The sequence below is a fragment of the Beta vulgaris genome, chromosome 5 (genome assembly GCF_026745355.1).
Source record: "Beta vulgaris subsp. vulgaris cultivar EL10 chromosome 5, EL10.2, whole genome shotgun sequence".
In the NCBI taxonomy this organism is placed as follows: Eukaryota; Viridiplantae; Streptophyta; class Magnoliopsida; order Caryophyllales; family Amaranthaceae; genus Beta; species Beta vulgaris.
Genome location: NC_079206.1, coordinates 27,926,905 through 27,998,993, shown reverse-complemented (window position 1 = coordinate 27,998,993; position 72,089 = coordinate 27,926,905). Strand labels below are relative to the sequence as shown.

The 72,089-nt window shown below is 34.3% G+C and overlaps 5 protein-coding genes and 1 long non-coding RNA gene across 7 annotated transcripts in view; 2 read left to right on the top strand and 4 right to left on the bottom strand.

Moving 5' to 3' along the window:
* LOC104893396 (uncharacterized) overlaps window positions 1-3,300 on the top strand; it is a 4,717-nt gene extending 1,417 nt beyond the window's left edge. For both annotated transcript variants that reach the window (XM_010679498.3, XM_048644659.2), the window contains exons 3-4: window positions 1,479-1,800; window positions 2,648-3,300. In XM_010679498.3, the coding sequence (XP_010677800.1) occupies window positions 1,678-1,800; window positions 2,648-2,977 (453 nt within the window). In that variant the 5' untranslated portion in view covers window positions 1,479-1,677 and the 3' untranslated portion in view covers window positions 2,978-3,300. The remainder of the gene's footprint in view (window positions 1-1,478; window positions 1,801-2,647) is intronic.
* Window positions 3,301-23,397: 20,097 nt separating this feature from the next.
* On the top strand, window positions 23,398-33,687 carry LOC104893397 (hypothetical protein). The gene is made up of 6 exons (XM_010679500.3): window positions 23,398-23,559; window positions 28,546-28,729; window positions 29,750-29,909; window positions 33,080-33,105; window positions 33,192-33,231; window positions 33,429-33,687. Exons 1-6 carry the CDS (start codon window positions 23,555-23,557, stop codon window positions 33,461-33,463), a joined length of 450 nt encoding a protein of 149 aa, XP_010677802.1. The 5' UTR covers window positions 23,398-23,554; the 3' UTR covers window positions 33,464-33,687.
* A 4,726-nt stretch (window positions 33,688-38,413) lies between these two features.
* Window positions 38,414-47,807, bottom strand: LOC104893398 (uncharacterized). Its single transcript, XM_019249591.2, has 10 exons — window positions 47,610-47,807; window positions 45,173-45,404; window positions 44,196-44,294; window positions 43,809-43,978; window positions 43,104-43,237; window positions 42,727-42,904; window positions 41,176-41,866; window positions 40,584-40,696; window positions 40,258-40,501; window positions 38,414-38,880 (listed from the first exon to the last, which is right to left on the bottom strand). Exons 1-10 carry the CDS (start codon window positions 47,666-47,668, stop codon window positions 38,650-38,652), a joined length of 2,151 nt encoding a protein of 716 aa, XP_019105136.1. The 5' UTR covers window positions 47,669-47,807; the 3' UTR covers window positions 38,414-38,649.
* Window positions 47,808-51,549: 3,742 nt separating this feature from the next.
* On the bottom strand, window positions 51,550-53,577 carry LOC130591378 (replication protein A 70 kDa DNA-binding subunit B-like). The gene is made up of 8 exons (XM_057394675.1): window positions 53,440-53,577; window positions 53,184-53,349; window positions 52,871-52,973; window positions 52,664-52,788; window positions 52,231-52,349; window positions 51,965-52,131; window positions 51,767-51,887; window positions 51,550-51,687 (listed from the first exon to the last, which is right to left on the bottom strand). The coding sequence occupies exons 1-8, from the start codon at window positions 53,575-53,577 to the stop codon at window positions 51,550-51,552; spliced, it is 1,077 nt and encodes a 358-aa protein (XP_057250658.1).
* Window positions 53,578-54,947: 1,370 nt separating this feature from the next.
* LOC104885081 (uncharacterized) lies at window positions 54,948-55,375 on the bottom strand. Its single transcript, XM_057394674.1, has 2 exons — window positions 55,259-55,375; window positions 54,948-55,208 (listed from the first exon to the last, which is right to left on the bottom strand). Exons 1-2 carry the CDS (start codon window positions 55,373-55,375, stop codon window positions 54,948-54,950), a joined length of 378 nt encoding a protein of 125 aa, XP_057250657.1.
* A 6,582-nt stretch (window positions 55,376-61,957) lies between these two features.
* LOC130591492 (uncharacterized) lies at window positions 61,958-64,101 on the bottom strand. The gene is made up of 2 exons (XR_008969239.1): window positions 62,957-64,101; window positions 61,958-62,298 (listed from the first exon to the last, which is right to left on the bottom strand). It is a non-coding gene; the product is annotated as an uncharacterized LOC130591492 (long non-coding RNA).
* Between the last annotated feature and the right edge of the window lie 7,988 nt (window positions 64,102-72,089).

Sequence of the window (72,089 nt, the reverse complement as noted above, 5' to 3'; positions counted from 1 at the left end):
GTCTTGGGAAGATTCGTATGAGGCCTGGTGCTTTTTTTGGCTTGTGTAATATTTTGGTTGAAAGGGGGCTTTTGTCGGAAAGCAAGCAAATGAGTGTTAAGGAGCAAGTATTAGTATTTTTATACTTATTGGGTCATAATGTTAGATTTCGGGCAGTCGGGGGAATATTCTTTCGATTTACTTGGACTATACATTACTACTTCCATATTGTGCTCCAAGCAATCCTTCACTTGTACCCATATGTTATAAAACCACCAGAAACTTTTGTGCAACCTGAAATTCAGAACAATTCAAGGTTTTTTCCTTGGTTTGAAGATTTTATATGAGCTATCGATGGTACCCATGTACGTGCATCTGTTCCTATTGAGATACAAGATCGATTTCGTGGAAGAAAGGATCAGACTACACAAAATGTACTAGCAGCAGCTAATTATCACCTGAAATCCAATTTTGTACTTGCTGGTTGGGAGGGTTTTGCCCATGATTCAAGGGTTTAAAGTGATGCACTTAAAAGGGGGTTTAAGGTTCCCGAAGGTAATTTTTAACCTTTTTTTTGTTGCTAATTGTGGTGTAGTGTACTTAAATTGATTGGAAAGTAGGGAAGTATTATCTTGCCAATGCAGGGTATGGTGATCGTAAAGGATTTATGCCTCCATACAGGCGAGTGCATTATCATTTGAAAGAGTATACCAGCAACCCTCCCGAAAATGAACGAGATTTATTCAATCTTCGGCACTCTTCACTAAGAATGTCTATAGAGAGGGCGTTTGGAGTTTTAAAGAAGCGATTTGGTGTCTTAGATGCTGAGCCATTTTGGTCATTTACAACCCAAGTGGATGTGGTTCTTGCTTGCAGTGTGATACATAATTACCTTAGGGGTGTTGATCCAAATGACTCAATTACAAGAAAGGCGGACTTAGAGATTGCTGCAAACTTAGATATTGATTCACAAGACATCAGACCATCGCTTACTCGAATGGAAGTGCGTGAAGAAAACAAAGAATGTGCAAAAAAAATGAGATGCCATAGCTTTAGCCATGTGGGATTCGTATAAAAAGCATCGAATTTCATGAAGTTTCTCATTGTAGTACATGTATAAATGTTTCTTTTTGTCACCTTGGTGCTTTGAGCTCTAAATTAGTTTTTGGGATGTTGAACGTTTCTGAAAACGGGAAATTAGATGGTTATTTTGGTGTTGAACTTGTTGAGTTTAGTATTTTCTAATTAGATGTTTCCCTGCTTCTTCATTTGTATATGCTGCTACTGGAATCCTGAATGCAGAAATGGCAATACTTGTTTTGCCTTATTTTTATTATCCCTCTTTTTGTCTAATGAAGCAATCAGTTGGTATTAATCAAGTAAAGTTGTTAAATGAGGTGTTACATCAACTTTATAACTTTGTTTAATTAAGTACATTTGTTCCAACTTTATAGGTTATTTTCTTACTAACTTATGCACAATGTTGATAATGTTATCAGGTGGTGAAAGAAGAGAAGAAAACTAATTTCCGTTGGTCGAAGCAAATGTCCAAGGAATTATTGGGATTTCTTGCAGAAGAAGTGAAAAGAGGAAACTGACCAAATAACATTTTCAGAACTAGTTCTTTTGTAGTTGTTGCGAAGTTAATTTCAGAAAAAAATTCAGACTACTTGCAATGTTGACCACATTGAGAATCACATGACGACATTGAGAACTGCTTGGGGAATTATATCACAAGTTTGGGGAAAGTCCGGGTTTGGTTGGGATGATAATATAAAGATGGTAACTACGTCTCCTAAAACATATCTTGCTTATGTTCAGGTATGTTTTTATTTTCTCTCTCTTTTACAATCTTGTCTTATGTTCAATCAATAGGAATCAAACTTCTGTTGAAATTAAGGAATGCTATTTTTGGGAGTTTACGACTGAGGTAATGAAACATTGACATGGTTGTTTACGGGAAAAAATGTCTTAGTTATTTTACAGGACATCTTTATGCTTTATGTGACACAAATTATTACATGATGGTTGATGCTTATGGTGGATTGGTATATTCAAGGTTTGAATATTTGCTAAATGAATGAACTTTCTAATTTTGAGGACTATAGAGAAATGTTGAGTTCATTGATAGAATAGGGACATTAAGTATATGCCAAGGATTAGGATTATTTTTATACTTCCAAATATAGCATTCTTATGGTAAGTGAAATGGAAACAACAATTGTAGTTTTAGAGCTTAAATGACTACTTTAAGATACTGCCAAATAGCTACTGGTATATGAAGTACATAGTTTAGATATATTGGTGAATGGATTTTCTTATTGGTTGTTTAATGACAGAACTTTATAAATCTTTCTGGGTTGGAATTTGGCAAAGAGCATGGCATGTTAATATGCCTGGGTGTGAAAGATGACATCCTTTGGTATAAGTAACATAAGTTAGTGAGTGTCTGTGACATGGATGAAAGAGGATGCTGGAAGTTTATGCTTTGTAGCATACGTATAAGCTTAGTCCAATTTGGCTGAGTAATGTATGTATAGGTATATTTATTAGCCTTATTTATGTTGATGATTAATTCAAACTGTAAAAAGTTTTTATTATATGTGAAATGCTATAGGTATTATGTGTGGCAATCTGAAATTTGTTACTTTTCTTCCTTATTTAACAGCAATATCCATCTCATGACAAATATTTGAAAAAGAAAATTGATATGTATGAGGAGATAGCGATAGTGGCGGGTAAAGAAATGGCACGAGTTAATTACTCCAAGACATTCGGCGACATTCAAAATACTTCAAGTGGGCAGCCTAATACTACTGAAATTGAGTCTACTAAGTTAGACAGTGGAACTTCTTCTGAGCTCAGATCTCATAGGAAGAGGCCTCGAGTTGAAGATGAAGGGGATGATTTGCAACATATCTCTACTCAACTAGGTGAAGTTGTTAGTGCTCTGAAAAAAAATTCGAACAACCAACTTGGTGTGGGGAAACTTTACTAGGAAATCATGAAGATGGATGACTTTGAAGAAGCTATCCGCGTTGTTGCTTTTGACCACTTGGTTGAGCATTAGATGCTTGCTAAAGCTTTCTTGACCAAAAGTGAATCTCTTCGCAAGCTTTGGCTCCAAAAATATGTCAAGACTCTACTACTAATAGTCTCAATAGTATTGTGCTATGACATGTTAGAAACTTTGGGAGTGTTATAAGAATGAATTTTTTTCAAGCAACAATGTTAAATTAGTTTGGTCAAAATTTTTAAGGAAGCCAATAATAATTTTTCTAGCAAAAATGTTATAAGAATGACTTTGTTTTCTAGCAAAAATGTTATATCCATCTTCCCATAGTAATTTAAGAAAGCCAATAGATATATATTTATATAAGAGTTTTAAAAAAAAGTAATAAAATAACAATAACTAACACTCAAGAGGTAGCAACTAGATTAATGGTTGAAACTGATTTTTCATTGAACCAAACAATGGAAAATGCTTATAGTGGAAAACCATTTACCATACAACCAAACAAAGGAAAATACTTATGAAATTGAGTTTTCCTATGTAAAAGGTTTTCCTTGTAAACTCATTTTCAATTGAACGTGTTTTACGCTCTACCAAACGGAGCCTAAATTGAAAATGTTATTATTTACTATGTACTTTTGTGAGCACTTAAATTTTTGACTTTTAATATTAAACTATTACCTACTCTATATTTTTTTGTTCATTCGAATTTATTTTGGAAGAAACTAAGGAATAAGAGTTAATGGTGGACCACTAAAGTCACTTTTGTTAGTTTTGACAGTCGAAACGTAAAGAGGAAAGAACGAAATAGATACACCCCGAGGAAAATTCCCTTTGGTTGTCTACTTTGTAATGACGATCAATAAAAGTTAGGAACAATAATTATCGCACGTAAGCTTATATCTCCCTCGGGTAATATTCAGCCACGAACAATTCTATGTGGCTATATCAAGTGCTACCAATATAAAGGGTTTAAAAATACGGTTTTTTCACCATATACCCCTGACAATTTATTTTTGCACCGTATACCCTCGCAAGTTTCAAAAATTCACCATATACTCTTGACGTTTTAAAAAATACATCCACTTGCCCTTATGACTAACGGTGTTAGACTTCTGTTAGTCATTATGCCCTAATCCCCCTAACCCTAATTAACTAACCTAAACCTAAGTCAAACCTTAACCTTAACCCCCTAATCTAATAACCTAACCCTAACCCTAACCCTAACCCTTACCCTAACCCTAACCCTAACCACCCCTCCTCCCCCACTCCTTACCCCTAGCCACTCACTGCCCCACCACCCAACCCCCCTCCACCCTCCACAGCCGCCCCCTCCCCTTCCTTGCCAGTCGCGCCATCCCCCCTCCCCTCCCCTTCCCCGCTAGTTGCGCCGCCCCCTCCCCTCCCCTTCCCCGCCAGTCGCATAGCCCCTCTCCACCACCCCCCAGAATCCCCCTCCCCGCATCCCCGCAGCCGCCTCTCCCCTCCCCCTTTCCGAAGCTCCGCAGCCTCCCACGCATTCCCGCAACCCCCTCCCCTTTCCCCTCCAACGCATCTCGCATCCCCCTCCCACGCATCCAGAATTTTCGAACCCTGAATTTTAAAGAACCCAGATTTGAAGAATCTAGATTTGAAGAACCCAGATTTTCAAACCCATGGGGGCTGCGGGATGCATGGGAGGGGGAAGGGGAGGGGGCTGCGCCACGATGGGGGAAGGGGAGGTGGGGGATGCGCGACGACGGGAGAAGGAAGGGGGGCTGCAGGGAGAGTGGAGGGGGGGCGGGGTTGCAGGGGAGTGGGGGAGGGGGGTTCGGGGGTGCTGGGGAGGCGGAGGGGGTCAACGATGGAAGGGGAGGGGGGTCAGCTGGTGGTGGTGAGGGGGTGGTGGTGAGGTGGTGATGTGGTAGTGGGGGTAAGGGGTGGGGTGATGTGGCAGTGGGGGTAAGGGGTGGGGGTGATGTGACAGTGGGGGTAAGAGCCCAAAGTGTATTAGATTAGGGTTAGGGTTTAATTTAGGTTAGTAAATTAGGGTTAGAAGGGATTAGGGGTTAATGACTAACGAAAGTCTAACACCGTTAGTCAAAAGGATAAGTTGAAGTATTTTTCGAAATGTGAGGGGTATATGATGAATTTGGAAAGTTGAAAGGGTATACGGTGCAAAAAAAAAAATTTGTCAGAGTATATGGTGAAAAAACCGTTAAAAATATTAATCTATATTGATAATTACAGATCATGGAAACTCGAATGTTACCACTAAAAACTAACTTTTTAGGTATATTCTTTGGTCCTTTAAAAAAAGTTATATTCTTTGAGTACAGTCACTCAAAGTAACCTTTAGCCAAAAATTACACCAATAAGACATGCTCACATAAAATGAGAAATCTAAAAAAACGTTTCTTTAAATTAAGAGAATAATAATTTTCAATAAGATTCAGATATAAAATGGTCATAAAACTTCCCGTTAATTTTTTTAGCGAGACTCCAAAAAAGAGGGAGTAGAAAGTGGTTGCAGATTGCATAACTGAGTGTCACTAGTGGTGCGAATTATGTTTTTATATGAGCCTCTCAATGAAGTTTTGGACAGAGCAAAAGCTTTTTCAATCAACTTGGTTTTTGAAAAAAAAAAGTTGGTAATATGTTCCACCATGACATTAGCTCCATTAGTTATTGAATGCGCGGGTCATAAGCCGATTTATAAATATGTTCATATTATACGATATTATTTCAGAATTACAAAACAAAAGTTTTTGTTTATTTTGATGTATGTTTTGTTCATAATTTGCATACAAATTTGTATATCATGTGTAATCCCCACAATTTTATGAATTTTATAAATATATTCTAATGTATATTTATATACTCCATCCATTTTCGTTTGTTGTTCCTGTATTCCCCGTTGGGAAATTTCAATATGTTGTTCCTATTTTGCATCTTTCCATAAATTATATAATTTAAAAATTAAATTTTTCGTTAGTTTTATGTTGCAATAAATGTTTTCACACTATTTGGTAGTCATTTTTTACCTTTTAACCCATCAAACTTTTGTCTAATTGGTTGTCTAACATAGAATAACTCAAAGAGAAGTAAATGTGTTAAAAGGATATGCAGATGCTGATTATGCTGGAGACCTGGTAAATAGGAAAAGCACCTCAGGTATGGTTCAATTTCTTAGTCATAGTTTAGTTTCTTGGAGCACCAAGAAACAAAACACAGTTGCTTTATCCACTGTGAAGCAGAATATGTAGTGTGCTGCATGTTGCTCTCAAATGCTTTGGATAAACAACAACTTTGTGACTATGGAATAAACTTTAATTGTGTTCCTATTTATTGTGATAATACTAGTCCATTAGTATTTCAAAAGATCCAGTGCATCATTCAAGAGTTAAGCATATACATATCAGACATCACTTTCTAAAAGAAAATGTGGAAAAAGGTTTGATTAAACTTGAGTTTTGTCAAACTGAAAATCAAATTGCTGATATACTAACTAAGCCTCTACAAAGAGATAGATATGAAAAATTAAGGCTTGAGTTAGGTTTAATAAAACTTAAGTAATTGTTCCTTTCCAATCCCTCATGTTTGAATTGATTTGACTTACTCTATGTGATATTAAGTGATTGTGATTAATTGCCTAAGACCATTGCAAATTAAGATGTTAAAAACATAAACATGGATTCAAAGGTATATAACAACTCACAAATGTCACATAATACTCCCTTATTGTTCCTAAGTTAAAGAAACATGCATAATATGAAGAACGTTGATATTTAGCATAAGTTGTTCCTATAGCACAAGTTCCTTAGAGTTTATTTTCTTTCCAAAAATTAAAAAGTCCATAAAAATCAAAAAGATCCGAAAATCCCAAAAATATGGGAATCAGATTTAATTAAATCATGATTCTCTTTTATTTCTTTTTCTTTTCTTTTTTTTTCTTTTCTTTTTTTTGCGTGTAACACCTCATTTACAGTTACATGCATTTTCTTTTTTCTTTCATCCCAAAACCGTGTTCCTTAGTCGCTTCATCTTCACCATTATTCATCTTCTCTACACCCCTTCACACACCATAAAATCTCAAATTCACTTCACAAAATGGCAAAAAAATTTCACGCAATTCACCTTTTCCAAACACAAAATCTCCCAAACCCTCGAAAATGGAAAACCCTCTTCTCCATCAAAAACCCTAGAAATCGACAAATTCAAGAAACAACCATGGTGGAAGAAGAAAAAAATTGGAATCACCAAGAAGAAGTGTGAGAAGAGAAAATAATTGGGGAGGATGATGAAGAAGAATCCCCGGAACAAGCTAAGGGGGAAGAAAAGTTACCCTGTTCCTTCAAAGGAACTGTTGCTTCTTCCCAAGACACGTAGAAAGAAGTGAATCAAGGTATGTTTTAGGTTTTTGTGTAGATTTAGAGTGGGCAAAAGAGGTCAAATTCAATGAATTAACCGACATCCTAAAGGAACGAAATATGGAATACCTGTTTGAAACCGCATTTAACAATGCCTTAGTTCCTTTAGCTATGGATGAATTTTGTGCAAATTTCAACACACTGATGGAATTTGTACTACTGAAGTAAGGGGGAAGAAAATAAAATTTTCTAAAGAAATCTTGGCAAAATTTTGGGAAGTTCCTTGCAAAGGAACTGATGTGTATTTTAAGAGGAAAGAATGTCTCCTTTCCCAATTTCCCCAAGACAAGATTGTTAATCTTTTGGGGACTGCTGGCCAAAACAAAATCAACCATAACCTTCTCTCTCCTATCCACAAAATTCTGTTTAACTAGGTTTGGAGAGCACTCATTCCTCGAACTGAAAAGAGGAATGAAGTGGGTCTCTTGGATATGTGTTACATGTTTTGCCTTGACCACCACATTCAAATAAACTTTCCTTCTCTCTTTATCCAACATCTCATTCACTGCATTGAAAATAATTGTGTTGTTGGCTATGGAGCTTTAATAACTTCTCTTCTTCATCCCTTTAAAGTAAAAACAACCGGATGGCCTACATTGGAAATAAAGCAAGGAAATATTCTCAATGAGAAAACATTGCATGGTTTGAATCTCTCTGTGCAAGAAGGAGTATTGACTCAAGGGAGAATTGCTCCCAGTTCCTCTAACAAGAGAAAACTGCCTAGGGCAGTAGAAGAGGAACTGGTTGAAGTCATTCTGGAGGAACAAGTTCTGCCCCCCACAGAACCTAAGGAACAGAACCCCAAGAGGCGCAAACAATAGCTAAAAAGCCTACCCCTCCTGTTCCTAAAAGAGTTAGGCAGAGCTCTAGATTGAAAGTTGCTCAAACTGTCCTTGTTCCTTCCAACAAGGACTCTCCTTTAGTCCTATCAGGAACATAACTCTCCTAAGGAACAAACTCCTCCACCCTCACCAAAAATCTCTGTTCCCCACTCTATAATCTCTTCCATCTCTCCCTCATCCTTCTCTGTTCCTTCTAGCTTTGAACAGTTAAAGGATGAGATGACTGGCCCCTATCCTTTCTCCTCCACCTCTATTGATCTTCCTCCACCACCACCTTTTCTTCCTCCCATTTACACTACCACTTCTTCTATTCCAGAAACAGCTGGTCCTTCACAAGAAACCACCCCAGTTCCTCCACCAAAACCACCTACTACCTCTGGTTCTAAGGGAGAGGAACAAGTTCCTTCAGATGATTGTGGCTGGATAAATGAAGTTTATCTTCCTGTACAACACATGATTAAGTTTTATAATCACCTCCACTCGACTTTAGATGCCAAAACTGATAAGATGCTGGGTTTATTTAATGAAAGTTCTTAGTGATACGGTGATTGACAACAAAAGAAGATGGAGACAATGGCCCAAGCCATTGAGAGTTTGAAACAGCAACTTGATGAGCACCATGGAAAGGTGATGAAGAAGTTGGAAGATGTGGTTGAAGAAGAAGTTGTTGAGGAACACCATTCCCCTTCCCTTCCTAGTGCTTAGTTCTTGTTTTTCTTCAAGGAACAAGACTACTTAGCTTTGTTTTTTTTTTCTTTTCTTTCTTTGTCTCTTTTTGTACTTCAAAGGAACAAGTGCTATAAATACATGACTTTTGCTATTTTTGTCTTCGTTTGTGATTTATGTGCATGATTTCTTACTTGGACTGGCTAGTATTCTGTGATTGATGTTTGAGCTAGTCTAACCTTTGCATATCCTAACTTAACCGGTTTTATGGTGCTTGTTAATGGTCTCAAGGTATTGATCACTATTCATGAAATCACGAAGCGTTTGATCTTTTTGACGATGACAAAGAGGGAAAAAAATTACGGAACAAACTACGAACTAAAATAACTAAAATAAAAATTTACATAGAGTTAAAGGTAAATGAAAAATCAAAATTAAGTTTGTTAATTCAAGAGGTAAATGAAAAATCAAAATTAAGATACTTAATCCTATTTTTTCCTTTCTTATTTTATTATTTTGTCTTTTTCTTTCGCTTATGTTATTTGTTATTTCCTTAGTTTGTACCTTTCTTGTCATCATCAAAAAGGGGGAAATTGTTGAACCCTAGTTTTGATGATGACAAAGGAACAAATATGCAAACTAAGTACTGGACTAACAAGTTGTTTAAGTGAGTGAATTTCAAGGTATCATTGAAAGGAACAAAGAGAATACTAAGTCAAGGAAGAAATCATGTTTGGATTTTGAAGACTAAGTGAACATGTTTCTCTATTTGATACTAGAGCAGCATTGGAGCAAGAAGACTAAAGCGAGGCTTTTTATTTCTAGTTCCATTGTAAAGGAACGAGTAGAGATGGTAAGGAACTATGATAGTTTAGAATGAGAACGATCGTTTGTTCCTTTTTAAGGAACAAACGAATTGGCACTAAACTTATAAGTTAAAGGAACTAAAAATTAAAAGGGACTAGACTTAGGTTGAATTCCAACGGTACATTGATGGCAGTTGAGAAAATTATGCCTCGAATGTAGGTAACCGTTTTATTTAAGGAAAAATCTAATTTTATAGAAAATCTTTTTAAGGAAAAGATTTTATTATTCCAAAGATAATAAAAATATTTTTTGGTTTTTACGGAAGTGATTTAAGATAATATTTTTATTAAAATGATTTAATTTCGGATCTAATAATTAATATGTTTTTAATTAAACCAGATTTTCGGCTAATGCTTAAAGTGGTTGCTAAAATTAAGGAGCATTAACTCAAAACACTCCCACGTTTAACATTGATCATGGGGATCATGGTGTCATATCCTAAGTTTTACTTTTATTTAATTAATAACTAATCTTAATTATTAAATTAAAAGTGAATCAATTTTAGTAAATAAAAACCTCTAAGATAATTTCTAAGTTATTTTGTTTAGTAATTTTGCGGATAATGAAGTTCATAAATTAAATTACTAAACCATATATAGCATCAATCTTGTAAATGATGTAAGACTGAAGGTTAGTAACAAATTCTGTTGGACCCAATGTCCAAATCCTTTGAAGCCTAAACAAACAAAAATAGCCCAGCACTATTCTCCCCCAAAATCAGAAAATAAAACACAAATTAAAAGAAAAGAAATAACTCCATCTTCTTCCTCCTCCATACGTGGAAGGACAAGAATGGAGATTGCTCAACAAAGTCAAAAACCACCTCAGAATACTTAATTGAGATTTCACTCTCTCAACCACCCTTAACCCACCGGATTTTTCTCAAAACCCCTGAATTTAGCCACTTGATTTCTTGAATTCCATGGACTCAAGTGGTTTGAGGATTTTAAAATTCTGAAAATCATCTACTGAGATGGAGATTTCTCTATAAATAGGGAAGAATGGATGAGTTTTTCAATCGCAAAATCAACAACAACAATTCAGAAAATAACATCAACTAAAAATAATTTGGAAACAAAAGTTTTAAATCCTTAACTTCTCTTTTCTTCTTCTGTTCGATCACCACCACTGCCGCCACAGCAACCACCGCCCCACTTTCCGACCACCCGTGGCGAGCCCACACCCAGCCGCACCCAGTCGCGCCACCAGCACCCACCATCTTCCCTCCACTCTCGCGCACCCTTTCATCCCTTTCGAACCCCCCTTCACATCATTCACTCTCTCTCCTCTACGCGACACCACCGCACCACCACACATCAACCACTCACCTTCTGTCGCCGACCTTTCCTCCGCCGTGGAATGCCGTCGCCCAGCCTGCACCTCCACACTCCTCTCCTCCCTCCTCTCGTCCGTGTCATTGAAGACCACCAGTGGACAGTGGGTCTCATTTTCTTTTGGGTAAGTTTTGGTATTATAAGTTTATAATCCATGATCATGACTTATAGTTTGAATGCCTTAGTTACCAAAAATTTCTTATTTTGAGAGTCCATAACATACTATTAACTCTTAAGTAATATTGATACTAATATAAGTTTAAAATTGGTTTACTAAAGTCACATGTAGATTATAGATTATCAAGTTAGTAACTATTTGTAGTTAGAATATAATAAAACTTATGTTATCAAGCTTCAAAATACTCAAGTTATAACATGTTTTAATTTATACATCCAAACTAGATTAAAAAGTTATAATCGCTTATAATTTTAATAAGTAACTCACTAATATAAGTGCTACTATTAATTTCTAAAATTATAACATCAACATATTACGTAGTTGTTAAATAAGTTAGACTTTATAACTTATATAAACAATATTATAAACTAAGAATCATACTTAAAGAGCACTTATACTAATATGTTCTATTGATTTCTAACTTACAAAAATACTCGTATTGAAACTTAAAAGAACTCGTTCCTCGGAGCTCAGTAAGGACGATATCAAGGACATAAGAAGAGGATTATTATTATTATTATTCTGCAATCAAGGTAACAACTACTGCTGGTACCCACGATTCTTTTGAAATGCGTTTTTATAATATGCTACAGAGATGATGATTTATGAACATATGTTTTTGAGTTGCGGTAATATTATTACATGTTTTGATTACGTATCCTGAGATTTATATAATTCTAAAAGACTGAAAGACATTGAGTTACAGAGGTATACTAATCACTGATAATGATATTGTTTATAAAATATTAATGGAAGTTACTGAGTTACTGAAATACACTGATCACTGTTAGAATAAAAGAAACGTAACATGATAAAGTAAAGTGGAAGAACTTGTTGGTTGTACCTACTGACTGACTGAAGGTTGTGTACGTACCGTACTGTTTACTGGGGCACTGGCCCGCTATTGTTTACTGGGGCACTGGCCCACTACTGTTTACTAGTGTAGGGTAATGCCCGGGGCCAACGCCCTTGCATAGTGGTGCATACACATACTGGGAGACGTCCCAGCACTGACTGATGTACATCAACCAGAGTAAAAACTGATGAAATGGAATCATAGAATATTAAAGTCAATTGAATGAATATTGTTTTCGTAAATCTTTGAATTATTCTTTCTCCCTGTTTTTGTAAATAAAATGAGTTGAAATGAGTTTACGTTGCTAGGGTAGTTTGTTACTGAGCCTCGGCTCATAACGTTTTGTATTTATGTTTTTAGGTACTGCTGGGGACGCTGATACTGCGTAGTGGCAAGGATTACCACCTTATTAAATCATCTAGTAATAGTGCTACTAACTTGTAAGGTTAACTTAATTAGAATGTAAGACCATATTCTTTAACATAGGTTATCATTGTTATGTCAAGTAACGTTAACGTTGTCTACTTTAATATAATATAAGATGTTTAAGTTATCACTATTATATCTCTGAATGTTTAAAAATGTTATATGATTGTAGCCTTGCACCTTCCTAACCGAAGGTGCGGCAGTAATGCCTCGACTAAATAGGTATTCCGCTGCTAATTAGATTATCTTAAATAGTGAATTAGTAGTCGGGGCGTTACAAAATGGTATCAGAGCAAACGGTTCTGAACCATAACGTTTAACCACATGGTTTTATGTTAAAAATGATTAAAGGGATTTAAGGATACATTGATTAAATTATAGATAAAATAAGGAATTATGGTTAATAAAAATTGAATTAAGTAAATTGAAAACTAAAAATGGTGAAAAATATTTATAAAATGAGTGTGAGCGTAGGACACCGGAAATGGGAATGTATTACGATTTTATTACAACGTAACCGTAATTTGACATGCAGAATGTCGACTGTTGACGTCAACAACGATGTTACAAATGGTGCTGAAAATGTGCACGTGGAGGATGTGCATATGGAGGATGACCAAGATGATGATTATGAACCTTTAGATAGGAATGCAGAAAGAATGGAAAGATTGGAAAATATGAGCACTATGTTAGCTGAGTTAATCCAAGAATCCCGGAGGAAGGTAGTTACTAATGAAAATGAGAGTGTTGCGATGTTTAAAAAGTTCTCATCTCTTAACCCCCCTTAATATGAAGGTAAGCCTGATCCAGTGGCATTTGAAGATTGGATTAATCGCATTGACCAGCTGTTTGAAACCGTGCAATGTCCTGAGAAATGGAGGGTAGACTTTGCTGTATTTTATCTCACGGGCCAAGCAAGCTTATAGTGGAAGATTGTTAAAAGAAAGAAAAATGAACCTGGGTTTGGAAGGAGCAAACTTCAGGATTTGATGCGAGATAAATTTTACCCTCCCTCACTTAGGAAGCAGAAAGAAGATGAATTCCTTCACTTACAGCAAGGTACAATGAGTGTTTTGGAATATGCTAATGAGTTCATGGAGCTTTCAAGGTTCGCACCTGAGCTGGTAACTAGTGAGCAGTCAAGGATGAACTGTTTTGAGCGAGGTCTTCAGCTCAAATATCAGGATAGGTTGGCATCTCAAAGGTTCACTTCATACCAGGATATGGTTGATGTTGCTGTTAATGTGGAACGCGTACTATTACTTCGAGAATCTCAGAATAGTAACTTTAAAAGGAGGAATGATGGGAGGAATGATAATCAAGGAGGGGCAAAAAGGCCTAATCAAGGGAGCCAAAATTTCAGGAGAAATGATGGTGGTCAATCTGATCATAGGGGTCAAAGTTATCATGGAGGTAACAGAGTTCAGAGTAACTTCAGGGCACCTGTGAATAAACCTCAAGATTGTGCCAAGTGTGGAAGAAGGAACCATTCAGAGAGTGAATGTCGTGTTGGCTCAAATGCTTGCTATAGATGCGGGAGTCGTGATCATTATGTCAGGGATTGTCCTAAGCCATCGGGAGCAAATAATAGCATTGGAGGAACATCTTCAGCTGGTACTAATCGCAACCGAAACAACAACACCGCTGGGCATATCGTAATCCACCACGACAAGCACTGACAGGAAGAATCTATGTCATGAGGCAAGATGAGGCTGAGAATGATGACACTGTTATTACCGGTACTTCTCTATCCATTATTTGCTTGTCCATGTTTTCTGGAGCTTCACATTCTTTCATTTCCCCATTGTTTGCGAAAAGCCTGAACTTGCAACCATCATGTGACTTTTCCTCTCTAACTGTTGCCCTACCTACTGGAGAAACTGTGAGATGTAGAGTCATGTATAGGAATTGTCCAATTATGTTGGGGAAAGTTGAGTTTCTAGTTGACCTTGTAGAATTTGAGTTATCTGAGTTTGATGTGATTTTGGGGATGAATTGGTTGACTAAATATGAGGTTGACATCAATTGTGTTAAGCAGAGTGTGATCCTTAAAGCACCTGATGGGCGTAGAATTTCATACCAAAAGTTTGTGACAAAACCTCAAATCCAAATTGTTTATGGGTTGAGAGCTCAAAAGATGCATGAGTTTGACTATTTAGGGTACCTTTGTAGTGTCATAGATTTAAATTCCCCTAAACCTTCCATAACTGATATACCTGTGGTTTGTGAATACCCAAATGTGTTTCCCGATGAGATACCTGGTATGCCTCCACGAAGAGAATTAGATTTTAGCATGGAGATAATCCCAGGATCAACCCCCATTTCCAAGGCACCCTATAGGATGGCCCTAACCGAGTTACAAGAATTGAAGAAACAATTAGGGGAGTTACTTGAAAAAGGATACATTCGACCGAGTGTGTCACCTTGGGGAGCCCCGGTTTTATTTGTAAAGAAAAAAGATGGAAGTTTAAGGTTATGCATTGATTATCGGGAATTAAAAAAGATCACCATTAAAAATAAGTACCCATTACCCCGCATAGATGATTTGTTTGATCAACTTCGAGGTGCAAACGTCTTTTCGAAAATAGATTTGAAGTCTGGTTACCATCAACTTCGTATCAAGCCTGAGGATATTCCAAAAACTGCCTTTAGAACCCGATATGGTCATTATGAGTTTGTTGTTATGCCTTTTGGGTTAACCAATGCACCAGCTGTATTTATGGATTTAATGAACCGTGTCTTCAAGTCATACCTAGACAAGTTTGTGGTTGTTTTCATTGATGATATTTTGGTATACTCTAAGAACATGGAGGAACATAAGGAGCATTTGAGGAAAGTAATGGAGATGTTAGTGGAAAATCAATTATATGCTAAGCTGTCAAAGTGTGAATTCTGGCTCAAGGAGATATCATTTTTGGGTCATATTATCTCTGAAGAAGGTGTGTTTGTGGATCCCGAGAAAATAAAAGCAATAGTGGAGTGGCCTAGACCAACTAATGTTCCTGAAGTTCGAAGTTTCATGGGATTAGCTGGCTATTTTAGAAGATTTGTGCAAGATTTCTCTAGAATTGCCTTACCTATAACCAAACTTGTGAGGAAGAATGTCAAATATAAATGGACTGAGACTTGCCTTCCAAGAGCTTAAAAGAAGACTCACCACTACCCCTATTCTTACCCTTCCATCTGGAACAGAGGGATTTATTATCTATAGTGATGCCTCTAAACACGGATTAGGTTGTGTCTTAATGCAAAATGGGAAAGTAATAGCCTATGCCTCTCGCCAACTCAAAACACATGAACAAAATTATCCCACACATGACCTTGAACTTGCTGTTGTTGTCTTTGCCCTCAAAATTTGGAGACATTATTTGTATGGAGCCTCGTGTCAAATTTTCACTGATCACAAAAGCCTGAAATATATCTTCACCCAAAAAGAGCTCAACATGAGGCAACGTAGGTGGCTAGAACTCCAGAAGGACTATGATCTTGATATCCAACATGAGGCAACTATTATTATTATTATTATTCTACAATCAAGGTAACAACTACTGCTGGTACCTGCGATTCCTTTGAAATGCGTTTTTATAATATGCTACAGAGATGATGATTTATGAACATATGCTTTGAGTTGCTAGAATATTATTACATGTTTTGATTACGTATCCTGAGATTTATATAATTCTAAAAGACTGAAAGACACTGAGTTACAGAGGCATACTGAGCACTAATAATGATATTATCTATAAAATATTAATGGAATTACTGAGTTCTGAAATACACTGATCACTGTTAAATAAAAGAAACGTAACATGATAAAGTAAAGTGGAAGAACTGTTGGTTGTACCTACTGACTGACTGAAGGTCGTGCACTACCGTACTGTTTACGGGGCACTGGCCCGCTATTTGTTTACTGGGGCACTGGCCCACTACTGTTTACTGGTGTAGGGTAATGCCCGGGGCCAAGGCCCTTGCACAGTGGTGCATACACATACTGGGAGACGTCCCAGCACTGACTGATGTACATCAACCAGAGTAAAAACTGATGAAATGGAATCACAGAATATTAAAGTCAATTGAATGAATATTGTTTTCGTAAATGTTTGAATTATTCTTTCTCCCTGTTCTGTAAATAAAATGAGTTGAAATGAGTTTACGTTGCTAGGTAGTTGTTACTGAGCCTCGGCTCATAACGTTTTGTATTTATGTTTTTAGGTACTGCTGGGGACGATGGTACTGCATAGTGGCAAGGATTACCACCTTATTAAATCATCTAGTAATAGTGCTACTAACTTGTAAGGTTAACTTAACTAGAATGTAAGACCATATTCTTTAACATAAATTATCATTGTTATGTCAAGTAACGTTAACGTTGTCTACTTTAATATAATATAAGATGTTTAAGTTATCACTATTATATCTCTTAATGTTTAAAAATGTTATATGATTGTAGCCTTGCACCTTCCTAACCAAAGGTGCGGTAGTAATGCCTCGACTAAATAGGTATTCTGCTGCTAATTAGATTATCTTAAATAGTGAATTAGTAGTCGGGGCGTTACACATGGGATGTTTGAGGAACGTGTTCCTAAGAGTAAGGAACATCATGGGATAATGGTTTTTTCACACATACATGTTTTAATCCCATGTTCTAAATTACTACCACTATAAATATTAATGTCTGATTAAGTTCCAAATTGTGTCTGACTAAGTGATTTAGTGAGTTTAACTAATTAAAGTGCTAGTGCCTTCATTTTCTCATAAAAGCTATTCGATCAATTGTATTTTGGTTTTCCACTAAGCTTATTCGATCAATTGTATTTTGGTTTTTGGGGTAAGGGGACTTTGAGTGAAGTTTTCGTAAGAGAGAAGCTTTGAGTGAAGCAAGTAAAAGTGAGAAAACTTCGAGTGAAGTTGAGAGGAACATCTGTTAAGGGAATAGTGGTTAAGGGACTTGAGTTTAGGAACTCAAGGTGTGGCTAGTGAGTAGAATTAGGTTGTAACAAAGTTGTTTGGCCTAATTAGTGAAAGAGTTGAGTTTAAAATCCCTAGTGGTCGAGGTTGTTTCTTCTTGTTGGGCCCAATAAGTTTTTCCTCGTAAAAATCTCTTGTGTTCCTTTAGCTTGTTTATTTGTTTAAGTTTGAATTTCCGCAAAAAGTTACGTTTATTTCTACATATACAATTCACCCCCCCCCTCTTGTAGTGTTCCTAGTGAAATAACAATCATAAGTGAAAGGACAATCCATAAACAAGTGGCAATCATCTTCTGAGTGAAAATTGCAAAAAACACATTCCATCGCAAGAAAAATATGACTCATTTCTAATCTCTTCTTTGCAGGAACGCCATTTTGATAAATTTTTCAAAGAAAAAACGTTATTTTAGGAGGAATAGGTAAAGACCAGATACACTTAAAACCAACCTAAGATGGGGGATCCAACCCAAACCCTTGCAACAGCTGAACTCCTGACTTGACCGAATATTCCCCATCAGGTGAGAGATCCCAATTAGAGATGGAAATGGATCGGGATCGGGACGGGTGGAGCTTCACCCGCATCCGTCACCTGCATCTATCCGCTTCACCTGCATCCATCCATTTGTCATCCTCTGGGTGAACGGGTGGGTCGGGTGGTTAGTGGGTGAGGAGATATATATATAACAGCTTTAACAAAAAAAAATTATGCCATAGATACATATTTTTAAAATTTTTCAACTAATATTTTTAATAAAGTACGTAAATAAACATAATGGATGATGGATGGGTGCTAAGCGGGTGATGGATGAAAAAATCTCGTCCGCATCCATCACCCACTTCACCCGCCACTTGTTTTTTCATCCGTTTATTTCGGGTTTTCACCCACTTAATAAAACCGGGTTAAACGGGTGATGGATGGTCCATCATCCATTTCCATCCCTAATCCCAATAAATCCTATCTGACAACATATTAGATGGAAATAAATTTTAGAATATCCTCAACAATGTTGTAAGGAACAAACTGGGCTAAAAGGTCCTTGTTTCACTGGGCCTTGTCGAAATGAAATGGCTGACTCGAATATTCTCTGACCTTGGAATAGGATCGGACCTTTTACTAATAGGGGACTATTAAACCCAATTATCTTCCCAAAAAAAAAATATCCTTTCCGTTTCCCACGCCCACCTTAGATCCTGTCGAAAAGGACTACGGATTGTCATCAATTTGGCCATTGCCAAGACACATTTGCAATCTTATGAGAGAAAATATCATCTTTCCTTAATAATTGTGTAAAAAGGTATTTATTGCAACTAATAAAAAAAAAGATGTATTACTAAAAATACAGTTTGTCTTGCAAGAGATCACCTAATTATAACATTATAATTAGGCAGACCCAAACCCAAATAATATAACCTAATCAACTCATATTGCAAATTTAGAAAAACACATGCAGGTTTCTCTTTTCTCTGTCTCTCTTCACTCTCATCAAACCATGTGCGAAACCTCTCTTCCACACACCCCCTTCTTCTTCCTCTCATTTAACCCTCAAAATAATTTCTAGGATTTTACCTGCAAATTCTGTCTTATCGATTTTCAAAGATCTTCTTTCTTCCGCTATTTCTTTCTCAATTTTAGATCGAAAAAAGCTCAATGGCACCTGCACTTTCTCAGTTCTACGGTGGCACTAGCACCCTCGCATTTGTAAACTATCTTGATCAATTATCAGCTCGATTTTGATGAGATTTTAAGAGAAATTTTGACATTTTTTGCGTAATTTTGGTTAATAGGTAGCTCGTGTCTCAACATTCACTGCTGGAGTGGTTTGTGGCAACATGAAGCTCAAAGTTCTCAAGGTTCTCTTTTTTATTTTGCTTGATTTTTCGTAAATGATTTGATGTTCTTTGAGGTTTCAATATGAATTTGTGAACTGTTCTTGAGTTGTGTGGTAAAAAATGAGATATGATTTAGGTATTTATGGATTCCTAATTAGTATATTCATAGGAACAATGTGGGAGAACTTTTATTTGACATTGTGTTGATTTTATTACTTTGTTTGAATATTGGACATGTTGAAATATTTACTTGGCGAGGTTTTAGGATTATGTTCTATATCTTTTGGAAAAGTGCAGCTCTTAAATTGATTTTGTGATGCATGCTCTTTTATAAAATTTGCAATTTTTGCTTCTAGTTTTGTTGTGGAAGAAATTTTGTAAATATGAACTTTGTCTTTAAATGAAATGGTAGACTATTATGTTTTTGGTGTTGTTTTATGTTTAAAATTCCTATGCACTATAAATTATTATATCATTGTTGGTTTAATTCTAAACTAGTTACATTTTCATTACTTCTTTTTCATATATGAAAATTACAGACTACAAATCTGATTTCACTAACTTTCATCATTTGAGGATCATTTAGATACATTAGTATCTGTTTGATAAGCAAATTTAATTAGAAGTATGGAATACATATATGTTTTAGGGACTGCTTTAGTACATTAGAGACCACTTTAGTCCATTTTGGGACTACTTTAATACATTTACTGAATATGAATGACTGTGAAATATTTTTCAAGTCTTCAATCGGGATTATGATTTTGAGAGAATTGTCATTTGGGTTCTTTTTATTTGAAAGGTGCTTAATTTTCTTGCAGTTTGTTTCGCCAAGTAACTAGTTTACTTCCTTATGTGACCAGTTTAAGTTCTTTGACCAGTTTAAGTTCTTTGATAGCCACTTATGAATTTGCAGTATAATATGATTTCACTTATGTTTTTTTTTTCTTTTGTTATTTGACTTTTATTTTATGCATAACCCTTTGATCAAGCTCGATTGAAGTTAGGGTATGACCTAGATGTTTGCTACAACATGCGCACAAGAAGGTTGAGGAGCTCAAAAGGCAATGACTCAACTGTTAGAAAATCCAGAAGTGTTGAAGCAAATTAATGAGATCGAGAAGCTCCTACAAACAACTAAGAAAGCAGTTGTAGACATGCCCTCACTTGACTTGGGTATACCTGGGCTCCACGACATACCACAGCCACAAAAACTGATTTGCTTACTAACAATGATGATTAGTTAGTTTTGAACAAAAGTAGAACTTTATGTAATTAGTAGAAGTACAAAAAAAAAAACAATTACCACTGGTTTGTTATGTCGCAAAATTATGTTGAGTGGTACTTAACTTTAGGTTTTAATTACAAGTTATGTTGAACATTAAGTTTTATGTTCTTAAGTGACTGTTATATGTCAATTAGAGACCACGATATGCCAATTAATCAGTATTCCATGACGACTTTAGATTTCTTCAAATTAGAAACTACTTTGATTCATTTGATGCTTGTTCAAATTAGTCACCTATTTATTTGTGATTACTTTAATTTAGACTCATATTGAATCAACTGACAAATTAACAAAATATTTTTTTTTGGAAAAATTGAAAAGAATAATCGAAACTATCACCGTTCCGCTCAAAATAATCCCAACTATGAGTTATTCTAGAATAATCCAAATTAAACTATTGGGAGTAGTTTCTCAAAATAATCCAAACTTCTCTCCTCTATTTTCTTAATTTACAGTGATTTTTTTTTAAGAAAAGAAGGAAGGCGTCCACCATGAACGCCCCACCATCGGTGGAGGCGTCCATGGCAGGCGCTCCACCACAAGGTCAGGGGCGGACCTAGGGGGTGGCCAACCCAGGCCACGACCCACCCCATAATAAAAAATAATGATAAGCAATATTTGCAACTTTGATACAAAAACTCTGGTAGTAGGGGGTGGATGGTTAGGCGCTAGGTTACTAACACTGAGGTCGCGTGTTCGACTTTGGCAAAGTCAACTTGGTGGTTTTTTGCTTTCCTTTTTTCACCCTTTGGCATGTGTTATTGTACTTCCATTTTATATTATCTCTATTATATAAGGGAAGGGGGGAGCAATGGTGTCCTTTTTTGAAATGCCTATTTTGCCCCCCTTTCTTTTCTAAATTACAAAAGGAATGTCAAAATCAAAATTGGCACTCAAAGAAGACTACCGAAAATTAATTTACAACACTCACTCACAAATCACTTAAAAGAAGAAATTTTACAAATCACTCACAAAATTGAGAAAATCACGTTATAAAAATCACGCAAATCACTCAAATAATCGGAAAACTTTATTAAAACTACTTAAAATTAATATACAAACTAAAACTAATAACCTAGAACGTCAATACATACAAAAACATTTACAAGAATTTACTTATAAATCACTATTCTCAAGAACCTCACAATTAATGGTGGGTTATGATAAAAAAAGAGGTGTATTTGTAGTGAAATCAGAATTTAGAAGTTAGACAAGGAAAAAAATTATTTACTTTTTTATAGTGTTTAGAATTTAGAAGTTAGTATTGTACTTAATTCAAAAATCAAATAAAAAATTATTATATTAGAAATCATAAATAAATTCAATAAAATTTCTATTTTTTTCATAGAATTTAACTTTGAAAAGTAAAAAAAAAAAAAGACAAAAATAATGGTGAGAGACGACTTAAGTGACAGAAACTAAACCAATCAAATTTTGCAACTAAAAACTATACATTCATGTCTAATGTTCAAATTTTTGACCCTTATGCCGAATTAAGAAAATCGAGTTTTTGTTTCGAAAAAAAGTCAAGCACGCATCGCGTGCAAAAAATTCTATTTTCCTTTGACATATGCTTTTTGTAATTGTTTACCATGTTCCTAGATTTAATTTCCAATTTCTAATTTTTTTCATTATCTACTTTTTAGCACTTAATATGCTTATGATAAAATTTTCAGACACCAATATTTCTATAATTAAATAATGGGGAACATTGTTAATTAAAAATTTAATCAATATGTATAACGCTATATCGGATACTCATACTGCAAGTCTTGTTTATTCTTACGTCTTTACGAGCTAGTTGAAAATTTCAAAACATTGAATAAAAATTTAAATTATATACTTTTCACCTTATATAATACTCTTTTCAATGTTTTTTTTTCATCTATCTTACACTACTATTTATACTTTAATTTTCGGAATGATTCTTCATTTTTTCTCTTATTAATTATAATACATCTTTTTCCCACTACTATAACGACATAAATGTATCCCATTCTTTCCTATTATATCTACTTATTCATCTATATAATATGCCCCCACAGTCTCATATACCTTTAGGACATAATAAGTTACGTTTTATTAATATTATGATGAAACAAAGATTTAATAGGTTTAATAATAATAAGATTAATGCATTTTATTCGGCCCATCCTATATGAAAATCCTGTATCCGCCCCTGCACAAGGTGAAGCACCTGCCATGGCCTCCCCCAGTGGTGGGGCGTCCACGCCACTGTATAATATTTTTTTTAAAAAAAATCAATCTCCTCTAGTGTGCCAGTGGTGGTGATGCGTGGTGGTGGTACGACGACGGAGACAAACATTTTGGTGTGCCGGTGATGGTGTGGCGGCGCCGTTGGTGGTGTAGAAGAAGGGGGGAGTGAAGGGGAGAAAGAAAATGAAGTTGTATTATATGAATCTTCAATGAACTGGTGATGGTGGCGGCGGTGTTGTTGTGATGTTGGTGGCAGGGGTGTTGGTGTGGTGTTGGTGGTGGCAGTGCTGGTGGTGGCGGCTCCAATGGTGGTGAAGGGAAGGGGGAGGGGAAGGAAAAAAAGAGAGAAGAATGAAGGTATAAATATACAATATAAAAACATTGTATTCAGAGTGTTAGTAGGAAATATTAAAGCATCAAATAGCAAAACCGCTTTTCTATTAGAATTGGGCCTGAGGTGATCTAACTTTAATGTTAAAGTTGAACAATCTCTGAATCTCTCTACATAAATTCATAAATTGTGCTAAAAATAACCCGTACGGCACATGGTTCAAAATCCAGTTTTCCAATTAGACAAATAGCCGTGCTGAAAGTGAAACTCAGTTGATACACGACTCCTACAACACTCTGACACAGTATCAGTGAGTGCAACAGCAAGCTCTCAGCTTAACCGCAACCGTAATGAGGTAGTTTCTCTCTAATTTGTTCTTTTTAGCCGACTCTAATTACAAGTATTTCTTCTGATTAATGCATCTATACCTGTTGATTCTTTTTCCTGAATTTCAGTCGATTTTAGGTTATGCTGCACTTTCTTCAATCTTCTCCATAAAACACCTTTTTTTTAGTTAAAATTCTAATGTAGGCGCTCTGCTCTTCAATTTCAAAAAATCAAATTCAGTAAACATCATAAATTTGTGAAAATCAACAAATGCATTTGAGAAACTTATTAGATAATATGTGATAATTCCCCTAAAAAAAAGGCTAGTATGTGATAATTATTATAGAATTAATAATTATAATTTAACTGAAAACATATGATTAGAACGAACTAATTGAAAAAGAATTTCGATATGATGAGTTATGTTAATGCGGAAAATCGTTCTGTTAATTTTTGTTGCTCTATCTCGACCTAGTTTGTTGCTGGACATGTCTTGTTCCTTCAATTTATTATTATAATTTCATATTCTATCTGCTAAAGTAGCAAAAACTTTTTGTTGAAGAATATTCTCTCGAAAGTATTTGATATTGAGATATTTGGTTATTTTGATAAATAATTGCGAGTTATAATTGGATTATTGGAATATTGTTTTATCTTTTTGTCCCTATAAAGTGCATTCATGTTTTTATTGGAATAAATTCTTTTAAAAATTGTTGGGTCGTCAACTTGTGATCACGCGCAATTGAAAAACATTATGATTTTTGTAAAAATATTGTTAACAAGACCAAACTAAGGATGGAAGAAAGAAACTGATCAATAATGGCTTGAGCCCGAGCGTGAAATGTAATCACTTCAGGCTTAGGCCTTTGGGGAATTATGTTCGAATCTTACATAATCGTTTTGAGAGCCTCTTCTCAGTTTGTATGCTCAGTGTGATACTAAGTGATGTGATATTGATGATGTGGTTGTTTTATCGAGTTAGCTTCAATATTGGATACGTCTTCCTGATTCCTTTCCAGTAGCTGTATATTCTTTCATGGAAGCTCAAAATCATCGCGGGGAGATTTTCTATTAAGATGATGATAATTTGGTGGAAGCAGCTAAGACGAACATGTAATCTAGAGTCTCCCCTCAAGAAAAAAAAAATAGTCTCATTCCTGCTAAGGTGGCTTTTCATATGGAGCATAGTGCAATACAGAATTTGCTACAAAGATGATGTAGTTGAAAAGACTTGTGCCTCTTGGGGAACATCAAGGATGGTAAAGTGGCTGATTTTTATAAAAACTTTGATAAGGACTTTGAACATCTATTCTCTTTCTTTTTGTGTGGGTTGGGGTTCAACTCTTGTATATTCTAGGGAAGTGCTACTCTAAAGTGTTGGATTGCTGTTTATTTTCAATTCGACGGAATGCTTGGCTGCACAAAAGTGATAGGTAGAAGATTTTGTTCTGTGATCAGATGTTAGGATGCACAAAAAGGGAAAAAGTATTGGTGGGTATAAGAAAAGCTCAAGTTATAGAAAATGGGTGGGGGCTGAAGGTGGTTGTGTATTATGATAAATAAACCTTTTTTATTGTATTATGTTTTAGGAATCTGCTAAACTGTTGAAAGACATGGGATTCAAGTAGCATGGTTTGGTCTCCTGTTGGTATATGATAGATGAAACAGTTGGATGCTACGGGCTACAGCTAGTTGCTAGTGTAACCAAATATTGATATATGTGGCTGTTTGTTAGAGATCGTCAAGAACATTTGTTTGCATGCTCTTTATTTTCTAGGGAACATAACTGAGCTGCTCGCTTGTTCAAACATCAAACAACTGAGCAGGCGTAAAAACTGGAAGGACTTAATGCTAAGTTGCAAGAGTGATTTCACAAGCAGTACTTCACAGCTAGCACCCCGACTGTGATATCATTTTTTGGAGATTTTGGTTCATCGATTACATAAATTGATATAAAACTTAGGGTCATTTGCCAATTTGTTATAAAAATGCTGCAGCCACATTAAGGTATATAAAACCGTTGGAGACAAATAAGCTTATAATTCTGCAGAACTGGTGTTTGCAACTCCTTTACTTTTTTGTGCACTCATGATTTATATACTAATTTGTAATTATATAATTCCTCTGCTCCAAAATAATTGTGACACTTCTCTTCTCAGGAAGTTTCAAAATTATTGAAACCTTACTTATTTGGTCAATGTAAACTCTCTATCTCTCTCTTTATCTCATGCGTCCCTTTATCTTTCATCTTATCACATCAGTTCCATAGATATTGTGACTCCTACATGTTGCAATTATCTTGGAAATGGGGAAGTATACATGACACACATGACCTCAAGTTAAAAGTAAATTAGTTAGTATTATTAAATGACTCAGAATACTTTGAGGAGCACTGAATTATTTAACATATATTATACTCTATCAATTCATTTCTACTCATTCAGTCCCAAAATAGTCTCAACACTTTCCTTTTATGTTTACCTCCAATTGGTTTGAAGACTTCCATTTTTGGCATGGTCCCATTATTATTATATTATTTATTTTACAAATTCTTTGAACCCACACTCTACCTTTATCAATAAAAAGTTACCCAACAATCTTTCTCTTCCAATAAAAAATACCCTAACAACTCCTATCACATCGGCTTTTTTAATAAAATAACATTTGATAAACACACATTAACTTATCACCTTGAACTATGTCTCCCAGCAAGTGTCCAGATCTTTCTGGGGACTGAGTAAGTCTTAGTTACAATTTCTTTTCCGAGCCATTCTTTTTTATTAATATGTTGGTCATTTGGAATAGTCTAGTCAAAGTTAGAAAACTTTGACCATGTTTAGTGACATATGAAAAATATATTTATGTGGAATGTTGTTACATTTGTCTCTATTTGTAGTTTAATAATATCAACTTTTCAAAATTTTTACTAATACCTATTTAACGATATTAAACGGTCAAAGATGTACATTGAAGACTCTGCAGAAGTAAGTTCACAAGATATATAATACAGAGTGAGTACACTCTTATTCTTTCCTATTTAGGTAATATGGCTCACTGTCCTTACATTTCTCTCTTTGCTCTTAACATTCTCACCCTATTTTTAACATTCTCTCACCTACTTTGTACATTCCATGAAAGCTATGTCCCTAACTTGAAGCAGACACAGCTCGACACCACTATTAAGTAGCTTGGATAAAGGAGGTTTCTCCACTATCACAACCTTCTATGAATGAATGCCTTTGATAACAATTGAAGTATCATGGAGGATAAATTCCATTAATAATGTTTTGAAATCCCAATAAATAGGTCCCAAGATGACCACCATTGGACACCTAAAACCATACCTCCTAGTGATATCAACATAACATCAGCCTTGAAATACTTAATCAGAACTTTGCAAACAAGTTGACGTTGTAATAATTGATTTTCATCAGCAATACCTACTACTTGAGCTCGAATGGCTTGAATGGAACAACCTAATTTTTTAGCTAATCCCATGTCTAGAAAATTATGTGTAGACCTGAGTTTATCGGAATATGAAAGGGTTTATCACTAACCTTCCCTTGAACACTCATAGTTTGAAAGGTTTGATTTCCATATAAGGCACTAACTGAGATCAAAGGCTTAGCATCTTCAAAAAGCACTTACCTCCTCACTGTTTGAATCTTTGTTTTCCCAGGATCTCCACTGTGAATCATGGAATCAAAACTCTCCCGTTCCGTTAGAGAACGACCATTCTATAACGGATTTTGGATTTGTCTTTCCGATAAATCCCGTTAGGGATTGCGATAATGAAAATCACATACTTCTCGCCGCGTTGTCCGTTTTATAACACGAACTCGCGGCGTCAGAATCAGTTTCGTTGAAGCTTATTGAATTTCTCAATAACATTCATTGCTCTGTCAGCCTTGAACCTAGCTGATACATCTATCACAAACTCAGTCCAACCCAAATTCTTCCTAACAGACAAGTAACTAGTCACCCATTTTTCAGCCTTATGTGTCATAAACAAGGAAGCTAGATCAACTCTTTGATCTTCAGCAATCTTACACAAGTGGAAGTACTTGCTACACTTTTTATTCCACATCCTACAATTAGAACCATCAAACTTAGAGAATTCAAGTTGTGGTAGATACCCTAGAGGTTTGGTAATAAGGTTAAGACCTGGGCTGAGTGGAGTTTTTGGACTTTTTGCAGCATAATCAGTCACTTGATTCTTCAACTTCATGATCAAATTCATGAGATCATCAATCTTCTTAGATTGATCTTCAACTTTCTTTGATTGATCCTGGAACTTTTGCTTCAATGATTTGAATTGATCATCCATGGTGATAGTGTTGCTGGTAATTGGCGCTAGTTTAAAACAACTTATTGATCACTTAATTTTTTCCAGAATATTTCCAGAATTTGAAGTCTAACCCCAGGATAGGGTATACTTTTTGGATGAGTAACCTTCACTGATTTTACAAATTTACAATTCTTAGTTTGCTGGACTCGGATTTCAATGAGATTCTATTGAGCTAAGAATCGATGAGCAGATGTGATCAAGTTTGCTCTGATACCAATGATGCAGGAAAAAAGTTCTCTGCTTAAGAAATGAGTTAATGAAGAAATTAGAAAGAACCAGAGAGGAAAGAAGAAGAGGGAAAGAATTTCAGATAGAGAGAGAAAAATGAGAGGAAGATTTTCATTGATAAGATTAATGAATGCTGATTACAATTCATTACAAGTATTTAAAGACTAATTCCAGCTAGGGAATTACAATCCAAAAGCTAACAGAATTCAGTTAACTAACTATCTGAATTTGAACAGCTGTATGCCTGTAACTAACTTTCTTCCCTTAACATCAAGTTGCTTGGAACTGCTGAAACTGATATCATAATTTGCGACATATGTGTTTTTGTCTATCTTTTTCGAATTGTGTGAGTAGACTGCTACTTGTCAATGAATTTTCTGCATCTATATCTTCAATTGGTATTAATATGGACAAAATTGTTTCTCTCTCTGTGCTCAGTCGCCCCCCGGAGATTCTTTGGGCTCAACGCTCTGATAAGATATATCTGACAGTTGCTTTACCTGATGCCAAAGATATCTTAGTGAAGTGTGAACCAGAGGGCCTCTTTAAGTTTTCAGCTTCTGGGCCACAAGGAGAAAAATATGAATGTATGCTGGAACTATTCGGAGCAATATTGCCTGAGGTTTGTTTTTGTTTATTTCATCTTCTGCTGTCCTATCTGCTTTGGGAGCTGTAAGTGAAGCTACTGCTCAATATAATGTGACAAGTGCTCGTATATTAAGTCTAGTTGTTATGTATACTCTAATTTTCATGTTGTTGCATGCATTAAATGCCTTTTTATATCAAGGGTCAAAGTGATATAGTCTCCTTGTATTTGTAATGTAGAATTAAGCACAGTTGACCCCCTTCACCCACCTGGCTGAGGCCCCATTTGAGGCATTAGGGTAACATCCTGAGGTTGTAGACAATGTACTAGCTTGACGTCGAGGTAACCTACACATATAACATTATATTGTTACATGAACCGACATACCCTCAAAATTATTATTACTGCTACATGCTGCTTATGGTTTTGGTCATTAGACGAATATTGAATGTAGGCTACCGGACATCCTTTATTTGAAAGCTTATATTCTGGCATGTTAGCGAGGTACCGTTTTGAAGACAATGTTAAAGCAGTATAGCTTTATAGGGAGACAAAAGACCTGCAAATTAGTGAAGTACAGAGAACTTAGGAATAGATATATACATGCATTACGCATACACACTTTAATGGAGATGACTCCACGTTATGCATACATATTGCCCAATATTGTGTCGTGCTGTTTGTAGTTATGCTTGGATATGTTTTTTCTCTTTTGACCATTGCAGCTTCGCATAAGCTTGAGTATGAAAATTCCTTACAGGATATAACTAATCTTTGCAAAATATCATTCACATTGCTTTCTTTTTCTCTGGCATCAACATGTCTGAAATGCTTACGTGAAAGTAACTTATGCAAGTGGTGTCTGATAAAATGTGAACCAATGTGGGCTGTCCCTTTCAATATGTTTGGGGTTTCAATGAGGCAGTAGGAACAGCTGATAGGTGTGTCTCCCACGTACGGTCTTGACCAGGGATCAAGTCAGTGCAATGCTTTCCGTGGAAGTTTTTCGAACTTTTTCTAGTTATATATTTTCAGTCCTACGTCTTCTCCTTGCAGGGGTGTAAAACTAAAACAGGGTGGAGGAACGTATTGTGCTCATTACAGAAAGAGCAGAAAGGCTGGTGGAAAAGGCTTCTAAAATCTGAAGAAAAATCTGCTCCTTACCTAAAAGTTGATTGGAATAAATGGTGTGATGAAGATGATGAAGAGTCAGATTGTAAGTTTCATATGTACTAGAATAATTTCATTAAGAATCCATTTGGTATATTTATTAAGGGGTGTATAGTGCTCTTTGCTTGTGTGATTTTGGTAGTCTAGTTTGATCTTTATGACTCCCTTTTTCTTTGATCTGCTTGAGAAGAACAAAAGTTTTTATATGGTGATTATTAGTTTTTTTTTCTTTTCTTTTCTTTTCTTTCGGCTGCAGAAAAAAGGGGAGTCTACATTTACTAACCATCGTACCTACTCTCCATAGGTCTTCAATTACTTTTGATGTTTATAGCTGAAGTGGTAAACAATATGACTCTTAATGATCTTATACCTTGATCATGAAGGCTCCCTGGTACTAATCTTACAAGGAATATTCTCCTAATCTTACCCAATCTCCTAACCTTAGTCTCCTAATCATGGCAAGAATCATGGAATGGCACCAATCAAGCTAATTCCACAAATCAAGCTACAACACTATCATTTCCTTCTTTTCGCATTTGTTTTTGGAGCAAGTAGATATGTAGTTTCTGTAAATAATTATCTTGATTAGGTTGTTTTCCTTCCCTTAGTTAGTCCTTTATTTCGTTCCTTGATTATTCTTTCCTAACTTGGATTTTTTAATTCCCCAGTTGTCAGCCTTCTATCCACTATTTACAGTGCTCTCAAATGTAGATTGTGAGTACAAGCAAGTCATTTCAAATTTTACATGGTATATGAGCCTTGAAGTAGTTTCATTATTGAAACTGATTTTTATCTTTTTCTTCACTCCAATGACCAATAGCAAAGGGACACCAGCTACGCCATCATAAATTATGCGAAACCACCAAACCTTTGACCGTTACAGACTTTCATAATTGTATCCAACTCATGTCCACCTACTTTCTTGCTTAGAGGATTCAAATAGAAGCAAATTTGATAGAACAACACCATCCCAAACGCCGATGAACCTACCTAACCTTTCACCATTCAGCTTTCAAAATTGTATTTGGACCACACCCATTAACTATCTTATCTCAAAGACTCAAATAGTGAAAACCATTATAGGTCATGACTTGTTTGAGTACCTAGATGTTTCACTTCCCGCTCCACCCATCACCATCTCAACTGAATGTGTCACCTCCTTCAACTTGACCTCGCTCACATGGAGAATCTCATTTATTGGTGTTCTTGTTGATACTACAAGCCAAAACCTAATGTCACTCATATAGTCATATTTACCGCCTCCATTGCCGAAGATGCTTGGACTATCCAAGTAAATGTCTATGCTAATCCATCCCAAGGTCACCTCAAACAAATTAAACCCAAAACACACAAACGACAAGGAAGTACAAAGAAACCTTTAAAGCTTGCTCAGGAGTTACTATGGGCGAATCTATGGACCAAAAATAAGTCATGGGCAAGATTTCATGTGGTCTTAGTTATGAAGCTTACAAACCCATCATAGGCATCATCAATGGAGTTGGTACCTCGGAAGAGCTACATGAAAAACTAACCACCTTGGAGATCGTCCTTCAAATTTTCTCGCTTCGTATATTGTTTCTCTCGTCGCTTATCCCCCACGTCATGAACTTTCGCAGCATCCTCAACTGGCCATAGGAACCCTATTCACCACCTAGTGAGCTCACCGATGGTTAGTTTTTCACATAGCTTTTCAAGTGCAATTGAGGTGTCTTACCCATAGATGACATCTTTGATGGGTTTGTAGGCTTCGTTGTTTAAGACACTTAAAATTTTGTCAATGACATTATTTATTCATAGTTAGACCTATAGTATTAGTAACTACTTAGTAAACACAAGCTTTGATGATTTGCATGTACTTCCTTGTGGTTTGTGAGTTTTGGGTGAGGATTATAGAGTTGGCTTTATTTGTTTGAGGTGGCCTTAGAGATAGATTGACATAGATATTTGCTAGGGTAGTCCAAGCATCATGGGAGGTGGAGGTGTTAGAGATGAGTGATAGTAGGTTTTGGCTTATATTACCGACGAGAGTGCCAAGAAGGAGTTATATCCCCGCGCATCCAAGTGAAATAGGCGGTGTTTGGAGGAGGTGAATGAATGGCCTTGATGGAGGTGGGTGAAGCGGGAAGAGAACCATCTAAGCATTTGAACAAGTCATGACCTATTATGGTTGCCTCTTTTTGAGTCTTCGAGGCAAGATAGTTGGTCGGAGTGAGTTCGATACAATATTACAAATTGCCAACTAGGCCTGGTTGATTCAGGATTTTCGGGACAATATTGGTGGTTCATTTTTACTTTTTAGCCATTAGAGAAGAAAAAAAAAATCAGTATTAGCTGTGAAAGTAGACCAAGCTCTGTTGTATTGGCATTAAGCCTAGTCTGTGTGGGAGACATGAGATGTGGATGGTCATATATCTAACTATATCAGCAATATATGCACCAAAAGACCCATTCCTGTCTTCCCCTCGATAAAATAGGAAACAAGACAAAGAAACTCTACTACTTAGCTTAGCCTAAACCATAAAATTTTGAGTGCGTTGGTCCAATTTTCCTTAGTGATATTTGTCTATGATCATCAAGTTTTCCTTACTTATCAGGTATAGATTATTACTATCAACTATTTTTGTACCTTGTGTCCTTGAAATGCTGTTTTGATGGTCTTCACCGTGTTGTCTGCACTTCACTATGCAACAGCTGTTTTATCCGTTACAAAAAATGCATTACCAATTTGACACCTTATGGGTCGCATCAGGGACATTTTATGTATATTGCCTTTTGAAGATTTCTTTTGACTCTCTTAATCATATGAAGTGATATACTTCCTCTGATCTTTTTCTATTACAACAGTTGGGTTGCTACACTATTCATTCATCACCCTTACACTATCTAATATGATTATTGCTTAAGATATAGTCATGTGGGGTCTTATTAGATTCGTCGCGATATATACTTTCAAAATATCAAATTTTTATAATTTTTACTAAAAGAGTAATTAAAGATATCAATAGTTATAGTTGTGCGTTAGCAAGTATGAAAACTCAATTGTTGCATTAGAAAAAGAACAAAGGAAGTATATCATAGTAAAGGTTCATATTTTTTTTTATGAGGAGTTAGGATTATGCTTTTTTACAGTCAATTTATGCAAATTTCCATGTAATACCAAGATTGCTTATTTTTGAGGCAGCATTCTATTGATAAACCATCTCTGTTTATTTGCAGCTGACTTGGCTTATGATGATACTGCGGTAATATAACATTCCTTTATAATGGCTATAATGTCTGAGATGAAGTTTCTCTCTTATTTACTGGAGTTGTATTCCGTTTACTGCAGTGTAATGATGAAGAGAGCAGTGATGATGATGGATTACTCTGTGAGTTCTAAAACCCGGTGTTCATTTAGAAGATCTTACAACTAATAGCTAATCTTTAATAACACCTAAAGATCTCATATGATGTCTGATTGATGTGATGTCTATAAGCCTAATTCTCAGCGAAAGAACAACTGTTAAGTTAATAGTCCAGTGTTGTCCATTTTGTTCTGACGGGTATTTTCTCTTGTGCATTGTAGATCTTCCTGACTTGGAGAAAGCTCGCGGAAAGTGAACTGCTAGATATTGACAATCTGCTGGAAAACAATCGGTCACATGAACTACTACTACTTTCTACTCGTTTTCTCTTATCTAGACTATAGATGCATCATCTAACCTTAGGTAGGAACAAAGTGTTAAGCTTCTTTTAGCGCTAGTAGAATTCTCTGTAAATTGACCTAGAAAACTTGATGTTTGGAAATTTGGTAAGGAAAGAGGCAGTTTCTTCAAATTTCATGATCTTCTGCCTTGGTCCTGATTTGGGACTACTAAATTTGAAGTGCGTCTATGTAGTAAACTGACATAGCTTCAACTGGAATTAAGAAACTGATAAATAACTAATATGAACTTTGATTGATAATTTTTGGAAGAACAGGACAATAAGATGATAATTTCAAGCATTCAAGAAGTTTGTTCTCCCTCTTTGAACACTTAAAAGCACACCAAATTTTCTTATTAATATTCAACATGCTTTTTATCTCCCTAATATGTTCTATTTATAGAGATATTTTTCCTACTAACTCCATAACTTATTCTTTAAGCTACTATTAGAACTAATTAATCATACAATACCAAAATTCCCTTTTTCTAAGTTGATTCATCACATTACTGGCTGCCCAAACTTTTACCTTGTCTTCAAGGTGGATAGTAATCACTAGTAATTTCGGTCCTCTACTCCACTTGACAGTGTCCTCCAAACCTTGCGGCTATTGATGATCAAGTTCTTGCTTAGTGAGTACTTGAATGATTGTTGTGGGTAGGGGGTTATCGCACGAGCCGAGCCTGAACTGTAATGGACTCAACTTGTTTATCGTTCAGCTCGGCTTGGCTCGTGAGCTCGACGAGCTCGTTAAGTGAAGTTAGGCTCGAGTAGTAGTGTCAAAACAGGTTCTCAAACAGGTTCTAGGTATACCCACGGCCAACCAGGTCACACCCGGATAGGTCAGGATTCTAATTGTCAGTGCCCCAGGTCATGATTGGTCGGGTTTTGTTCAACTGGTCGAACACATTTGAATCATTGGATTCCTGGGTGCCGGAGAGGTCTGAGCGTTCCATTTACAAGTCGATCCATTCCTGGGTATGATCTCCCATTGAGATTTTTTTGCCGGGTTTGCGCAAGTCGTATTTAGGTTTCATGTACGGTTGAGTTAAGTCAAATGTACTCGGGTTGAATTAGTAATGTCCTTAATTTGATTATTGTGAAACATCAAGTCCATTCGCTATTGAACATCGATTCGACTTCGGGTAACTCCCGATCGGGCCATCTTGATTTTGTTATGGATTTTGTAAACGAATCATATTAATAAAAGTATTAAGATCGACATATATATATATATACATATGTTTGTGTGAGATAAATCAACTCTTATTTCGAAAAACCAATTAGAATTCTATATTGATTACCGTGATGTTTAGTGTATTCTCTTAGTCAACTCTTATTTCGAATAATCAGCTGCGAAAAATCACTCTAATGAGTAAAGGAGTAGAACGACTCTTCATATGTTTTAATATTATATACTATAACCAACGACAATAATAACAAGTAGACGATCAATTCCAAACTTTATATAAATGATTTATTATTATAAGCATTACGATCGATATATAAGTTTGTAAATAGCTGTGACGGTAATAAGAATAATAATACTAATAAACACAAACCGACAATGATAATAGGTGAAAATACAAATAATAACAGTAATAGTAACAAGGCTAAAAATAGCAATAGTAAAACAAATAAGAACAAGAATACTAATAATAACAAATAACAATATAAATACTAATATGTTGAATCATTTTAATATAAGATTGATATCAAAATAACAACCACCTCTGTTACAACCTATTACATTCCCAAGTTCCACTTGGAGCTCTAACTCTCTCACAAGTTCCAATAGGAACTTTAACTCTATAGACTTAGCTTTAAGTCCCTTGAGAGTTCCCATAACTCTTTAGAATAGGATTACTCAAAACCTTCACCTCTGGATAAACTTCACCCTAAGTCTATGCATAAATAACAAGAACTTACTCAAGTTGCTAACTCAAACTTGATACAAGAATTCACTCAAACTCTTCACCAAGTTCCCATTACAAGAGTTTACTTAAACCCTTTAGCCGCAGACTCAAATACAGACGCTTGATAATTTGATTTAACTATAGTATATAGAAACTAAAGACATGTAAAAGAACATGGCTCTCGTAGGAACTTGGAACTCACAAGAACTGACTCAAACAAGGGATAGAAAATATAATTATTTTGTAAATGTTATTCCTTAAGCCAAACCTTATGGAATGACATACGTTATACACTATTGAAAGACATCAGTCAAACAACTTGAAATGAATACATAAGCCTCTATTTATAACACGCACAAGACTTAAGCACCACTTCCACTTATTTCTCCATGATAAGTTAGTTGGGAGAAACTTGGGGAAGAAGCAGTCAAAGACTTGGGAATAACTTATGTCACGTGTATAGTAAATCAGTTAAGAGTATAAAATGGGAAACAAAAAGAAAATAAATACTTTGAGAAAAAAACAATGTTTTTTTATCAAAATATAATCCAAGAGATATTTATCCAAAACTCACTTTTTACTTATTTTCTCATGCAAAAATATTTTACTGAATTTTTTTTTCCATAAACATGACATAAGTACATGAGTTTTTATGCGTACAGGAACTCGCGACAAGTTCCTGCACTCACAAAAACTCATTATACGTCTTTCAAAAAAAAAAAAAAAACTCATTATACGTAATATAAATCTAGCCTTTTTTATTTTTCAAAAACTGATAAGATAATATTAACTAAACTAAAGATATAAAATTATATCCTAAACTAAAACTGATTTTATTTAAAACTATTTTATTTAATACTTATCTTTTATTTAAAAACTAAAACTTATCTTTTTTTTAAAACTAAAACTTATCCTAAAACAACTCATGCATATTATTTAAAAACAATTAATCAAGTTGAGATTTTTTTAAGAAACAAACTCTAAATAAATCCTAAAGATTAAGATAATAATATGCAACAGACTCACTTACTCTTAAATACTTTTGACTCTATGTTCCGCGAGTTCCTTTCATCACCTTCTTCCGATCCATTACCTTTCACATTTCCATATACTTACATGAATCCTAGAAAATGAATTCATATTTTCTACCTTCATGCTCCATGTTGCTCCAACTCAAGAACCGCATGTTGATAGCTCCACCTCTGGAACTTCTACGTGCTAGTTCCTTTAAGGAACTTCACACTTATAGTTCCTGCTCAGGAACTGCTTATTTCAACTATGAAACTTCAGGAACTTCTCCCACACATGAACTGTGAAACTTTAGGAATCGGTTCCACTCGTGAACTGCATATTCAAGGTTCCTCTTAGGATATACCTAGGAACTGGTTTATTTGTGTTCCTTCTAGGAACTCTTCTAGGAACTATGTTCGTGCTTGCTTTTATATTATTTTTCTTGAAATCTTCATGCTCGGTTCAATCTATAGGAACTTACATAAAGTCTAGCAGTGTATAATCATACTTCTTTTTTCTTTTTCTTCTTGAGGAACTTCACTTGTTGGATTTCTTCTAGGCACTCTTCATGATGTGATAATATTCAACCTTCCATGACTTGTTCTATGTTAATATAATATGCACATCTCAACACACATATGTGAGTTTGATAATTATCATTTGTTTACAATCATCAAAACACTACATTACTCAACACTTATCAATATTCAACATGCTTCTCTCTCGTTAATCTATTCTATATATAAATTTTTTTTTGCATTAACTCCCTAACTTAGCTTATTCTTAAAGCAACTATTAAACCTAACTAATTATGCAATACCAAAATCCCCCTTTCCCCAAGTTGATTCATTACTGTCTAATCTAGTATATGACAACATAATATATAGATGACGAATAGGGCAAACAACTCCATTTATGTGCTAAACAAAAACTCAGAAACCATAACTTATGAGACGCTTCATCAACCAATGGAAGAAAGAGATGCAGACTCGTAGAAAGCTAGCTACATGAGGCTGAATTCACATAAGAAAATTGCCAACATGAACACAAATATCTTGAATTGCATAGACAGGAAAAAAGGACTTTTTTTTAGAAAGAACGCAAGAAAAAAGAATGTTGAGCACCTAGGTAAAAAAAGACCATATAAAGATAATGAAGAACCATAAGACTTAATTACCTGGAATACCTGTGCCCCAGGTTGATAAGTAGATAAAACTTTCAATTCTCTCTTCACTATCATTGGTTGCAAGGAAGTGAATTTCAAAAATCCGAATTAGTAATTCAGATCGGATTCGAACTATGTTTAGATTGGATTCGAATTGAGATTTTTTGAAAAATTGGATTTTTGGATCGGATTAGATTGAGTTACAATCGAATAACAATACGCCTTGTATTATGTATCTGAATTGGACTTAAGTACTTAACGGATTTTTTTTTATAGAAAAGCCTAATCCATAGCCCAATAAGCGTATCACTTCAACCCTTCTTCATTTTTCTAAATCTACTAGGCTACTGTTGTGGTTAATCTATTTCATTGAAAAACTAGAGTTATAAAAAATTGAATTTTTGGATCGAATTCAATCTAGAGTATGAAAATTAGGATTGAATTGAATTAGATTCAAACTCTAGTTGATTTGAATTCAAATTGGAAAATTAAAATCTAGGCATTTGCAACTAATATGCACCAAAAGAAGTGGAATTTCACATATGACAGCCTGACAGGTTAGCAACTTCAATGACGCAATTTTGTATACACTTGAATAGCCACGTCGCTACCAGTACCCCAAATTCAGAACGGGTGGGCAACTGTTTTGGGAGCTAGCCTCAAGATAGCAATTGAAAATTTTTCTATGAAATTTGTACAACTATATTGTGTTCTCTCTTGGTTTCTTTCAATAGATAGATTTGAGAGTATAACTATACTGATGTAAACCGACGATTTGGTCGCAGAACAGTAAAGCAATCCAAATTTTATCACTGAGAATCTGAGATATAGTACAAGAGTGAAGATTGCCTTATAAAACTTCTACATACTCGTAAGACGTGACAGACAAGAAAGCCATACGCGAAACAAACTGCTTCTCAACCTTATCAACTATGGTATGCTATGAAACTATGTAAAAACATATAATTACACAAAACAGTGCGACTGCAAAAAACTGGAACAAAAGGCCATCATTCACACTCCGCTGGGTCATCCACAATCTGCACAGGAATAACAGGAATCGAGTCCCACCATTCCTTCAGTCGCCGATTTCCTGTGTCGTTTGTCGTGCGACGATTCTTGACAATCTTTGAGTTCATTGCAAACAGATACAAAGTGACACCCATAATCAAATACTTGAACGGTATTACAGCTACAATGAGTGCTACCCCAACCATGATCATCATCACTGTATTTGCTTGCTGTGAAAACACCCACAATCAGCATTCATGAATTATGATTACATTGATGATCCTGAATCATCATTTATTATAGGCAGAGTAGGAAATGGTGAAACATGGATATATTGGAAGGGATAAGAGTTCATATTTCCAAGCACATACATTGAGTGGACATGCAAGTAACTTACTATGAAGCTTGCTCTTACCTGTTTGGCCTTGATTTAACTTCTTGGAATATATAGTCAAAAAGTTTTAACATTTTAGAAGTGGCAGGTAAAGTTTAGTTCAACAATGGTAGTGGTGCTCTTAATTTAGCCACCTGATATCAACAAACTTTCCTAGTCGCACTATGCTTAAAACAATATGTCCACTCACCTGCTTACCTGTCCCTATCTCTCTGATCCGCCTCTATCCTGTTCATTGGTATAACACCTCCTAAAGAAAAGATCGAAGCCAGTCTCCATCTCCATCAGCTCGATAACCCTTTCTTATGGTATTATTGGTCATTTAAGGTATAATATTGCGATTTATGAACTCTCCCGAGTAAATGGTTGAGTGCCATCTCTTTTAAAAGTTGTTTAGTGCTACGATGCTAGTAACGGGCCACAATTTTCTTTACATATTACATATCAATAAAATTAACATTTAGAATATTTAAAAGATTTAAGATAATCCCTTATCCCTCTTACCTTAACCAAAGGACACTTTTAAACCCAACATTGTCATATGCTCTTTTTGTCCCATATTAATTGCAACCGTTAAACTTGAACACTACTACATGCATAGTGTTGATATGATTTTATCTCATATATAAATGCAATGGTTATTTTTTGCAGTGTGTGCTCAGATTTATCGCTTTGTATCTTTTCAGCTCATCAACTTTTTATACCTTTACCTAATAGATAATTAGATATATTAATGGTTAAAATTGAACATTAGCAAATCTGCCGGTCAAACAGTTGCAATTAATATGGGTCAGAAAATTAGGTCAAAATTCAATAAGAACTTTGTTTATACTCTGAAAAAGAATTTCCAAGGGTAATCATAATCTCTCCTTCAGCGTGTTTCAAAAGCCTACCAAACATACATAAATTATTAAAAGAGACGGTCTAATTTTAATATAAAAGTAGACCTCGTTATTAAATGGATTAAACTAGTCACTGAAAAAAAGTTAATCTAGTTATTATTAGACTGGTTCTATTTTTAATATTAGGCTTATCATTGCCTAATTTTAATTTAAAAGTAGCGGTCTCTTACAAGACAAGCTCACAAACATAAAGGTGACACTTCAAGGACCAAACTGGCATTATTTGTTAATAAAACATTTTCCCCTTTTCTTCCCCTGCATGTACGTAAAGGAACTAAGGAAGAGCAAGAAACTGGTTTTGAATCTAGTACCTTCGGAGCCCTAGAAGCCAATATAGAGTACATCTTGAGTATTGCAATATTGACCTGCTGCACCAGGTCATGGGCATTTCTCAGACCTTGCTGTGCTGAAACAATGCTCTCCATTGCCGTCTGATCTGTGGCAGTACACACTACTACCTTGTTATACTTGTCTCCAATCTTCTGTCTTCTTGCTCGTAGCATTTCATAGACTGCCCATAATAAGATGGTCGCCAACGCCTTCCCAATCCACTCCCTACATTATGAAACAGCTGAGAAAAAAAAGTTTCTCAGGGTGAAAAATACAATTATAGATTGATCATCATACAACTAATTACTTATAGGTTATGAAAAGAATTGCAGCAATCAGATTGATGGTGGCACCCGGCCTTTCCCATGCCAGTACTTCTTGAAGCCAAATCCAACTGCTTTTCAGTGGTTTCAAGAGCTCCTGCAAATGATATTAATTAAAATGGATGCAACTTATAAGAAGTATGGCAAAAAGGAAGATGGAAAGTCAATTAAAGTAGTTTACTACGATGAGCATATAGCTAGATAACACGATGTTGAGATCTATCACTTCCACCAAAGTCCTAGCTAATAGGTATCAACGTAACTCTCAAAGCTGCTTTTGCTTTCATTGTGGATTCATTGGTCATATTCACTGTTTCAACTCTCAAGTCACTACAGGCTAACACCTATATTAGTTGCTTTCATTATGATAGTAGGCTATAACCTCTGTAACTTGGACTCAGGTACTCATTTCAGACATGGCTGAGTTGATGGACTTAAAATTTTGATGAAAGAATTCCATTATACGTATGTCGAAGATTCGAGGGTCTCACACTGGTACTTGAGGTTAATTGAAGAGACTTCAATTAACGTAGCTAAAACCATAATAAACATGATATAGCTTCAAGAAACACTTACCAAAAGTACAAGGGCACTATCAACAACCCCTTCCTCTTTTAAACCTTCAGTAGTAGCTTTTGCTGACTTGATTTCCCTTGCTTGTTCCCTCACCTCTGTAACAACTTCATCCAATGTCGCAAAACTTTCTTCTTGAGCACTTTTTAGAGGATCTCCGTCCACGACATCTGGCTCTTTTAACTCCGAACTATCTTCTTGAGCACTTTTTAGAGGATCTCCGTCCACGACATCTGGCTCTTCTAACTCCGAACTATCTTCTGGAGCACTTTTCAAAGGGACACCGGCGACAACATCTGGCTCAATTGACCCTATATCAGGTGTAACCTCACGAGTCATGTTCAGATTCCTCAGGATTGAACTTGCACTGCAGGACCCTCCAGTATCAATAAGCTTCAGAGTCTCTGCAAGCTCTTCTATAATATAATCTCCTTTAGGTAGCTCATTAAACAAAGTAAAGATCAAAAAACTCTGGGGTAATGGGGGTGCCATTCTTAACATTTCTCTAGCGGCATGGAGCCTTACGATGCCCAAAACTGTCCTTGCGTGCATTTCCCACTTTTGATGTGCAGATAGCGACTCTTGTTTGGATAAGAACTGGTGTAATAAAATAATTTCCTTTGTTAGAGCCATCCAGTGATCTCGTCTTGTAGAACTGGTTAATTCCGGGAACTCCAGCAGTACACCTTCTGTCCTAAAAGAGAAGTTCAAAAACCATCAACGTTGAACAATATTAAGGAGTGCCTTGATGCTATAACTAATATAAATCAGGAGATGCTAATCAATTCAGTTGGATGACCTAGAAAGTTTTGCTATCTGGTCTGCAATCTACCTACACTAGAACTAGTACACCTTGCTATCTTTACATGACTAGATGTAACATTATGAGGACAATGCTCTTTAACTTATAAGGGATGTTGAAGCTAAACATAGATGCAGTAGTTCACTTAAATCATACTCTTCAAGAATGGGAATATGACAGACTCTTAACTTACACAATGCAAGTTCAGCCATGCTAACATGCACCATTATGTAGAAGTAACTGACAGCAAACAGCACTGACTGCAGGGGTTTTTTATGTTTGTTTTTTATATCTGGTTTATATTGTGCAGTGCTCTCGGTTTTACTTCTCTCCTAAAGCATGTTCTAGGTTGTTACTTTCAGGAACTAATAATTATGATAGGATTAGATGATTACTGCATCACTGTTATCCGATGCTGTGAATGCAACCCCGCCACTGCAGAATCTCTTAGTCATGCAGTTGATTTATATGTTTGTTTCTCAATGGATGAATCACAGTACATTTCAGCTCCATAAATGCAATAACGACTCATAGAAGTGTACTCTACTACTCCTAACCTATGTTACTCGGACTCTTCATTTTACCTGAAGCAACCATGTTGGACCCTTGACACTCCAATATAGATAGTGATACTTTTGACACTACATTTTGGGCCAACATCCTGGAAAGTCCCATACAATAAACGAATCTGACACCCAACATGAGTACCCAAGTCCGAGTAACATAGCTTTAAATTACTGTAGAAGCCTTACAGTTCCGAGGATTGATATAGCATGGCTTTGTCAAATAGTGGCGCTCCCCATGGACCTGTGGCAGCTGGTTTCACATCTTGCTCAATGTTTTTTGAGAGATCAACTTTTACCGAATCTTCGTAATTAACAGATCCCGATGCCTCGAAGTAGAGGGCATAGTTGGTGAGTGTCAGTCTACCTACATCAAACAGTGGTTTCAGTGAGAAATACATTGGTCATAGTAATACGATTATCTAAAGCTAAATAATAAGACACAATAGCTTGACGAACCTGGCCAGCTTGTTCCTCCAATATGACGTGGTTTCAGTGAGAAATACATTGGTCATAGTAATACGATTATCTAAAGCTAAATAATAGGACACAATAGATTGACGAACCTGGCCAGCTTGTTCCTCCAATATGACGGACTACTCGTTGACTATTTGCAGTTCCCTCAACGTGCAATATAAATTCATCATCCACAAAGTCGATTCCCTTTGGTTTTTCCTGCTTTTGGAGATGCTTCATGCACCTGAAAACCCCAAATAAATCAAAAGCATACTAACAAAAGGAGCTTGTCTCATGTTATGCACTTGAATGCTATCAGCAAAAGCACCTCATTTCAGTAAATTTCTAAGCTTTAGACTGCAACGAGAGAGCACATAGTTCATTATTACATTCTATTATCATCTGAAGCGTCCCTATATGTATCGAATTTAAAATTTGAGGGAACTTTCATGACCTATCTGATAAAAGAATAAATTAGATTGTTAAATATTTAGGGCGCATTCTCTTCACCTTATTTTGCTAAACATGCTGCATCTAAATTAATTGGAACTTATCAAGACTCATACGAACATATTTAAACCTTTTACCGGAATTTACCGAAACTCATCTGAACAGAAGCTTAATTTTCCAAGTGACGAGAACACACCCTTAGGGAGATGAGAGAAGATGGTACTGGTAGTTTCCCATACATCGTTATTAATTTTAGAACAACACTTCTTTTCTTGTATCTAGCAATGATGAAATTCTTTAAAGATGGAGGTGATATCTAATAATATTTGCATGCAGATTAGCACATTGAAGTATGGACATCTCACTTGTCAATTTCGGAGAGAAATCTATCATAGGCTGGATAATGGAGCAGGTTTGCTGTAGGTGCTGTTAGCGTTTCAAAGATGAATCTACCATTGACTACATCTCCAGACAGAGGCAGAATTGATGCAAACCACACAAAAGCATCTTCCTCAACACCTTGTCCATGATCAACCTACCAACACAACACCACCATCCAAAATAATATCAATGGAATATAAAGGGCTGGAGAACAGTTATTACTCTAAATATCACTTGTAAGTTGTAAGACAATCTAAGGGATGCCACAATCACTGAATATTTGGATTATTTTGGGTATTAATGCAGATGTAATGTTTCTAATACTGGTAAAGTGGTACATGATGGAAACTGAGTAAATGTGAAGGTCTTACAAGCAGCGGCATGATGTCAGAATAGAATAGTGATACATCTTCATGAGGCGGATTAACTTTCAATGGTTTCTTTTCTTCTTTCTCTTTACCCAAACATTCCTGTATAATATACAAAAGCAGGAAAGTTAAGTTTTCACTGTAATAGATGCTCAACAGTGTCTATCATCACTACTAAATTACCATTCTTTTGAACTTGACGCCAACGTTTTGCTAATTTTTGTACTTAAAATTGAGAAGTCAAGAGACAAGTAAACATTTGTATGTAAAAAATCTTACTTTAAATCTCTTACCATACTTGTCAAGGGTAAACTTAAAGAATTTCTTATCATGTCCACTGGACATCAAATGACAATTTTTTACTACATCAACATCGTTCGGGATACAAGCTTATATTATTCTCTCCGACCTAGTTTGAAAGCACAGATTTGATTGAGTGTCAATATTGAAGAGCTGAACTAAAATACGAAAACTATTCATCTCAATGTAAGGTTTTACATCATCCAGCCACAAATTTGTTTTTCATTAGCGATTCTAGTTAAAGAAACACACATAGGTAATACAAACAAGTATTAAGTTTAGCTTACTAAATTTAGAAAGAAACTGAATATTTGAAAAGTCCCAAAATAGAAACATGTCCTACTTCTATAATTTAGAAAATGGGGGTAGTAATTTATACGGATTCGGCCATTCACCTTGCATATTTGTGCCGATATCGTCAAAAACTTCATTTCGGTTTAGAAACATGCAAATCTCCCATGATGGTTACACATACATGTGTCACACTAGTGACTAGTAGCATAGTCTAAATAACATAGCACATAAACGACCCTAATATAAACTTAATGCAGCCACTAACATCACATTCATTCACATGTCTCATTATGTGCACCACGGTTGTACATTGTTGTTAAGTTATAAGAGTAGTAATTAATAATTAGTACACTAAAATGAAGTAATTAAAATGAACTCAAATGTACCATGTATGATTCTTCATCAGCGGAGCTTGGCCTTTGCCAAGCTAGCATCATGTCAAATGTGAGGCGACTAAAGGAACTATCACTAATAGATTCTTCTACTCCACAACCTGGCCCCTGCCTCAAGGCCTTTGAGCAGCAATACTCTATTAATTTCCTTGAATAATCGCCCAACTCTGGCTTCCATACTCCCTTGTACTCTTCCAATAATGCATCAACCGAAGTGTCCAATTTCCTACAATAAAAATATCATAAACCCACAACTTTGATACTTGCTCTAGGTAACTCAAATTCAAACCAATTAATGAACAAAATTAGCTGAAGAAAAAAGAAGTCTGACAAAATTGAACTATACATTTCTAGTAAGCTAACTGCTAACATGTCATCAGATTCTAACGCGAGCTGCCCATTTTACTCCATTTTAAAAAATTCAAATTATCATTTTACTCCATTTTATAAAATTCAAATTATGGAAGTACTAGACTTCCCGTTTTCGGAAACTAAAAACATTCATTGTCCCTTCAAAAAAAAACTTTCATTTGTATAAAGTAATTTTGTCGAAGATTAAGGCCACCTTCTCTTCACCTTAAATTTCAATCTATATGATCTAATACGGTCAGATAAGTTTCAATAAATACAGATTAGTTCAAAATAGCAAGTTCTAAAAATGAAATAAACTTTAGTTCTGATACGTTGATGAGTTGATGACTTGATGAGTTCAAATAAGTCCAAATAAATTTCAATAAGTTCAAATAACTCCAAGAAAAATACAATAAAGAGGACGCACCCTAAGAAAGATGATCATAATATTTGTATTTTTGAACAGTTTTATAATGATTTTGTCAAGTTCCATCTTGCCATCTGATATTTACTTTTCCGTACACCATTCCCCTCTTTCTTCATAGTTCATAATAATGTTAAACTTGTTCCCTCTAGGGTTTCTCCTTGGGAGGGTTTTTTCCTAGCCTCCGTCGCTAGGTTTTTTTTTTTTAAGGTTTTTCCTTCATTCTTTCTTCTTTCTCTTTGTTTTTTCATCTCTTTTCTTCTTGGTCTCAATTGTGAATTTTTGTAGGGGCTTTCATTGGTGTTCGTACCGATGGTAAGCCCCAAAAACCTTTTTAATTGCTTCCAATAAGTATATCCCATCATTAAGATGGTATTTATTTTAGGATGTTCCATTTCTTTTTTTGTTCGTCGAATGAAGAAGGAAGATCTAACAATCACTATTCTCTTTAAGAATCTAGAAGACCACGGAAGTATTTTCACCCAAACGACTATGCATCAGCGGAAGTTAAGTCGAATCAGGGCGAACTCACAGATTGTATTGTTTCAGATGAAGTTTTTTTATTAAGGCTATTTTTTATCAAATCTGCGATGGATCTAGTTCTAAGGTGTTATATACTTATGTTGAAATTTTCGATTTTTCAGGAATTGATTGTAAGTGCCGCTTGACTATCCCTTATCAATGAAATTATTTTTCTTCCTGTCAAAAGAAAAAATAATGTTTGGCTAGTATAGAAACTCTCTGCCAAATTATCAGCGCTTCTAAGAAAGCAAGCCAAAAGTGTTTTGTAATTTAGTTCAAATCAAATTCGTTCTACCCCTCTTTTCCGAATTAAATGCAACAAATTCACTTTTATGCATGTCGTGACGTTATTTTAACTACAACTATCTATTATTAGATAAAAGTAAAAAATTATAAAAATTACATTTTATGAAATTACGTCACAAAATTTGAATCTTACAAGATCCCATTTCACTATATTTTTCATTATATACAAGTCATAAACCTTAGTCAGAGTGCAAAGGGTGAATAGTAAAAAAAAGAAATTGTTTAACGGAGGAAGTATATTATTTTAGGAAAACATAACCTTGAACCATCCAAAATTAACAGCCATATAAATTTTTGGATTGAACCCAACAACAAAACTAAGGCAAAAATAAAATAAATATTGATATAGAAAATCCCCAACTTACAACCATCTCCTCAAAATAGTTCAAGGAATAACCCCAAGTTGTAGTGACATTCTCATAATAATGCAAACTACTAACCCTTTGCAATATTCCAAAAGGATCAGAATTTGGGATATTATCAATGCATGAAAGTTAAAGATTACTTATTGCAATTAACAATTTAAGATTATTTTCCAGTGCATAAAATAAACACACATATACATATTCGTTATAAAGATGTATCAGACAATTTTATGATAAAAGTGCGTACGTAAGTTTTATATGACGAAGCTCAAACGTACAGAAATAAATAGTCGTCACCCGTAAAAGAATAAGTTTAATACAAACGAAAATTAAGCATGGTGTAAAATAGATGACAGTTAACACCGAACAAGCTAATCAAAGTGGGTCACTATCTTATGTTATTATGGAAAATCAAATAATTTGTATTCATATATATATGGAGAAAGAGAGAAAGAGAAAATACAAAGCACATCGGTGGATGACAGAATTGGCAGATGAGGAGAGATGCTTCAAGTTCATCATCGTAAATCAATCCAGTTGATAATGATAGTGTTACCAAATGAAAATCTATAGTTTCTATAAATAGCATATATTTATATATATAGAGAGAACTGCAGAAGAGTGATGAAAATAAATGTGGTAAGAGTAGAGTGCGGTGTAAGAGGCAGAGAAGGAAGAGGTTGGAGGAGATGTGAGATTAATGTGGAAGGACGTGGCATCACAACCGGGGAATCAGCACTCAGCAGCCTGCCACTTGTATCCCATGCATACATTGCAAACTTGTATTTTTTTTATAACGAGTTTGAGTATTTAACCGAAGAATTGTAGATTTTGGATACTGGAATTGAGAATTGAATAATTGGAGATGATGAAATAAGGCGTGGGGGTAAAAAAGAGGAGAGAAAGAGAGAATGAAAGGAGTATATCTAGATGACATGGGCTGTGGCCACTGGCCTGTGGGGGTTTACCATTAACCGTTTAATGGGAAGTGAGAGAGAGAGGAGATAAACTAACAGAAGTATTTTCTTCTGTGGAAATTAAGAACACAAGTGGGTTTTTACTTTTTATGTAAACTAGTTGGACCACCGCGTGCTACGCACGTGGTAGCCAACATAAATTATAACAATAATTTCAATTTCGGAATAATATTTTTGCATATAATAAGTTATATATAAATATTATTTATATATACACATATATATATAAGATACATATGTAAGAGCTTAATTTTGGACATTATTACATGTAGACCAAGATATAAACATTGAAGGAAAAAACAAATATTACATTCCTATGATATATTATTTTACATATAAAATATACTTTTCTAAGAGGTAGCAACATCAACTTTTTTTTTTCTTTGATCTTGGATGGAGTCATTGTATTCTTGAAGTAGATGGCTATTTGTATGTTGCAATGTTTGGAACCCATAGTAGTTGAAATCTGCAACTTCAATATTATATGTTTCTTCTAGAAATTTAATTGCTTTTCTTGCTGCATTTTGTTGTGAATGGCTTAGTTGCGTAGATGATGATCCAATAAATCGTAGAGGTCCACGAACGTTTGGAATTCCATGAAGATCAACATATGCTTCTATTTTGTCATGAATGGCCAAATGAATTCCAAAATCTGCATGTGGTAGACTTAACTACATTAATATATCATTTAATATGATTTTGATATTTACCTCAATTACTCAACGTGGTTCTTCCATTGAGACTGAAATAAAAAAAGAGGGTGTTAATCAATTATAAGCAAGTAGTATTTGATATTTAAGATATGTACGCTATATGAGTACATTCTTCATTACTATGTAAGGGATGAAATATTGTACTTATTGATGATGTTTTTTTTTTGTATTTATATAGATTACAAAAGGAATTGAAATAGATAGATTTGTTAAAGGTAAACTATGAACAAACTTAATTTCATCTACGTGTCTTGATGTAGGTGTCTACGAAAATACGTGTAAGACAGGTGGTCAATTCAATGTAAACTTTTATTATACGTGTCTAAAAAGCTGTTGTATATCTGTCAACCATTTTACTCAGTTATAAAAAGGTGTTATAGTATTGAATGACTTTGATTTAAGTAAAATGTTGATAGTTATCCTAAAAAAGGAATTGAAATAGATAGATTTGTGAAAGGTAAACTGTGAACAAACTTAATTTCATCTACGTGTGTTGATGTAGATGTCTAAGAAAATACGTGTAAGATAGGTGGTCAATTCAATGTAAACTTTAATTTTATTATACGTGTCTAAAAAGTTGTTGTATATGTGTCAAACAGTTACTCAGTTATAAAAAGGTGTCATAGTATTGAATGACTTTGATTTAAGTAAAATGTTGATAGTTATCCGCATATGATATATATATACAATTTTCTTAATTTGTTATAATATTGTATTTAAGATGGATGAAGAAATTGAGTTGTTGTCATTTCTATATAATAATATTTGTTAAAGCAACTATAATTATGAAATAATATGGATGTAGTAAATAAAACAATATGATATTAAAAACAAACTTAATGGAGATATATTAGGATTTGTGAAAAAAGACAAATACATATTGTACCATATATTACATAGTTAATAAAACATAGCTGATTACATAGAATCTAATTTTGAATGTCAATACATTATGCAACAACACATTAGGTTCTAATATATTTTTGTATAGCTGATGTAAGTGTCGGTGACTGTCTTCCAACAATTTCATCTGATAATAATTGTAGTCTCCAATGCAAGATTATATGTATCTTGGAAAAAGCTAATGGCTTGTCGAGCTGCAGTTTGCTGTGAAAGATTCGCCTCTGTTGAAGTTATTCCGATGAATCTTAGTGTGTTGGGAAATTTGGAACTCCATGAATTTCAACTTATGCTTTCAATTCGTCAGCAGTGATAGAATGAATTCCATAGTGTGCCGCTGGTAAATTAAGTTGTGTCAGCATGTCATGCAAAATTATCTTGATGTTCGTTTCGATTACTCGATGTGTTTCACCCATTATACGTAACAATATTTTCGAAGTTCTCGTAGTATTTGAATAAGTGTGTATGTGTTTCACTCTCTCTCTCTGTGTGTTTGTGTGTGTTTGTGAATATATATTGAGTATGAGTTTGATAATATATGTAACATGCATGTTTGCATGTGTCACAAAGATTCCTCTAAATACATATATGTACGACAACACATGTTGTTTAAATATTTATGTTGATATGATTTGGCATGAATGTTTATGTGGACCGTATATTTGAAATTTACGTCAGAACATTTATACCCTAAGATAAATAATTATGACATAATATGGATGTAGTAAATAAAAAATCTGATTTAAAAAAAACATAATACAAATATATTAATACTTGTAAAAAAAAGGTAAATACATATTCTACCATATCTTACATAGATTGTTACATAGATTTTAATCTTGATCGATACATTATGTAATAACACAAATAGTTCTAAAACATTTTGTTGTATAGAAGAAGTAAGTGTCAGTAATTATCTTCCAGTAATTTCATTTGATAATAATTGTAATCTCCAATGTCAACATTGTATGTATTTCGAAGAAAGCTAATGGCTTTTCGAGCTGCAGTTTCTTGTGAAAGATTGACCTCTGTAGAAGTCATTCCGACGAATCTTAGTGTATGTGGAAAGTTTGGAACTCCATGAATTTCAACGTATGCCTTCAATTTGTCATCAGTGGCAGAATGAATTCCATAACATGGCACTGGTAGATTAAGTTGTATAAGCATGTCACGCAAAATTATCTTAATGCTTGTTTCCATTACTCGTGTGTTTCATCCATTACAAGTAACGATAATTTTCAAAGTTGTGGTAGTATTTGTTTGAGTGTGTATGTGTTTGTGTGTGTGTGTTGTGTAAGTATATATTGAATACCAGTTTTATAATAAATGTAGCATGCATGTTGACATTTGTCATAAATTTTGCTTTAAATTCATGTGTGTACGATAACAGTGCTGTTTAAATATTCATGTTGATATGATTTGTCATGAATGTTTACGTGAACTGTTTATTTGAAATTTACGTGTCAATACATTTATGTCCTAAAATAAGCAGAAATAACGTGTTGTTAAATAATTTATTTTGTTTTAGAACAATTATAATATTGTACTTTTTAGAAAACATTTTTTATTATATTTATATCAATAGATTGTGATTTATATTTGATTTCTCTATGTACTTATGATAGCTGATATGATAAAAAATATGTAGTAAAATTGGAAAGCATTGTATTTAAATATTTAAGGGTTCACCAAATGATTTGAAATACAATTACACAAATACATTACATTATATTTTATAATATGTACAAGAGTGTCTATATTATTTTATCTTACAATGGATATTCAAAAGTAATTTACACTATAGACATAGTATTCAAATGGTAGCATATGTAATTTCCTTGGTTTTCCAACGTAGTTGTTTGTTATCTCCAAGCATGCATGTAGTCAATTCTATATTGAAATATTTGTCCTTTAACTTCTCAACAGTTTCTTCAATAAATATTCGGCGTACCTACAAGAATAAATGTAATTAATATTGATTATTGGTATATTTATATATATTATGTAATATGAAATGATTATTAAGGTACCTGCATCGACAGTAATAATATCTCAATTGCTTTTTTGTCTAAAACAAACTCTGCATGATGACCAAATAGTGTCATAGGTGTCCTACCGCTGGAGTCTTCAACATCCACATGTATGATACATCTGCAGTGAATAAAATAGAACAGATAAGTAATGGGAGATAATTTTGAAAAGTAATGGAAAACAGTGTGAAAAATTACTTGGGTTCAGCTGTTGCAGCATGTGTAGTGGATGAAATTGAACAGGTAAATTCCTCTCCAATGTTAGCGTTACATTTTTTGTTGCATACGTTGCAAGAATCATATATTAGACTATGCTTATTAGATATTTCTGTAATTTTTCCTTTGATACGCACATTCTTTCCAGCCTGACATAATAAAATTAAATCAAATAAAAAAATTACTAAGAAAAATATAACTATAATAAAAGAATAAGAAATATATTTATATTTAAATTACAATATAACCTGTTGTTCTGGCAGTAAACTGATTAAAACATCTGAGTGTCCATTTTGCTCTGTGTTTTCATTGCTCAGATTAGCAATCGATGTTTTTAGTTCGTATATTTTCAGTGTTTTCGACAACCCTGTAACAAAATTATGTGTAAATTAGATAACGTTTGGTAATAATTATTTACGGCTACTCTTTTATTTAACTTACCAGTTATGTAATGCAAATGTTGTTGGTGAATCAGTGTTTATTTTGATAGTCGAAAGAGGTGAGCTGTTCCATTTCGCTCCTATAAAAACATATTAGTAGACTTATAGTTGTTTTAACAACAATAAAAATATTAACAAAAATAGCTGAAAATAAATAATAATAACATAATGGTAACACTGATGTTATTATAATAAAAAGTAAATGTGGTACTTAAATTTTATTATAATTTAAATTGGATACCATCGAAATTTTTTGCTACAACACGTGTAACTTGAATAATAGGAAGCGAATCGATTATTTCAGCAATCTGTTCAGCTTCATGTGTAGCAAGAGTGCTCCATACTGACAATGTTATTGGTGTTAACCTGTCATAATATAAATGTACATATATTGTTATTGTAAATGAATCATTTCAGATAATTGATATTGTTGAAATTATAAACTTACGATGTATCTGTTAACTGAATATCACGTATATCATACGTTCTTCCAGTTGTTTGAGAAGTCACTGTTCTTATTTCATGTACATGGATAGCAACACCAACAATATCTGCAGATACAATTGAGAAGATTGGCCAACATACCATAAAAATTGTTGAAGCTTAAGTAACGAATATTAGTTTGAATAAAATTAAGTAGATATAATAATGACTAACCAATTCTATCGCTTTTTCCAATATAATCATTTACCGCCATCAAGTGATACCCAGTAGGACGTTTCACTTATTTGATTATGTATGGATGATTGAGTTTCGGTTACTTTTTGTTGATTTGATGGTCATCTGATATTGTTGCTCATTTCTGATGAGATAGTCAGGCATTCGAGTGATTAGTGGATTTGTTATATCATATTCTTTTCCTTCATGAAGTGTGTCTCTGAAGAGATCAATATCTTGTTCAAATATTGTTGCCCTCATTTGTACACCCTAAATATAAAATTAACATTTACAATGTTATGGAAAATAATTTCGGTAATGAATATGATTTGCACACAAAATAAAATAATGTAAATGTACCTCATATTCAAATATAAGATTTTGCATCTTCATAGTTCCTGAACGAGAAGTCTTTGGAGGTTGCTTTCGGAGGACGACAATTGTATTCGTAAAATTACGACTTTGGTCGGATAGATCAGCAAGTGCTACTCTTTCCATAGTCATGATGTTCTTGCAATGAAAACAAAATTATATATTTATATTGTGCAAGCATAGTATTCACAAAAATTTAAATATAAAAACGTGAATTATAGTACACTCAATGTTACAAAATATTTATAGTACTATTGAATTTAACTAATTTTAATTTATAGGTATAGGAGACTATTTTTTAAATTTAATATGCTAAATAAGTGAAAAAGCTTTATAAATATAAAACTATATTTAATTGTTAAAAACACTTACCTTTAGTAGGACACTAACACTTTAAATAATTCCAGCTTGTTGTAAAACTTCGTAGCATACAATATATGTGTTTCTGTGTCGCAACTTGTATGTCGTTCATTGGGTTTAATAACAACTCGAATGTCATGGCTTTTTCTTGCACGGGATAAAGCAACATAAAGTTGGCCATGGGAGAAAACTGACCGCAGTAGATATATACCAACTTTGTCAAGAGTTTGACCTTGAGCCTTATTTATTGTCATATCAAAACTCAGTCGGATGGGAAATTGTTTTCTCCTGAAATGAAATGGATATTTATCCATAGCAGATGGTTGTAATGGAATACGTGGTATGAAAACACGTTCGCCTTTATGATGTCCTACAATAATTTCGGCATCAATAACATTAGGTGAAAAAGCTTTACAGAGCAGCCTGGTGCCGTTGCAAAGTCCGATGTTGGATCTAGATTACGCAGAAGTATGATAGGACTGTTTTTTTTTTTCAAAACTAAATGGTGGGTGGAAAACCATTTGGTAGCAGACTGTTTAGAAATTCAATTGGATAATCATTTACTGAATTGCCTATCGCTTCGTCAAAACTTCTGTATTCGTATGCTTCTCCTGGCTGCCTGTGAACTAAATTCGAATTAATAATTTCGGCGTCTTCATTTGTTGGTGTTAAAATAGCTTTTCTGCCGTAGATAATGTACGTGTGTTCATAGTATCAATATCTGGATATATCGCATCAATTAGTTGATCAACAGAGAGAATTTCATTGTGATAAGGTATCACAAGTGACTTCGGCAATGATATATATCTTCCGTTTTCATAAGGTGGAGCTCCTTCACCCAATTGTAAAAGGAATTCACTGAAAGTAGGATCATGAATTGCCCTCATATTTTGCTTTAGGTGAATCTTCTCAAGTATTGTCCATAATGGAGACATGACAAAGCTTGCATTATGGCTTCTTGTAAAGTACTTTAGGTATGACCGGTAATACTTGCCTGAAATCACCTCCGAACACAAACTTTCCACCAAATAACAAGTCGTTCGAACATATATCTCTTAATGTTCTTTCAAGGTATTCTATAGTTTGTCGTCTTGCCATAGATGCTTCATCCCAAATAATTAATCTTGACATACGAATTAACTCTGCAAGTGCACTTTGTTTTGAAATTTGGGGTTCTGATTTTCATCAATATCTAACGGAATTTTAAATCGAGAATTAGCTGTTCTACCACCTGCAATATTTGATGCTGCTATTCCGGATGTAGCAACAGCTAAAGCAATTATTCCTTGTGCTCTTAAATTTGCAAGCAATGTAGAGTATAAGAATGTCTTTCCAGTCCCACCAGGACCATCAACAAAGAAAGCTCCGGGTTTATTGTGAATAACTCTATCAATATTCTAGCATATGCAATTTTTTGCTCGTAGTTAAGCAAATCAACGGCACTTACCTCTTCAGCAGAGATTGGGATTCGAAGCTCTTCTTCAATTTCTTTCATCTTTTTTTCTTCATAGCTTTCTTCAACTTTCAGTCCTCCGAAGTCAAAACTATCAAAGCTTTTTCCCATTGATTCAATGAGGTAAGAAATTTAAGTGTCATTTGTTGTACTTTTCGTGCATTTTTCGGGAAAGAGTAATTGTAGTCTTCTGATAATGCGGAAAAGAATTTATCCAAAATGATCTCGGACTTCTCGGTTGACAATATATAAGTAAAGTGGCAAATAATCTGCGTAGAACAAATGGTGTTTGAAAATGTGTAGCTTCTTCCATACATTTTTCTATGGAATCATCAGCTTCAAGAAGTCCGTGTCGATATGCTGCTTCACGAAATGTTGAACATTTGGTTGTATTAACAGTAAGCAAATCTTCAAATGATTGAGGCCCCTGATGTGAGTGAGTCAGGCGCAAATAGTATCGTTCTTCTTCGACAGGACTCGCATTGATTAGTCGTCCTACGGCAAACCCTCTTTGACGAGGACTCCAAAATCGCTCATTTTTCTTCGGATTCCAAACATAATGCTCCGGAAATGTTCATATAGTAGAAGTCGAGAATTTCGATCCGTTCGATTTCTTTCAAAGAAAGCAGTCAACATGGTTCGTCTTCTACTGTTATTCTCAGCTATATCTTCCAGACGTTCTTCTGATCTGTATGTCAGGTTTGCATATTTGGAAGATGTACTTGTAGTGCAAGATGTTTGGATATATATCATTAGAAGAAATCTGAAAATCCGCCAAGCAGCTTCCGGAGGTGATATCCATCTTGCAGATTGATATGCACTAATCTCATCAGCAGATTTATTTGTTGTGTTGGTAACGCCAATACACGATCATGTCCTTTATAAATATATTTATATAAATACTTGACAGCCTTTATTGTCGAACAAATTTCCACATTTATATGGCAATCATATTTGGCTAACAAAAAGGGATTATAAGGGATCACCCATCGATTATCCAATAGTACTCCACGTATCCGAGCTTGTCTGCCATCATCACGACGCTGATAAATGGGAAAGGAATTGCGACCATTAGTTGTGATCTCCGCAAAGTTACGAGGATACTTATTCTTGCAATTTCATCTCATACAAACATTTTTCGGATTATCTCTGCCACAAGGACCGTGCATATATGTTTCAAAACAGCTTCATAAATATGAGGATTCAATGATCTATCAGGAATTTCAGCGCATACATAAGCATCATATTGATCCGGACTTCGAATTTTACTTTTCGAATCCAATATGATAAGAAAATGAGCATGTGGTAATCCTCGTTTTTGAAATTCAACTACATATACGAATGCTGCAACGTTACCAAACAATTTTCCCTCAACAATATCTTTTTTCAACTTCGTCAATTTCGCTCTGAAGACCCGGGATATAAGATCTGGTCTATTTTGTACTTCTTCATGGGGGAGCAATTCTCTTTTAATTTCTGGCCACTGAGGATTGCACGTCATCGTAATAAAGAAATCTGGTTTTCCATAATGTCTCACTAAAGCCATTGCATCAACATATCTACGACGCATGTCTCGTGGACCACCTATGAAAGATGGAGGGAGAATAAAAGGGCGTCCAATATTGGACCCTTCGGTTTCTCCAAGATGTAAACTATCAATTATTCCTTGATAGAGTTCAGCACGAATAGTATCTTGATTGCACCTTATAAAATCAAGACGGGTCATCTCAATTTTGATGTACATGTCAACAATAAATTGTTGAAGTAGTCGTCCACAACGAAGCAAAAGTGACGTTTGTCCAATTCGGATTTGGAATTGATAGCAATAATATTCTCTACAAGAAACCTTTCTATTCGATGAAGAAGATTGAGTAACTGTATTGATTTAAAGAATGTTTTATCAATCGAATGATAACAATTTTTTTGATAATAAGAAAGTAATTAGAATAATTTTTAGCGGACAAACCTTGTTCTTCAGCTTCAACTAAATCATCAATGGTTTGGACTAAGACTTCATTGATAGGAAATGTTGAACATCTCTGTCGATGTTGACGACCACTCGATGTCATCCAGTTTTGCCGTAAGGGAATATAACAGGGTATTGTAAAGGATCGTAACATCCATAATAGTGACATACACGCTGACTTGAACCTGAATGTGGTCGTACGATAATATCATGAGTCAGTGGTTGTGACGAACCACCATCTTCAACCCAAATAGCGGCTACTTGAGATGCAACTGGGGCGTTATGAGTACGTTGATCGTGGTTAGGGTCTGAACGAATCACTATCCGACTGGTGTCATTAATATGTTGGTCTTTTAATGATCGGAAAAACTTTGCATACGGATTTGATTCCATTACTCGCATCAAAGTGGAAATAACACTCGGCAGCAATTTAGAAGAACTTTGGACCCGATACTCCATTTCCATCTCGGTGTCGAAAAAATATAATTGTAGATATCGTGGAGCTTGTTCATTCGGAAGTAGGTCGTTAATATAATGGTACACTTGCCCTTAAACTTTAAAAGTGTATATTCCATGATCTCTTCGGGCAAGTTCTTTGTCTTTTTTTACTCCAAAAAGATGTAAATGAAAATAGACTGCTATATAGCATTATATATTGCCTGAAGTTTTTTGAATCATCATCTGTTGATAAAAATAATCTATAAAGATCCGGTTGTATTAAATTACTTGCTAGACGAATATCTCCCTCGTTGCAACAGAATTTCGTAGATTCGCCTTCCAGAAGCTTAGCACCACAATGTTGACATGTGGACGAAATTGGAAGAATATAAGGTTCATGTGGTGTTTTTTTAGTACCTTGTATAAGATGAAAACCATTTAATATGAAAATATTTAACACAATATGATATAGTATGTATTTTGAACATATGTTTGGTTAAAAAAAATCACAACCTGAAGTATTAGGACGAACTTTAGATGAAGTTTTTTTGCCACGCAAAGTTGATGCTTCGTTTTCTTTATAGCTCATACCTAGTGCTTTTGAAAATCTAATCGTAGTACACGATACAAAATAAAATCACATATAATATTTAGAAAGTCCCTATCAAATTATCAAAGTTGAAAAGAAAATAAATATATAATAGAGTATATGCATAAAAACTATTCTATGCAGATAACATACCTACAGAATCACCGAATGGATTATCTTTCATTGCTGGTAGATTTGTATTCAATATCTGCAATTTCATATATTTTGTCAATTAGATAATTTTTTTTGTATTGTATATTTTGAACCATAAGTTAAGTCTAAAAACATAGTATATTCTTATTGATTTAGAGGTATCTAGATTGGCAGATGTATGTACAATGGAAGTTTGTTCACTTTGGAATTCTGAATATTGATGTGATACGTAATTATATAGTATGAAAGTAATAACGTTACAATATTGACCACAAAATTGCAATAACTATATATAAATTACAAATCAAATTGAGTTTGTTAGCTATGTAATTGCAACTAATGTAATTTAATAAAGAAATGGAAGATGATCCTCAACATGTCTTTTTCTTCCTAAAGCTACATTACTATTTCTAAAATGCTCAAAGATGCTATGGATTTTGGTGAAGACAAAGAGGTACTTAAGCTGTGGATGGAGAAGCATTATTATAGATATTTTACTACGAGACTTTATTTACATAATTATTTATAAGTTCATTATTATCACAATTTATTATCGCCTACCATATAGATTGTTATAGTTATAAATGCAGATGGAGGTGTAGCAAATCTTTTACTGGTATTTTAGTTTGACAAGTAATAATTATTGGAATTATGCGTGAGAAATAGATGGCACCAGAATGTTCTTTGTGGATTATAGATGCTAATGAATGGAAGAAGTCATTGTAGATGAGCTTTTTGGCCAAACATAAATAATTTAGAAAATGAATCTAGCAAACATTACAATCATATTCGTATTGTTCGTTTGCATATTTTTGAACAAGTTAATACATCAAAAACTCATAGTTTGTTAATTATGTCCTCAAAAGTAAAAATAAAATAACTTTTTTTAAACAGTCTGTAAGTAATTGGTGCATTTAATATTCACCATATATATATTTTTTAAAATTTTGGTATAATATAGGGAGTTATAGTATATTACGATGAAAATCTATTTTATTTTTTTGCATGTTTAAATTAACATTTTTATAAATTAACATGTAAAATACAAAACTAAGAATTTAATATATGTTCTATAACTAAAATTTATGATAATATGTATTTAATAATTTAAATTGAGAAATTCTTTTTAATATTTTTTTTTCCTTTCATTATGTATTTAAGTAATTAGTACGTTAAGTGGTAACCATGTATTTAGAATACTTACAATATTTAATTTTTTGTTATATAATATAGGATGCTATAATACAATATGATAAAAATTTATATTACTTTTACATTGAAATTAACATATTTAAAGACTAATAATTCAATTGCAAAATTACAAATTAAATTTACATTGTAAAAATGAATTTCGCTTTTGCATAATAAATTTTGGTAACTATAACTACAATTTATTTAAATTTAAAATAGTAATTCTTCGTTTTTTTCGTAATTTTTGTATCCGTGTGACAAAAATGTATATCATTTTTTTTTATTGAAATTAACTTATTTAAAGAATAATATGTCAATTTCTAAATTAGAAGTTAGATTTACATTTTGTAATGAAATTTTCTATTGCACAATACATTTCGGTGAATATCACTACAATTTATTTGAATTTTCAATAATAATTCTTCCTTTTTCCGTGAATTTTTGCATCCGTGATGAGTGGGTTATCTCCTTTTTCGTGTTCTATACGTTTTAGAATGAATTTTAATAAAATAAAAGAAGAAAGATTATTAGATAGAGGTAATCCATTATTTAATGTTATTTTTATTCCATAGTAGCATTTATTTTAGCAACTTACATGTTTTTCTTTTAGGACAGATTAAAAATGTGTCATTATTCTAACCACCGTCTATTAGAAAAAGAACAAATTGCCTCATTTACTATGCGTGACATAAAATATTACTATTGATTATATATAATTTTATTTGTAATAGTTTTCTTTGCCTCTAGAATATCTTTTAACTGTTTTATATGTAAAATTTCTAATAGTTGTTATTTTATGTGAAGTTAATATATTCTTTTTTTTTTGTATTAGTATATAAGAACTTGAATATGAAAGTTTTTAAAAATTGTAAAGACCTATTTCAAGATTAATTTAGGTGTGTATATAATAACTAATATCTGAAAAACAACCAAGATATATAATGAAAGCTAAACAAATCTCGTAGTGCCTAAAGTTAATGCTGACAAGGCACAGCTATGATAATTATTAAGACAGTAACATTCTATAGCAGCCATCTTTCTTACAATATGTTATTTGAAAATCAATAAGCCTATAACTAATTACAAGAAGAAGAAAAGCCATTCAAAATCAAATACTTTAAGTGATTATGTGATCACTTTGGCTGTTTGAGGCTTGTTTAACAATCATAGCTACTTTTGACGTTGTTCACCATGACAAGACTTAATTTTTTTAGTGACATTTCAGATATATCTCCAGCGGCAAGACATATTTTTATTTGAAAATATTTACAAATATTTAAAAATAACATTGTATCACTTCAACATATAATGTTTCTTCTTTATTTCTAATTCATATTTGAAGATATGAACGGAGATATTTACAAAATGAAATATATAGACACATAATATTATACAAATGAACAAAAAATATAGATACATATTAAAAAGATTGCATAAGCATAAAAAAATTTACATAGCATGAAAATTATACCTTATGTGCTTCTTTCTTCTTTTTATATGTTTACACTAAAGTGGTTTAAGTATGGATGATCATCCGTATTTTTTTTGTTGGATATTTTTTTTTTCAGTGTTTGAAAGGTTGCATACCATCTAGGTTGAGTCGTACATTTACATTTATAGACAAACTATATACATGGGGCCAAAATTTGCATATGATATACTTTTTTTTATCTAATAGATAAATTCTATGGAAATTTATTTCAGCACCGCTTTGTAACTTACAACCAGAAAAATACAAAAAAGTTTAATAAATATATGAGAGTAGAAAAAAAGAAGGAAAAGAACGTAATATTAATCTTATCCTACATTACATATATAATATAATAATATAAATGGAAAAATAATTCATCATATTGACTATTTTTAATGTTATTATAATAATTTCTTGTTTACACTTATTTAATATAATAAGTGAATCGGTGTATACATTATTATGTTAATGTAATTAAGAGGTATTTTATATAAAAGAAAAAATTATTGCTAATTAAGCAAGCTCATGCAAGTAAAAAAAAATTCAAATAGATAACAAATGTAATTTTGAGTTGGAGAGAATGAGAACAATTAAATGAACTTTAAAAATATTAATTTATAAAATTAATTTCTACTTATCTCAAAATATCAGAGAAGATAATTTTTAGTTTAACATTCTCATGCAATGGTGACAAATTTATGATATTTGTTAGCCGTATAAAACAACTATATGACTTTTAAGAAACTTTCTTTATGGATTGAAATCCTCATCTCCATCCATATGAAATAAAAACAAATGCAATTTTATTGATATAGACAATAATATTTGTTGAAATAGTTTTTTGAAATAAATATAATTGCATTAATGTAGCTAAATCTTATCTCATAGTGTAAGATAAAATTATCTTGAGTTCAACATTTCAATACAAACAAAAGAAAATAACGATAATGTAGGCCGTATAAAAACAATCACATACATTTTTAATAACTTTATTGAACCAGAAGAATCTTCAGCTGCATCTATATCGGTTAACGATAACTTCAAGCCATATGAAGATAATAACATCTATCAAGGATTTGGTTGAATGAGTAAGAAAATGATTTGGATATAATATATAGATACTCATTCAGCTGAACTGAAGTCCTCCACTATACACGTTGCTTTGTGAATAATTTGGAAATCATATATTTCATACACGTATCAGTGTATACAAATAAACAACCGACCTATATTGAGAAAATGGATCTCAGAATGCTAGATGGCTAAAAAATGTAGTTCGTATTTTAGATTTGGATAATAACAAGTAATATTGCTAATATGAGGTTGAAGAAATAGAAAGAAAACCTCATAGTTGATGTATGTTATGGTGGGTTATATTCTCAAAACTAAGGAAAAAAACAAAGATATAAATATATTGTGTTTGTGAATTTTGAGGAAGACAAAAAAAGGAATAACACTAAGAAGTGACTAATGAAAACACTATTCAAACAACAAAACTTTGAGTAAAAACAAAATCTGATGTATTATAAAATAACGCAAGAAGACAAAAATCATATCTTACGGTGAATTTTGGGAACAAAATTTAATTGATAGAAGGGAAGAAAACCTCATAGTAGATGTATGTTACGTTGGATTATATTTTCAAAACTTGGGGGAAAAAAAACAAAGATATAGATCTATCACACTTGTGAAATTCTGAAAAAGACAAAAAAAGGAATAGTACTAATAAGAAGTGGCTAATGAAAAAACCAAAAGTACATAGGAATTGCATTGTCTTGAGAGATGCAACTATCTACATCCAAGTAAACGACCACAGACTACAACAATGTTTTCCTCCCTACAACACAAAAAAAAAAAAAGAATATACTGCGGAAAGTAACATACCCTTGCCATTCTTGAAGCTGCCTCTCTTTCAACTTTTTCCCAAAAGCAACCATCGTGATTGATCTGGTGAACAATGAAACATAAATGAGAAGCTTTTTTTAAAACCAAAAAAATTGACACATCTCTAATAAATCTAGTAACAAAGCACAACAAATCAACCAACTTTAAGAAGCTATATAACTACTAATCAAATAAACAAAGCATACACCTTGCTTCCTTCAGCAGCGCCTAATCGACCCAAGAAAACTCTACACCTCAATAAACAAACACAAGATGTGTTGTAAAACAATGACTATATCCTAGCAATTTAAAACATATATCAACATGAAGCTGTGATTTGTCAACCACTTAGTTGCCATGCATTAGTAAACTTTGTCAAATAAGATTAGGCATCCTTTTCATTGAGAGCATCATACCACTGTTCAATAGATAAGCACTAAGTACAACATATTTTACTATCCTTTTGAAGCAGCCTTCTAGATATGTGCCTCAAACTCGCGTCGAATTTGCCATAATTGACAATATCCTCATGAGGTCCATCCTCAGTGGCATATTCTATATAGTTTACAAGTACTAATATAAAATCTTTCAAACACATAAAATGAAATAAAAATTGACTGTTATTCAACGAATTACGATGACGAAATATCTGAATCTTTCAATATACACACACAATTGAACACCTCGTTCCCAGTACTCACCCCTAGCAATATGAGGCAAGTCAACGTGATACTCGACCTCTCCTAAAGATCCGCTCTCCAAAATAATAATGGTGATAATTACGATGACGATAAGGAGAGAGAAAAATCTGAAAGTTTAGTTTGGTAATTTGGTAAAAATGATGAAGGGAGAAGAAGCAAAAAATTGAGGACAGAGATTCACGGATTGAATAGTACCATTCTTTTGTATTTTGCCATTAAAAAAAACATGGAAAAAAAAGTTAATAAGAAAAAATGATGAAGGAAGAAGAAGCAAAAATTTGAGGAGAGAAGTTCACGGGTTGAATCACTGTTCCCATTCTTTTGTATTTTACCATTAAAAAAAAAGGTTAATGAGATATTAGATGGCAGTCTGGTAGTTATGTGAAGAATCTGGTCGGTGCCCCTACCCCTGGACAGCCGAAACCCAAGTTCCCTTTTTATATAAGATAAGATGCAACCCCTTAAGGGGGTGTTTGATTCACTAGATTTAGGTATGAGGTATGGGTTTGGAATGAACAAAACTCATACCTAATGTTTGTTTAACTTATTTCTAAATTTTAAACCCATGCCTCAAACCCATAAGGTATGGGGTTTAGAAACTCATGGGAGGAGGTGGGTATGGCTCATACCTTACCTCTAGGTATCAAATAAAAGAAGATTTTCATTCCTAAATGAAACCAAACACAAGGTATTAAGTATCAAGTTCCAAACCCATACCACCTTAATTTCATTCCTGATTCCAAACCCATACCATTATATGAACCAAACGCCCCCTAAATACCTAAAGTAATGCTCAAATTAGCTATCTTATTTCGTTCAAGCTGCATGAAAATACTATATATTTCTTTGTGTATATTGCACGTAATAGTGCTTAAAATTTTTAAATATTGCACGATTTGGTAATATTTTCGTAAAAAATCGAGCTCTTTATATCGGATTCGAGCTAATCAGAGTCAAAATCATCGTCCATTGAAGATCAGATTTAATTGTAGTCAACTGATTTCTTGTAATTTGTGTTTCTCCAAGTGTGGAAGGCAGAGAAGAAAATAGAAGATCTTTCATAGTAGACTTTTTTGAGAGAATATGAAAATAAGGTTTTGGACGGTTCCGTTTAATGAAGCTAGTGGGGATGCGTTTAGTATCTCCCGTTGGGTTATGATCACAAATCATACGAAAAAAGGAGCAGTTTCATTTATAGTTTATTTTATGAGGTTACTCGTATGAATAAATGCATTTAATTCTGTAAATAATTGTAGTTACTCATGTAATTGGATGGGGCCATCGTGTTAAATTTGAGGTTACTTGGATGAAAAATGAGCTTTCTTTTATGATTAAATAGGATTACTCATATAATCAAACGAGATTATTCCAAAAATATAAAGAAATTCTTGGGTATAACTGGCACAATAATTTATGATGTAACAACCCATAAACCACACCTTCTTCGCATCTCTCTTTGCTATCCATCCTACTTTTGTCTTTTTTTTTAACCCAAATCACTCATGATCAATATCACTTTCTCTTTCCTCAATTTCCACTTTTCTAATTCAAAACCTAATCTCTCTCCTCCATTTCCCAAATCTCATGTTCCACTTCACGTCATCCGTTGTGTTGTGTTCTTCATTTTCTCAATTTTCTCATTCAATTGATTGAAGAAGCAAACTTATTATATTTATATATATTCCACTGTCATTTATCGCACATTTTTGTTCGTTATTCGATCTTCACTCTATCACTTTCTCATCATTGTTTGTCAATTGAGTTGCTTCACAACCTCTTTTTCCAACGAGTTTGAGTCCAGGTAGATTTTCTTCGTCAGAATAAGTCCACATCGCCGTTGACGGCTCTCCTTCGTCGGGATTTTCGCTAAAAAAACGGTAAAATTATACAAATATGATTGTCTTGGAATCCTTCTTCTACTGATATCGACAAACTTAGATCTCCTATGACAACACTATCACTCATGAATTTATTTGTCATCAAATTTAGTCATAAATCATGATAAAAAATATTTGTACTACTGTCATGATTTATTTAAGTCATAAACTATGACCAATTTTAAGATAGGTCATTTTATGACCTATTTGGAAAATATGTATGAGATTTGTGGGCTAGTAGAATGGTGACATGTGTACATGTACTTTTTAGATTTTTTTTTCCTTTACAATCCAAAATTACATATTGCAACATCTAAAAAAATAAATGAAAAATATCGATGATTGTGACTTATTGAGCTTTAATATACACCCATATTGCTATGCTTTTATTCACTTTTTCAAATATTCATTTTTCGTATAAATTTCCATAATTGAAGAGAGATGAGGGATGATGAACTTTATTTTTATAATGAGTGGATGCACTTAGTGAAATTTGTCATAATACATGATTAATTTGTTGAGGATAAGAGAGGAAGTTGTAGAGAGAGGGGGATGACAAGCTTTTTGAGTTCATGAGTGACAACACTATGGGGAAACATAACACAAATCCTTCATTTTCGTCTCCAGTTTCATCATCTTCTTAATTCTTCTTCTTACTCGATTTGAGGCACCTTCTACCTCTTCAGAATTGAGCCAACGACGTCTGGCAGTGTCGAAGACATCGCGTTGCTGGCAGTGCTCGTTGGTGCGTCGTGAGCTATGGTATGGTGTGGTGGTGACGCATGGTGGTGTTGGTGCTAGTGTGTCGAGAAGTGTGGGAGGAGATGGAGCGGTGGATTCATGGAGATTAGGTTTTTATGTGGAGGAGAGAGAAAGAGATAAGAAAGATATAAGTTTACTAAAAAAATGATTTGATTAATAATGATAAAAGTATATAATTAGCTGAAAAATGATAATATAATAAAGAAAAATATTATAAGCATACTACTACAAAAACTGAGGTTTGTGGACGTTGATTGCTCGACACCTAGTAATAAGCGCTGGGTGGGAAACTTTTTTCCTTGTTATGTAGTCGCGTTTTGGCGTCAAGAATAATGCAGTGACCATTAAGAGTTGAGAATACATGTGCTTTGCACGTGTTTTAATTAAAAAAAAAAAAAAGAAGAGAATAGAGGGAGAAAGCAAAAACTTGAATTTTGGAAAAAACCGCATACATACTCCACGCCCATGGCTAAACCCTATTCAATCAATTCATTTGAAAATTCATCACTCCTCCGTACTCACCAGTTCATGATTTTTACAAAAAATCATCTATTAATTTCTTCACACTGCAATTCGTCATTATCGCCAGACTTTTCAGGTAATTAGGTTTCTTATATAATCAATTCTAATGGTTGTTCGGCTTCTTTTTCTTTAATCTCATGGACATCAATTCTTCCGATTTTCTATTGAATTCTTCGTCTTCTTCCTCTCATCATCCGTGACACTCAAATACTTGGCGATCAAGAGAACCAAATTAACTAATAATTCGCCTTTTAATTAATGAAGGGTAACTAATTATGCTACTATCTTGTGCAATTTCTTGCTCTAATTTGTAATTTTGTTAATCTTTTATGGGTAAAATTGAAAATTGGGTTTTTGTTTCATACTTTGATTACGTTTTTGTTCTGCTAATCATATATTTGTCTCTCTTAATAAACTTGGTTTATGGTTGCTGAATCGCTATGTTTGTTCTTGATTGTTCCAACATGTGGATCTTTTATATTTTGTTTTTACAGTTTTCACATTGAAATTCTGGGCAATTTCATGAAAATGTCATCTTGTAGGGTACAAAATAATTAGTGAGAGAGATCGATTTTCTCTTAATAACTAGTTGTTTTCTTTTGATAACTTTGTTGGTATCGCTTGTAATGCACTTTCCTTAACTCTAATTTTTTGGTCTACATAATTAACTTTCAAATTCGGCACTTCGAGTTATGATTTTCAGTTTGGCTTCCTCATTTCTTACTCATTTATGTCGATCCTTGTTGTTGTGGGGTCAGTTTGTTAAGTTGTTTCTTACTTTTTGGAAAGGTTATAGTCCTAGACTTCTAATGTTTAATTTTATGAAGATTCTTGGATTCAGGTTTACAGCTTTTCATGCTACTTTCTGATTGTCTTATTGTAAATAGTTTTCTCCCTAAAGCTAGTCATGAATATTTAGGTTAGTATGCTTGTTGCTTGTCATAAAGTTTAGGGAGTTAGAATGTAAGCTAGTTTCCATTTTTCCAAGGAGTGCATATGGTCCTTCCTCCAAATGATACGGCAAGATGTATGTTTTTTGTGGTGCATGACTCCCTGTGGCATATTACTCGAAGATAAAAGGTTTTTCTTTTACTAGTCTTATCCTTATGTGCAACTCTTTTTTATGTTATCATACCTCCTATCCATATGAAAGGAAATCAAAGTTTAGCAATCGTGATTTCCAGCATTTCTCAAAGATAAATGCTCAGTTTCTTCCCACAAATCTTTCTTGATTTATGTGTATTGCGGCGCTCTGCCTTTCTGTCATTTACAACCTAGGTTTTGTACAAATATATACTAACAAACATCCTCTAAGGAAGCTACACCTAAGCATTTACAAGAAGACAAAAAAAACAGCCAAAAAAGAAAGTTGTCAATCAGGACAAAAATAAAGAAATAGCAGAAGGAAACAAAACAGTACTATGATATGTAGTACTGTGATACATGTATGTATAAAAATACTATTAGGAGATATGTATTCTCTACACCCCCCCTGCAAGTTGGACTTGGGAGGGAGAATAAAGTCCTAACTTGAAGGATAACAGAAGATGTTGGCTTTCACCAAGGGGTTTGGTGAGAAGGTCTGCAAGTTGGTCATGAGACCTGATGTAGCTAGTGATAATCAGACCCTCCTGGATAGAATCCCTGATGTAGTAGCAATCTAATTTTAGATGCTTTGTGCGTTCATGATACACAGGGTTGTGAGCTATATAGTCTGCAGCTTTGTTGTCACAGTATAAGATAATAGGCTTGGGCAGAGGTAGAGAGATGTCTTCATGGAGACCATTGATCCAAGCTATTTCACTGCTAGTTTGTGACATGCTCCTTAGCTCAGCTTCAGCTGAAGATTTGGAGACGATCTGTTGCTTTTTTGTCTTCCAAGAGACCAGGCTGCTTCCGATGAAAATGCAGTAGCCAGTTAGGGACCTGCCACTGAAGGCACAAGTACCCCAGTCAGCATCACAGTATGCACTGACTGATGTAGTGAGCATAGCAGGGTAAACTAAACCCCAATCAATAGTACCCTGTAAATAGCTGATTACATGATAAGCAGCTTGAATATGTGGTTCCCTAGGTTCTTGCATAAATTGACTGAGCTGCTGTACTGAATAGGAAATATCAGGTCTTGTAAGATTCAAATATAACAACTTACCAATTAAGCTTCTGTAGACCTCTGGTTCTTCAAGCAACTCCCCTTCATGAGTAGAGAGTTTTAAGCCCTTTTGCATGGGAAATTTAGCTGCCTTATGTGCAGCTGGTGCATAGGCAGTTACTAGATCATGTATGTACTTCCTTTGATTCAAAAAAGTACCTTCAGAATTCCTAGATATTTCAATTCTTAGGAAAAACCTCATCAAGCCTAAATCTTTAATGGTGAACTGCTTGTCTAAGCTATTCTTCAAGAATTGGATGTAATCTCCATCATCTCCTGTGATGAGGAGATCATCAACATAGACAAGCACTAAGGTCCATTTTCCTTCTTGAACTCTATGAAAGAGAGAATAGTCTTTCTTAGATTGATCAAAACCAAGCTTCTTAAGAAACTTAGAAAGCTCCAAGTTCCATTGTCTTGAGGATTGTTTCACTCCATACAAGCTTCTTTTAAGCTTACATACTTCACCACGAGCTCCTTTGTTGTAGCTTGGAGGGGTTTTCGTGAAAACTTCTTCCTCAATGTATCCATGCAGAAATGCATTATTTATGTCTAACTGGTTAAGATTCCAGTTCTTGGCAGTGGCCAAAGCTATGATCATTCCACAGTAGCAAATTTGGCTACTGGTGAAAATGTCTGCTTATAGTCTTTGCCTTCAATTTGTCTGTCACCTCTTGCCACAAGTCTAGCTTTGAGTCTCTCCACTGTGCCATCTTGCTTGTATTTGGTCTTATAAACCCACTTGCAATCTATGGCCCTCTTTCCTGCTGGAAGTTGTGTCAACTCCCATGTCTCATTAGATTCAAGAGCTTGTAACTCTTGCTGCATTGCTTCTTGCCATCTTGTGTCTGCATTTGCTTCTTTAAATGATCTAAGATCATGTATCTTCATTACATTATTCATTGATACTCTGTATTCAGCTGTGTAGGTCTGTGTATCTGCCAAACTTCTAGGTTGCATCCCTCCTTTCACATACATGCTTGTTTCTTTTTCTCTTCCAGGGACATTACAAATGTAATCATGGTATTTGCGAGGTAATTCACTTGTTCTACTTGATCTCCTGATTTCAGGCACTTCAATGTTTTCAACTCTCTCTTCTAGTGCCCTGTCATCAGGTTGAACAACCTGTTCTTCAAGGTTGACATTTTCTTCTTCACCTGTTAGTGGTGTCATTCCATCTCTGCATCTACTTTTCGATCTCTCTCCTCATCAGCATCAACCATTTGAGTGATATGGTTGTCCATCATCTCTTGCGTTTCTCCCTGCTCACTACTATGAGCTTTATCCATAATTCTCCTTCTTCCTTCCTTGTTGGCAGATGTAATCAAGAAGGGGAAAATTTCCTCTTTGAAAACTACATCCCTGCTAATTATCACTCTTTTCTTCTTAAGATTAAATAACCTGTATCCTTTTTGATCTCCTGCATACCCCAACATTACACATCTCACCCCTTTATTCCCAAACTTATCAAGCTTTCTATCAGTGTTGCTGGCATATCATAGACTTCCCACTATTCTTAAGTGATCATAAGTTGGTTTCTTCCCTAACAATCTCTCATAGGGTGTGTGTTGCAGCAAGCACACACTCTCCCCAAAAATTCCTAGGGAGGCCTGCATGAAGTCTCAAGGTTCTGGTAGTTTCAATAAGGTGCCGATGCTTCCTCTCTACCCTTCCATTTTGTTGTGGTACCCCAGCTATGCTTCTTTGATGTTTGATCCCTCTCTCATGGAAGACTTTCTTACATTCACTTTGCAATATCTCTGTGCCATTGTCACTCCTTATGTTCTGCACTTTTGTATCAAAATGATTTTCAACATAGTTAAGGAATCCAACCAGGATTTCTCTCACATGTTTCATATTCCATAATAAGCGTGTCCAAGTACTCCTGCTATAGTCATCAACTATAGTCAAGAAGTACTTGTTTCCTGTAAAAGTTGGCACCTTATAAGGTCCCCAAAGATCCACATGCAACAATTCAAATCTTTTACTAGCAATGCTCTTACTAATTTTAAAAGGGAGTTTGTGATGTTTTCCAATACATCAAGAATCACAAAAATAATCTTTTAAATGCTTGCATTTGCAAATGTCTATGTGTTTCATCTTAGACGAGGAAGTGTGACCTAGTCGAGCATGTAAAACATCAAGGTTCACAGCTAGATTACAATTTACAGCATTAAAAACACTTATTTCTCCTACTGTCTCCTTTCTACTTCCTGCAGTTTCTTCTTCATTCTTCACCTTCAGCTTGTAAATCCCATCTTCTTCCTTTCCTCCTCCTACAACTTCCTTAGAAGTAGGGTCCTGTAACATACATGTTTTGGTGTTAAACCAAACATTCAGACCTGTATTTTGTACAAGCTTGCTTACTAACTGAGAGTAAATTATGCTTGAAATCAGGTATGTAAAGCACATCATACAACAACAGTTTATCAGAAATCCTTACATTTCCAACATTCCTCACAAGTTTCATAGACCCGTCTGGTAAACCAACTCCCACAGGTTTCCTTAGATTTCTAAAATCATGAAATAGGCTCTTATTTCGACACATGTGATCTGATGCTCCAGAATCAACTATCCATGTGTTCTTGTTATTTTCTTGATTGAAAACTAAGACATTGCTAACAGAAATCATACCTGCAAAGTTTGCCATTTTCCCACCTGAACCATTGCTAGTTCCTGTTTGTTGTTGAGCATTAAACATCTTCATTACTTCTTGTGCTATGGCATTCATCAATTTGCTGTTAGGTTTAACATCTTTTCCACTTTCTGTAGCAATCTTCCCAAGAGGCTCCTCTTGCTCATATTCAAAATCCTCCTTCTTTACATTAGCTGCAAATCTTCCACTCTCCTTTCCTTTAAGATTTTTGAACCATTCAGGGGTCCCATTGATCTTAAAACACTCTTCCTTTATGTGCCCTTTTTTCTTGCAATGATCACATCTTTTCAAATATTTCATTTCTTTAGTTTCCCTTCTCTGAAAACCTCATCGAAAATTTCCTTCATTCATTCTGTTTGTTGCAAGTTCACTTGCCTCACTTATCACTTCTTGTCCCTCCATTATCTGTTTCTGTTTTTTAGCTTGCTAAACCAAATGAAATGCTCTATTCAAAGTAGGAAGA

Excerpts from the sequence above, each read along its gene's own strand:
- LOC104893397 (XM_010679500.3), top strand. Across the intron at positions 28,730-29,749 it reads TCGGAGCAATATTGCCTGAG|GGGTGTAAAACTAAAACAGG; the intron begins GTTTGTTTTTGT and ends TTCTCCTTGCAG. Across the intron at positions 33,232-33,428 it reads TGATGATGATGGATTACTCT|ATCTTCCTGACTTGGAGAAA; the intron begins GTGAGTTCTAAA and ends TGTGCATTGTAG.
- LOC104893398 (XM_019249591.2), bottom strand. The coding sequence starts at position 47,668 with ATGATGAACTTGAAGCATCTCTCCTCATCTGCCAATTCTGTCATCCAC. Across the intron at positions 42,905-43,103 it reads TGGAGGAACAAGCTGGCCAG|GTAGACTGACACTCACCAAC; the intron begins GTTCGTCAATCT and ends TGTTTGATGTAG. Across the intron at positions 38,881-40,257 it reads TGGCTTCTAGGGCTCCGAAG|CAAGCAAATACAGTGATGAT; the intron begins GTACTAGATTCA and ends GTGTTTTCACAG.
- LOC130591378 (XM_057394675.1), bottom strand. The coding sequence starts at position 53,577 with ATGGAAAGAGTAGCACTTGCTGATCTATCCGACCAAAGTCGTAATTTT. Across the intron at positions 52,132-52,230 it reads GTTTACTGCCAGAACAACAG|GCTGGAAAGAATGTGCGTAT; the intron begins GTTATATTGTAA and ends TTATTATGTCAG. Across the intron at positions 51,688-51,766 it reads TATTATTACTGTCGATGCAG|GTACGCCGAATATTTATTGA; the intron begins GTACCTTAATAA and ends TTATTCTTGTAG.
- LOC104885081 (XM_057394674.1), bottom strand. The coding sequence starts at position 55,375 with ATGGGAAAAAGCTTTGATAGTTTTGACTTCGGAGGACTGAAAGTTGAA. Across the intron at positions 55,209-55,258 it reads TCCCAATCTCTGCTGAAGAG|AATATTGATAGAGTTATTCA; the intron begins GTAAGTGCCGTT and ends TGCATATGCTAG.